Source organism: Carlito syrichta, unplaced genomic scaffold (genome assembly GCF_000164805.1).
Source record: "Carlito syrichta isolate Samal-C Ts95f unplaced genomic scaffold, Tarsius_syrichta-2.0.1 Scaffold308261, whole genome shotgun sequence".
NCBI classification, from domain to species: Eukaryota; Metazoa; Chordata; class Mammalia; order Primates; family Tarsiidae; genus Carlito; species Carlito syrichta.
Genome location: NW_007252357.1, coordinates 679,628 through 751,716, shown reverse-complemented (window position 1 = coordinate 751,716; position 72,089 = coordinate 679,628).

Here is a 72,089-nt window from a genome sequence, read left to right as displayed (position 1 = left end):
ACTCTTGGGCATTGATGTTCTTGGGAGCTAACTCTGTGTGTGTGTGTGTGTGTGTGTGTGTGTGTGTGTGTGTGTTTCTATCCGTTTTTATTCCCTCTTGCTTCCCTTTCATTCCCTCTCACTTCCATCTAACTCTCCTCTTATTTTCTCCCCCAAACTCCTACGAGAAAAAACTAGCTGATCAACCAAGCTCATCACTGTCACCCCTGTTAGGTGATAGTTTTTTTTCATCCAGACCACTGAACAGTCTATAGGCTCATTGCCCTTGAATCATGTGTTCACCTTTGGTTCAGTCAAGAAGGGTAAAAGTATAGAAGGGTGAAAACTCAGAGTTATGTGATATAGAACATGGCTACTGCTGAAGTAAAACAAAGCTTAGATCAGCAAAAAACTATGGATACTGCTTATTTTCCATTAAAAGAATATTGTGTGTATAGCAGGCACTGTGATTAATCTCTCTAATATCACATGTTCATTCAAAAAGTATTGCTTGCTATATGTCAGGCTGGTATTAGAGATAAGATACGGCAATTTAAAAAACACACAAATAATTCTGCCCTCCTGGAGCATGCAATCTATAGGGAAGACACTGATGTTAAAACAATGTCTGTAAAATATGTACATTGGCTAGTCATAGGTACTACAGGCAAAAACAATGTAGGAAGAGTGATGAGCCACAAAATGGGCAAGAGGGTTTTGATTTTATAAAGGGTGAGGTTTTAAGGAAGTGAGGTGTTAATGATGCAGTTATCTAAGGGAGGGGTGGAGAGAAACAATTCAGGCAAAAGTGAGCAGGCAGTGCAAAATACTCTGAGGCAGGAACCTGCCTGGAATGTTTGAGAATGGACAGGGAGGTCAGTGTGATTGGAACAAAGAGAGTGAGAAAAAGAACAATACAAAGCATGGTCAGAGAAGTAGTGGGTGCTAAGCTACATGAAGCATTGTAGGTCATTACAGGAATTTTGGCATCTACTCAGAATGAAATAGTAAACCATTGGAGGATTTTGTACAGTAGAGTGACCTCAGTTGACTTCTATTAACAACAGCAACAGCAACAACAATCACTTGTCATGAAGAAAATACAAAGAGATACAGAAGCAGAAACCAGGAAACCAGTTAAGAGACTACTGCCATACCTGGAGAGAAATGCTGGTGGCTTAGAAATGGTAAGAAGGGTCAGATACATCCGGGGAAGCTCCAGACTGAAAAAAGCTTGATCAGCTTCTCTGTGAGCTCTCTTGAGTTGCATGAAGTTGGCCTATCTATCTCCTTTGTTTACCTGTAATTGCCCATCTGGTCATAGTCTGTGGCGTTATAAGCCTCCACCACCTAACGAGAATTTGGTAGCACTCCAGACAACTGACTCAATAACATTGTGGTTCCTGATGACTTATTTCTCAAGCTGGATATGGAATTGAGGAGAAGTATATACGACAAAGAGGCCAAACCCTTAGGCAGCGATCATGCAAATAACCTGCCTAGGAAGGGGCAAGTAATTTCAAGAACAATGACATAATATCTTCTAAGGTTGGGGTCATCATTGGAATTGGAACCATGGCAATTACTGTTTGTTGCCTTTACCTCAGTGCGTCACCCATTTGGCTTCTGGTTGCAGCCATACTGACAGAGGGCACCTGCCCACCCACAGTGAGTGCAATCAGATGGAAGGTGCATTCCCCACCCAGCTGCCCAAGGCCCCTGCCAACCATCTGGAGTCACTAAAGCATGACTGCTCCAGCTGGGGCGGGTGAGGAAGCACTCTGAAAAAGAGCTGGAGAGTTGAGGAATTCATGCAGTTCAATAAAGAGAACCCGGCTCCAGTTTCAATCTGCTCCCTACTGCCTCACAGGGAATACGAGAATATATGTAAATTCGTTATGGTACACATATATTACACAAGTGTCAGACACATACTGCAGCCACAAAGATAGGTCGCATACATCCCTAACTTTAAGAAACTCATTCTATCAAATAAATAAATGCATAAATATATAAACAAACACATCAATGAAGAACTAAAAAGTATATGACAAATATTATTTTTTTGAATGTGTGGCCAATATGTTGCCAGAATATAGATTAGCAGACTAACTTTTGCTAAAGTAAGTGAATAATATACTGTGTTTTGAAGATAAAAGTTTATCTGTGGGCAAGAGAAAGAAAGACATTCAGGGTTAAATATGTAGTTGCAAGAATACATAGATATTAGATTGGATGACGTATTTGGCAAATGATGAATAAAATATTTTAGCTAGAACATAGTATTCAGGCAGAGTGACTAGAGATTTGGAAAGGTAGGTTGTTAACAGGTTGTAAATAGTCACTTTACTAGGTAGGAAACATAATCCCATAAAACATTTCTTGTTTCTTCCTTTTTATTAGGGGAGTGACATGATGATTTTATAAAATGGGATATAAATGTCTTTAAAAACGACTCTAATCTGACTCTTACCACATCAGTTTTTTTTTCTTATTTCATTCCCAATTCTATGCACTATCCTTGATTTTCCTTTTTATAGCTCTCTTCACATTTGCCTCCACCTTCTTCCATCATAATAAGAATAATGACAATTGATATCAGTAAAATTGCTAAAATACTGGGTGAAAACTAGAAAATATCTCTTCTGCATGTTTGATACACATGCAGGAGTTAGGTCTTCACAAACATACAGAGTTACACTAAAATTCTTTTCTGACTTTAGATGCAATCCATAAATCATAATTTGTTTTCATTTTAACCAAGTCACATGAAATAGCAATTAATTTGCTTGAAAATTAAAATCTCTGGAACTGTGCTTCTCCCTTCATGAAGACATAATCTATATGCACCTATTGCTTTTTTAATGATTGTTTTTCATACCAAGATGGTTCTCTGAGTGAAGAAATTCTTTTTGTTTTTTTTTTTTTGGTTGTTATTTCAATTTCTAGGGAAGGACTATGCACATCTAAACAATCAGTAATTTCTTAGTCATCATAAAAATGTTGGAGAAAATATTATCCAAATTCATTTGAATTCATTAAATAAGAGGACTTCTTCCAAAGATTTGATACCATGGCATTCTGGTAAGAGCTCTAGAACAGATATCGGGGACACTTGGCCTGGCACCAACTAGCATTCTTCTGGACACTTCATCTTCACTGAAAATGAGAGTTCTGGATTTAAGTCTGCCTAGCCATTCTTATAAGTTCAAAATTTCTAAGGCAGTAACCTTCAAGGGTGTTACCCTATTTAGAATTATTAGTCACTTCATGGAAACTGCCAATTGGTTAAGTCGATCCCTAAAGCACACCTTCCCTTCTGACTTTCCAAGTTGTCTCACCGTTCACAAGTCTGGCCATGATAAGAGACTTAAGTAATTTTGGGGTCATTTACCAGATTACATAAGTCACCAAGCATGAATTCTCATTCATCCAGATTATAGTTTTGAAAAACTAATAAAGAGTAAAAAAGGAGGGGGTGGGAAATGAAAAGGTAGGTGATAGAGAATTTGAGATCCAAAAAGGGATAATCTTTGCCTCAGTACTGAAGTTTGCTTTTCGTAATTTGCCCTAATGGTTCATCCAAGCATTGAAAGGTCAGAGATTCTTATCTCTCAGTGAAATGACACATCCATTTATCACATTCAGGCTAATGTAAATGCTTTGTACAACTTCAAAAAGGGAGGGGGGAGGATGAATTCTATATTCTAGCTCTATTTTCTTTCTTCTTCGTCTTCTTTTCTTTTCTTTTTTTTTTGGTTAATAAGTTTTTGTTGAACAGAGAAATATATGTTAACGCTCATTTTTAATTGTAAGTAGTTTAAAAGGTTTTCTAATGATCCCTTTCATATTGAAATATTAGACAGTCAATTAACAGACACAAAGGAAATCTCCACCATCTTTTACCAGAGGAAGATGAATCATAGTCGGTATTCTGCAGGTAGTTGAGATTCACTGAGTATTATGAGTCAGAGCAGTTTGACCTGTCAATATTAGATAGGAAATAACATATTTTCTCCAAATAACTTTTAAAAATATATTCCCAAGTAATTTCTTTAGAAGGACTTTTTTCCCCCTTTCAAATAGGATCCCTGTATGCCCCAATCATTGTGACTCTTGGACTGGAGGGTTTATAGAACATTAGGGTCCCGATGTTTTTGTTTTGTTTTGTTTTTTTACAAATCAGCCAGCATTTTCCTTAGGAGAATATTCAAAAGACACATTACTATCCTTAAACTAGTTAAGTTGAACCCTCCTCATTGACTATATAATCTTTCTCTTTTTTTTCCTTTTTCTATAAACCTTTTCTAAATCATAAGGCTATGCTACAGTGTCCATAGTGCCTTAAATTAACAGAAAAAAAAAAGTGGGACAAAATATTTCTGTAGATGTGAGCTACCTGTCTGATTATTTTACATTTACTTCTCTTGGCAGGACCATTTCTTCTGTCCCTTGTTTACTAAGTAACATAGTACTAGCATAAGAATCATCATCTACACATCCTAATGTGTTTTCTGAGCACCCAATTTTAGAATACAGCACAAGTAAGGGAATTATATCACTCACCCACATGCCATAATAATGTCTAAATAATAATAACACTAATAATAGCTGCTATTGAGCGAAACATTTTCTATGTACCAGGCCTATGATAAGAACTTCACAGGTATTAAAATACTTAATCATTAGAACTAGGTGCTGTTGAAATAGGTTCTCTTATATCAATTTTATAGAAGAGGAAACTGAAACTCAAAAAAGTTAAATAATCTGCCAAGTTGACAAAAGACAATCAACAATAGAATTCTGAATTTAACTCAGGTATCTCTGACTTCAAATCTTCTATTATTCTTGTTATACCAGAGTTTTTCAAAAATTGATTTTTGATGTATTCTTGATTCATGAAATTAAAAAAGTCAGAGTATCACATATAATAAAAAATATTTTCTTGTGAAACTTTTAGTCTTTGTGTGTGTGTATGTATTTATACTGGGAAGTAATATAAACTGTATTTCTCACATTGAAAATAGTTTGAAAGACACTGTACCATGTTTTTCTACCTAATATTAATTAACTCCTTGAGTTTTGAGACTCTATTTTGTACACTATTGTAACCCAAGTACATAGTCAACATTAAAAAATTTTTTTGCTTGATATAATAAATATGGAGGCCATTTTATAATTGAAATGGGTACAGAATTTCACCTGAATGTTGAAGGGGCAATTGTAAAATATGTCTTCCAACTAGGAGGTGTAAATGAAGGAAAAACCCAGTAGTGCTGTGAACTAAAGCTTTCTTCTCATGGTATTGACCTTGAAGAAATCCAAAGTTTCCCAGCTGGGTTCCTGAATTGGGGAATTCACTTGTCTGCAACCTTCAGTTGGAGTCAAGTTTCTGACTGGGAAGTATAAAATCAAAGAAGGGAAATGCAAAATGATGCTACCCATATGGTAAACATAAATATCTCCAAATGATAGCGAGCAAGACAGGACTTGACAGCTCTAACAGCAAACTCCTATACTTTATTAACTGGTCTAGATTTCTGTTATTCTTCTGTTTTCATGCTCATTGTTATTTTCCTACTATACTGTATCTATCATTGGAAATTTCCAGTATTTCTATTCTGACCTTGGAGGCAAAAGAAGGGAAGGAAGAAATCGTTGCTCCCATTGTTAATTCGTTTTCAAAATAGCATCAATTGTTTCTTCTTCTATTTTTACTGTGTTCTTTGTTAAAAAAAAATTGGAAAATGCAGAAAAGAAGAAATAAAAGTTACTAAAATCTCCACACTCAGAGAACATGACTGTTAACATATTGGCATGCACCTTTATTTCTAGTTTTAGCATATTTCTATTTTTAGCTACTTGTCTGAAAATATTTTTGAGTGTGGTCATAGTCTATATATATTCTTGTTTTATCTTAATTTTGACTTTCAAGTATTTTTCTTCCATCTTAAACAATCTTTTAAAAATATGATTTAATAGTCTGTATATTATTTTATTATATGGTGGTATCATAATATTTTTTTCAATAAATGTACTCGTGTTTAACATATATTGTTTCTGACTATGAGGAAGATGATTTTGTCAGTCTTTATTTTATTCATTCTTAAAATTTTCCAAATAGATTTTGCATACCATCCTCACTCTCCTGAAGCCTTCAATTTATTCATTGTCCTCATTCTCAGCTGATGACTTTGCTTTATACTTCATTAACAATATAGACATTATTAGAAAAGAACTTCCACAAGTTCCCCCACCATATGTATTTCTTTTTTATTGGCATCTACCAGCTTTTTGCCTGTCAATATAGAACTGTCTTTGCTCTTATTTCAGATGTATCCCTCTTTGTACACAAGGTCACATCCCCTCTTGCCTACTCCAAAATATCACTCCGGCCATTCTCTACTGACCCTTCTACACTATACATTTTTCTTTCCCCTGAATCATTTCCATCTTGCCTAATAAAAAATATCAAATGTAGTATTTACATTTACACTTATAATTATGTAATATTTGCAGATGTATAAATGAAGGCTAAGTGAACGCTAGAATGTAACCTCATCCTGACTTTATCACTACCTCTTTCCCCCATATCTATTAGCATAATAAGCATTTCCACGCTTTAGAGGCTTGAAACAATATCCATTTATGTAGCTCATGCTTTTGTGGAATTGGCTAGATATGTCTCCTCTCTAGGTCAAATGAGGTGTTTTCTTTTAGGCTCATTCCTGCATCTGCGGTCACTGGCAGGCCAGATGGTAACTGGATGACGCAAAATGGCACCACACAGGCGTCTGCCTGCTTATTGGCAGTCTACTGGCCAGGGGAGCCTTGGTTCTTCTTCATAAGCCTCTTGCTTTCCAGCAGGCTAGCTTTGACTCTTTCACATAACAGTGGCCTCAGAGTTCTAAGCATAACAAGAAAGGGTGACTCCCTAGTACGCATGGGTTTTTCATACCTCTAGGGGTTCATACTTGCTGACAAACTATTGACCAGAGTAAGCTATGGTATAAAACGTACATTGCATGGAGAAACATAACTAAAAATAGATAGATGAAAGAAAGGAAGAGAAAGAAATTCTGACATCGATTATTTATTTAAAAGACTGCAGATAAAGTGGCATCGTTACTTTGGTAACTTCCTTCCCAGATGGTATGAAAATGTTTTAATATATACTAGTTATTTTGACTATTAATTTTGGTCTTTATCTTAAAGTGTAGCACCAAACTGAAGTAAGCCATTGACTACAGATGCATGAACAAGTCCAGTAGAAAATAACAAAGGTGTTGACAGAAGCTATGACCTGTCATTGTCAGCATGGGAGAGAGTCTGTAATACTGATCATTATATCATCCGCTGAACTTGAGAAGGAGAACCTCACAAACACTAGTGACAGTTGGTTTCCTAGGACTGGATAATAATTGATAATAGTGACTATTTTTTAAATGTTAATGGACTTTATGTAACATCAGCATTATGGGAGTAGGCAATATATCTCATTTCTACTTCAAATTTGGTTTGGGGTCTGGTGCAGTGGCTCACACCTGTAACCCAACACTTTGGGAGGCCAAGGCAGGAGGATTGTTTGAGACCAGAAGTTCAAGGCCAGCCTAGGCAACATAGTGAGACCTCATCTCTACAAAAACTCAAAAAATTAGTCTAGCAAGGTGGCTAACAGCTGTAGTCACAGCTACTGAGGAGGCTGAGGTAGAAGGATCACCTGAGCTCAGCTTGGGTGACACAGTGGGACCCTGACTTTAAAAACAAAAATGGGTTTGGTCAAGGCTCTTGTGAATACAATATCCTTTTTCTCTTAGTCAATTACATTAAGCTTTCTTACTAATTTAGCAGAGGCTGAAGGCAAGACCAGGTAAGAAGGTAAGTACAGGTTATTTCAGGTGACCCTGTTTAAGAAAAGAAACCTATTACAGAGAAAAAGCCTGAAACAGTACATACTCCTGGAGATTAAAATAGGGTGGGTGGGGGAAACAGATGAAAAATAATTTGTAAGTGGGGGAAGGATTTCAAAGATGAAATTTAGGCTCAACATATGAAAAGGGATGGCATTAAGAGGTGAGGACAGCTGGGCTTGGTGGCTCAGCCTGTAATCCCACGCCTTTGGGAGGCTGAGGTGAGTGGATTGCCTGAGTCCGTGGGTTCAAGACCCGCCTGGGCAGCGAGACCTCATCTCTACAATAAATCAAAAAATCAGCCGGGCGTGGTAGCGCATGCCTGTAATTCCGGCTACTCGGAAGGCTGAGGCGGAAGGATCGCTGGAGCCTAGCTGGTCGAGGCTGAGGTGGCCAGGAGTAGCCACTGCACTCCAGTCTGGGCGACAATGAGACTCCAAGTCAAAAAAAAAAAAAAAAGAGGTGAGGACAAAGATTCAAATGGTATTAACCACAAGTTCAAGCAGGGTCAAACTTAGGGTGAGAAACTTGTGTCAGAAGAGGGGCAGGGTAGATGTTTATTCCTTATAATTCTTCAACTAAGACAGGAAACCAGAGATAGTTAGGACTTTGAGAATAGCATTCAAACCCTGACATAATTCAGTTTTGTCTTCTTCCTCATCATGAATATCTAACCACCCAGGGGCCTTCACATCACCTTATGAATGTCACCCAGACTCTGAAGTGAGAGGTGTTGAATACTATAGTGAAAAGTGCTTGCTTCTTAAAGTCAGATGAACCTGGGTTTGAATCTAGTTTTTACCACTAACCAGTTAGGAGACCTTGGGTAATCAGTGCTTCTCTGAGCCTATGCCCTTTTCTATAAAATAGAATTTTTTTTTTGAGTTGGAGTCTTACTCTGTCGCCCTGACTGGGTGGGCTGGAACCTGCTGAGCTCCGGTGATCCTTCCGCCTCAGCCTTCCAAGTAGCAGGAACTACAGGTGCATGCTTACCACGAATGGCTGGTTTTTGATTTATGGTAGAGATGAGGTCTCACCAAGTTGCCGGGGCGGGTCTCGAACCCATGGGTTCAGGCAATCCACTCACCTCGGCCTCCCAAAGTGCAGGGATTACAGGCTGAGCCACTGAGCCCAGCCTAAAATAGAAATATTAACACTTACTTTGCTAAGTGATTGTGAGAACAAAACAAGAATGTATATTTAAAGTGTAGGAGACACATGAAGTGTTCAGTAAGTAGTATAATTAATATTGCCAGATGATATGGATCCGATTACTGTCTTTTTTTACCCATTGTGTAACTTGGATAAATTATCAACGTCCTTGGGCCTCAGTTTCCTTTTCTGTAAAATAAGAATATTGTGAATGTGTGAGGTTCAGACAGTCTGGAAAATCTTCTAAAACTGTAAATATTCCAATTAGAGTCCACAGTCCACCTTTTCCCTGTGCCCCTGAGAGAGCTGAAAATCAGTTATTAATGCCTCTGCACTTTCCTTAGATCATGGTGAGTAATTCTACCTGAGGCTAACTGGGGCTTTTGAACTGAGGGTGAGGAAGGGGAGATGTGTACAGCTGGAATATATTCCTCATGTACAGTACCTGCCCCTTGTGGATATGCTGGCATACTTTGCACAGATGTCTCTTTGTTTCCAAAAGGGAAACTAATTGCTTTTCTTGTTTCAGTCTGAGAAGTTTTCCTAAATCGTTCTGCAAATAACAGGAGACATCTCTCAAACTTCCCAAAGCTCTCCCCCAATGGTATCTCTAACCAGATGCCTCTCAAGTGTCCCACATCGCAAGAGGCAACCTTCGTCTTGTAAGCTGAAAGATCACCTTTGTAGAGTTATTTTATGATTAGTATTTGCCAATTATTTACACTAATGCGCAAATCTGACTGGGGTGGGAGGAATGACTGAGGAGAAAATGTTTTTCAGGCTTAATACTGAAGGCAGAAATCTTTTTAATTTTTTGTTCGCAACTGGTGACTCCAGGGATGACAAAATCTGCCAGACTGAGGGTCCAGGAGTGGGAAATACACTTCTCATAGAACTGTGTACCTCACAAGCAGCAGCTACCTGCCATACCCAGCTTCCCCAGTGCCCCCTGCTGTTGTTTCCTTAGCAACCAAACGGAGTCTGGAGTATTCCTGAAAGTCCTGCACAGTTGCTACGGAAACCCCAGGGCTTTCCTAATTAGATCCAGGTTGAACTGTAGCTGATGGGGGTGGGCGGACTCCTTTGGGAAAACCTTCCTGGAAAGGCAAACCAGATCGCCCCTTATCCATTCACGTTTTGCCTTTACTCTGGTGAGTTTAGGCACATTTGATCTGCGGCATTCTGTGGATGAACAGCACAGGCCTTGGGGCATTGAAACAGTCTTCAGAATCCTTGGTGTAACACAGAGTCTCATAGCCAGAGAAAGTGTAGCTTCCCGGATGTTCTGGGACAGGACTGGTTTCAAATACTCTGTCCCTTGTCTCCATGGGTATGAATATATTTGACAGTCTATTGTGTGGCCTGATTTTCATTTGTTATTTGGAGTGGTAAAATGTGGAGGTTTTCAGAGAGTTTGTTGGCTAACTAACTTGGTTGGCTAGTGAAGAAGATAGGATTTGATTGGAAACTGTTTGTTCATGCCTTTTAATTGCAACCAGAGGCAGGTAGAAACTTGTTCTTTAAAAGTCAACCACCTCTCTACTATAGAACCTATTTGGGGAATCTCAACTTTCTTGAGTGATCAACTTAGACTGTAAGTTTGATCAGTGCAGTCACTCTTTCAATAATACCTTCAGCTTACTTTTGCCTGTTTTCTTCCTTTGTCCCTACCCAAAAATCTCAAACTCCCATCCATCATGTAGAGTCTCTGCTCCTTTATTTGACTGCTGGCACTGCTAAGGAAAACAGGACAACCATGTTTTGTTTGGGACCACAACCAATCCACAGACTCCAAACATCTGTGGCCTTTGCTCACTTGTCCTCTATCATTCTCCTTTCTTCCCATTTTCCTTAGTGACTGCTCTTGGCCTTCACCTCTTTTTTACAGGAATCTCTTTTCCTCCTGCCCATTGGTCACTCTCCTCACTCTCAACAGACAAGAACTTATAAAACTTCATTCAGACATTTCTAGGCATCTGAAATGAACATCTTTGACTTCTGAACAGCTACTTGAAACGTATCTAAATAATAATTCCTGCTTACTTGCTCCAGTCTTATCCTGGATCTTAAAACAAGGTGTCTCAATTACAGAGCTCTTCTTCCATCCTCACATAGACATTCGTTATTGCCCACCATGTCATTCTCCAACCTGTCTTTGATATCGGCTCTATTACTTTGGACTTTTAATATATGCATCAACATTACACACAAAAAAAATCTCATATCTTCTAGCTACCGCCCTATTGTTCTTCCTTTTCTTAGTCAAGCATTTTGAAAAAATAGTATTTTCATCCATTCATTCATTCATTCAATACATTTATTAAATCCCTACTCTGCACCATTTTGGGTACTAGATTCATGGGTGATTAAAACAAAATTTCCCACTCTCTATGAGGGTACATTATAGTGAAAGAATTAGATGATAACTAAATGAAAAAATAAGTAATATAGTGTGCTACGGCATGAGAAGTCCTATAGGAAAAAAAGAAGAGACAGTTTTAAAAAGTGAAATTTTAAAAGAAAAAATTACAATTAACAATAATACCAAACCATTAAATACTTAGAAATAATTATAATAGGACATGCAAAATCTCTACAGAGAAAACTATAAAATATTACTGAGAAAATAAATAAATGAAAGGATACACTAAGTTCTAGTATTAGAATTTTTCATAGTACAAAGATGTTATTTCTCTTCAAGTTTACACATTCAGTGCCATCTTAATCAATTCTAATTGAAAATGGAAAGGACCCAAACTAGAAAAGACAATCACGAAGAAGAAAAAACTTGAGAACTTGTAATTAAACAGTGTGATATTGGCATAAGAATAGACAAATTAATGGATCTAAAAAGAGAGTCCAGATACACATCTATACAAATTTAGCCATTTGATTTATAAGAAAGATGACACTGCATAGCAGTGGGGAAGGCTGAGTGTTTCAGTCACTGTAAGAAGACTTTATTTTACAGTTATAAACACATACACCCATATATATATATATACTTATATACACATATATAGACATATATGTGATATATGTGTGTATTTGTAGATAAATATATATATATATATATATATATATATATATATATATATATGTATACAGATAGAAAGAGAAAAAAACCTTGACCTAACTTACATCATATGCAAAAGTAGATTTTATATTGATTTTAGACCTAATTGTGATATTCTAGAAGAAAATGTAAGAGAATATTTATATAATCTTATTAGGGAAAGATTTCTTTATAAGAACACAATGAGCACTCAAACAAAGAACAAAGAACAAAATTTATAAATTGGACTATATTAAATTGAGAAATTTCTGTTAATTCAAGAACACAAGAGAGTAAAAAGTAACAAAGTATTCATATCCACAATAGTAAATATAACCCTTAATGTGAATAAGAAAGACAATTTTTAAGTAGACAAAAGGAACCACCTTTTATAAAATAGAATATCCAAATGGCCATTAAGCTTATTGAAAATTTCCCCACATAATTGGTAATTTTTAAAATGTGTAGTATAAAATACCACTATAAATTCACCCTCAATATTGTTGACACCAAGTGTTGGTAAAAATTTGGGATAACTAGATTACTCATATACAGGTTGGTGGGAGTATAGATTCATATAGCTTCTTTGTAATACTGTTTGGCAGAATCTTCTAAACCTGCACTTAAAAGTATCCTATGACCAACTATTTCACTATCTATTTATCTATCTATCTATCTATCTATCTATCTATCTATCTATCTATCTATATTTATTTATAAAATATAATATGTCTACAAGAATATTCCTGGCAAGAATATTCCTGGTAGCATTATTCACAACAGCCAAAACCCAGAAACAATCCAAATATCTACCAGTCACAAAGCAGATAACTATTGTGGTGAGCTTCTGGCCTGGAATACCACACAGTCTGTGCCTAACTGGCGCTGTATTGAGAATAGAACATGAAAAGGCAAGCATGGACATGAGAAGGTAACTTAGTAAAGGAAAGGGTGGAAGTGGTTAAATTCTAATAGAGGTGTAGTTTATGAGATTTGTTGATAAATTTGTGTTGTTTGAGAGAAAGAGTAAAAAATGAGACCATGATTTTTGGGGTGAGCAACTGAACGAGTTGGACTTAAGTGAAGCATGAATGACTGAAGGAGAAGCTAGTTTAAAGATCAAGAGTGCTGATTAGGACATGCTAAGTTTGAAATGCATATTAGAAATAAAGTCTTTGTTTATATTTTGTATTTCTCATTCTTTTCCCATGATCATATTTTTAAACATCACTGATATTATCATCACAAAGCTCCATATTGTCAAACAAATCAATCACTTTTCAGGCTTTTTCTGACTGGACCTCTTTGCAATGTTCAATACTATTAGCAACTTGATCATTCTAAAAACCTCTTATTTATTAGTTATTATTGATGCCATTCCATTTTGGTTTTCCAGCCACCTCTCTAATCTTGCCTTTTCAAACTCTTTCATATCCTTCTCCTTTGCCTTTCTTTTAACTGTGGCTTCTTAGGAGTCTAACCCTTGCCCACTGTTCTTCAGCCCATATTACGATGATGATGTCATCAATTCATTGGATTTAATTACACCTGTGTTTGTCATTACTAAATATATATGTGGTCTAGACATTTACTGAAACTTCAAAACTATATATCTAACCTTTTGCTGAATATGTCACAGATGTCCTAAGCAATGCACACTCAACATTTCAAAACTAAACTCATATTTTTTTTCCCATTCCACACATTCTTAAAGTTCTCCTATATTCTAGGTCTCAGTGCACCCAAACATAATACAAAAACAGAGGAGTCGGAACTTCCAGCAAGATGATGATGGGACAGGTCACATTGTGAGAGTCTCTGTAAAAGAAAGTGTCCATAAAAACACTCCATGTGAATAGACATGAGCCAGTGGGTGAGTGAAAGTCTGTCTGAGGGGAGACTCAGGTTCATACACCCAGAGGTGACTACAACCCCTTACTGCCCTGAGATTGGAGCCAATGGTGAGCAGGATCCTCTGCTGTCCTCAGGACTCTCCTGAGAAAAGTCTGCTGAATATGGCTCATTCTCACCACCTGGTGCCTGGCCCACACAATCACCTGTGACAGCAAAGCAGCTGGAACCCCTAGATCTGATAAGTGGAAAGAAAAGATCAAGGACAACTGGAAAGAGGAGGTCCACCACCATTGAGGGAATGTCAACTGGAGTCATTTTCTCTGTCCCATGACCAGGCAGAGACCTGCATTGCCCTACCCAGTTCCACCCAACCTCCAACTTGGGACCTAGAGGTAATTTTATCAAACTCAGGGAGACAGATGTCCCTTCCCCATGCTAGATCCAACACAGATATGTCAGATCTGATGGGCAGACTTGACAGGCAGCAAGCCTGGTGAGTCCAAATCTGATCCAACCTCCTCCAACAGTAGACCTGGGGCATCTGACCCATGCTGAGAGCAATCCTATTAGCCTGTGCTAAGAGCAGAGGGGATGGGCTGGAGATCAGAGCTGAAAGGAAGTTGGACTTAAAGGAATAACCTCATAGTGAGTTTTATTTTTTCTCTATCTGTTTTGCTCATTTTGGGGTTTGTTTTGATTTGTTTTGTTTTGTTTTTCTCTCTCTCTTTCTTTTTGTTTTCAATTACTTTTTCATACTTGCTTTGTTTCTGTTATTCTATTGCTGTTTTTTTTAGATTTCCTGTTTGTGTATGGATATTTTTGAAGGAGAGTACATCAACATGGGTAGTTGGTTTGTGTGATTGTATGTTTTAGTTTTTGTAAATCTTTTCTGTCTTTGTTTGTGTCTCTTTTCATTTGTTAGTTGGTATGTCTGTCTGTTTTCCTTCTTGCTCATCTCTCTCTCCACCTTCCTCTCGTCCCCTCTTCCTTTTTCCAGTCTTTTCCTTTTCCTTTCCTCATTTTGCTTTCAAGAAGCAAACATATACACCCACTGCATGGATAGATTGTTAGGCAGTGGGAAGTGGGTTTCAGGGGCCCACACACCTGACAGTGGATACTGGGATGTGCAGATAGATTATGAATCACAGCTATCCCCTCAATTAAATCTCAAAATTGCAAAAAGTACAGCACCCAACCCACAGTCTGGCTTCAGAATTGAACAAAGCCAGAAGATCCACATAAGGACGAACAGGAGATTGAACAAACAAAAGTTAAAAACTCACCCCATCTCTCAACAACAGAATTAAAGAAAAGGTTTAAAAAAGGGGGGGGAATCTACACAAATGAAGAAAACCCAAAAGAAGAATATGGGTCTCACACAGACCCCTGGGAGGTCAGACACTCAGAATACAGACTTCAGAATTCAAACAATGAAGAACTCCCAGAATGACTGGTCTCAAACTACAAACCCAGAAATCAAAACAATAATTGAGAGAATAAATAGATTAGAGAAGAGACAAGAGGAAGAATGAAGGAGTTGATAACTGAGATAACAGCAGTAAAGAATACAGAGAATGAAATAAATAGCAAACTGGTATGCATGAAAAGCAGATTTAGCCAAGCAGAAGAAAGAATCTCAGAGCTTAAAGACCAAAGTATGGAACTAACCCAAACTGTCGAAAACATGGAAAAGAAGCTTTAAAGGACAGACTAAAACCTTCAAGAGATGACTAATTATTTCAAGAGGCTGAACTGAAGTGTAATTGGACTTCCTGAGACAGAAAGAGAGACAGAGACCACCCTGGAACAAACATTCCATGAAATTATCCAAGAAAATTTCCATTATCTCATCAGTGACACAACCATTCAAACACAAGAGATTCAGAGAACCCCAGGGAGACAGCAAATGAGAAGACCAACTCCTAGACACATAGTAATTTGCCTACACAAAGTAGGTATAAAAGAAAAAATCCTAAAGGCAGCAAGGTAAAAAGGTCACACTACCTACTGGGGAAGACCAATAGCAGCATATTTATCTACAGAAACACTTCAGGCTAGGAGAACTTGGAGTTCAATCTTCAAAGTTCTGAAAGATAAACAATTTCAACCAAGAATTACCTACTTAGCTAAGCTAAGCTTCATAAGTGATGGAGAATCAAAATGTTTCCCAGACATTCAATCCCTAAGAGCTTATGCTGCCTCCAGACCAACTCTGCAAGAAACACTTAAGAAAGTAATAAACACAAAAGAAAGGAAAAAAAGAATGACAATACCCTTCACAAGAATGCAGGAAAAAGATTGAAAACACACATGAACCAACCCAAAAATCGAAAGACAACAAACAGCAACAATGACAACAAACTCTATATCACCCTTATGACAGGGATAAACTCTCACATTTCAATAATTAGCCTGAATGTGGATGGATTAAATGCTCCACTGAAAAGACATAGAATGACCAAATTTATAAAATATCATGAGACAACAATATATTTGTGTCTAAGAGACTCATCTCACCAGAAAGGACATTCACAGACTCAAAGTAAGAAGATAGGAAACAAAACTTCAGGCAAATGGAACACAAAAGAAAGCAGGAGTTGTGATCTTAATATCAGACAAAATACTCTTTAAGCTATCAAAAATTTTAAAAGATATCAAAGATCATTACAAAATAATAAAAGGTTCAATCCATCTACAAGAAATATCCATCCTAAACATATATACCCCCAACACAGGAGCACCAACTTTCTTCAAACAGTTTCTAGGTAAACTTTAAAAAGATATTGACTCTAATACTATCATAGCTGGAGACTTAAATACCTCACTCACAATCCTAGACAGATTATCAAGACAAAAAGATCATCAAGGGGATCTGAAACCTCAATATGACACTTGACCAAATGGACTTAATTGATACCTACACAACACTCCACCCAGTGACTATGGGATATACATTCTACTCATCACCACATGCAACATACACTAAGACTGACCACATCCTCAGCAATAAATCAAGCATAAACAAATTTCATAAGAATGAAATTCTGCCATGCATATTCTCAGTCCACAGTGGAATAAAAACAAATGTTGACACCAACAAAGTTCCCCCAAAACCCACAAAGACATGGACACTAAACAGCATGATGCTAAGCAACTCCTGGGTCAACATGAAAATCAAAACAGAGATTAAAAGACACTTGGAAACAAATTAAAATGAAAAAACATCTTATCAAAACCTCTGAGATGCCATGAAATCAGTAGTAAGAGAATGTAGAGAATGTAGAGATATGAAATCAGAATTCATGTCTCTACAAACACAAATGAAGAAAATGGAAATATCACAAGTTAACAACTTAACAAATCACCTAAGGGAGCTGGAAAAACAACACCACCAAAACCCTAACTTCAACAGAAGAATCCAGATCACCAAATTAAAAGCCCAAATTCGGAACACAGAAAACAGAAAGATAATACAAAAAAAAAAAAAAAAGCAATTAAACAAAAATCTAGTTCTTTGAAAAGATAAACAAGATTGATGGTCCCCTAGCTAGACTGACCAAGAAAAAAGAGAGAAAAAGCCCAAATAAACACAATCAGAAATGCAAAAGGCCAAGTCACAACTGACCATGAAAAGTACAAAAGATTATCAGAGAATACTATGTACACTTATATGGAAACAACCTTGAAAACTTAAAAGAAATGGAGGATTTCCTGACAATACACAACCTCCCCAAGTTGAAACAAGAAGAAATCAAGACCCTAAATAGATCAATAACAATCCAGGAAAATGACTATGTCATAAGAAAATTACATACAAAAAAAAAAAAGTCCTGGACCAGATGGTTTTCCAGAAGAATTCTATAAAACATACAAGGAGGAACTGATACCAATCTTACTGAAAGTATTCCAGGCAATTGAGAAAGATGGAACTCTCCCCAAATTATTTTATGAAGCTAACATCACAATGATACCCAAGCCAGGTAAAGATCCAACAAAGAAAGAGAACTATAGGCCAATATCCTTGATGAAAATAGATACTAAGATTCTCAACAAGATTCTTGCAAGTCGGATTCAACAACACATCTCAAAAATCATCCACCATGACCAAGCAGGCTTCATTCCCGGGATGCAGGGTTGATTCAACATTCATCAGACCATAAATGTAATTAAATACATAAACAGATATAACAACAAAACCCACATGATTATATCATTAGACACGGAAAAAGCTTTTGACAAAATCCAGCATGCTTTCTTGATAAAAACACTCGAACATCTAGGCGCAGATGGTAAATAGTGAGAGTCATGTACTAAAAACCCACAGCCAGCATACTGCTAAACAGACAGAAAGTGGAATCATTTTCCCTGAAAACTGGAACAAGACAAGGATGTCCACTCTCACCTCTTCTTTTCAACATAGTTTTGGAAGTCCTAGCTAGAGTAATCAGACAACGGAAGGAGATCAAGGGTATCCAAATAGGAAAAGAGTAAGTCAAGTTATCCCTCTTTGAAGAGAACATGATTCTATACCTCAAAATATCCAAGAGAATCTGTCAAAAATCTCCTTGCACTGATAAAGGACTTTGTCAAAGTCTCAGGGTATAAAATCAATGTGCAAAAGACAGTCGCATTTCTATACACCAGCAATAAAAAAACAGAAACCCAAATAAAAAGCACAATCCCATTCATAATAGCCAGAAAAAAATCAAATACCTTGGAATCTTTCTAAACAGAGACGTGAAAGACCTTTACAAATGAAATGAAAACTACAAAATGCTGCTCAAAGAAATCAAAGATGACACAAACAAATGGGAAAATATTCCATGCTCATGGATTGGAAGAATCAACATTGTTAAGATGTTCTTCCTATCCAAGGTAATCTGCATATTTAACACAATACCCATAAAATTACCAGCAGCATTCTTCTCAAAGCTGAAAACAATATACAGGAATTCATATGGAAACATAAACGACCACAGATCGCCAAAACAATCCTCAGCAAGAAAAACAGAGCAGGAGGTATCACACTCCCTGACTTTAAACTCTATTATAAAGCTACAATAATCAAGATAGCCCAGTATTGATACTAGAACAGGCATACAGACCAATGGAACAGGATAGAGATTCCAGAAGCAAAATCTCAAGTTCTCAACCAACTCATCTTTGACAAAGTCTCCACCACCAACAACTGGGGAGAGGAAAACCTATTCAGTAAATGATGCTGGAAAAACTGGCTCACCGCATGCAGAAGTTGAAACAAGATCCCTACCTATCACCATACACAAAAATCATCTCTAAATGGATCAAAGACCTAAATGTAAAACCTCAACTATAAGATCCTTAGAAAATGCAGAAGACACCCTGATGGAAATTGAAACTGGCAACCAATTTCTGAACAAAACCCCAAATGCCCATGCCATAAGAGATAAGATAGACAAGTGGGACCTCATCAAACTGACAAGCTTCTGCAAAGCCAAAGAAATCATCAAGAGAGCAGGGAGACAGCCCACAGACTGGGAAAAATATTTGCCAACTGTATGTCTAACAAAGACCTAACATCTAGGATCTACAAGGAACACAACCGTGCCAAAAAGAAAAAAAAACAGCCCCATTACAAAGTTGGCAAAAGATATGAATAGACACTTCTCAAAAGAAGACATACGAGCAACCAACAGATACATGAAAAATACTCAGGCTCACTAGTCATCAAACAAATGCAAATTAAAACTACACTGAGATACCACCTAACTCCAATCAGGGTGGCTATAATCAATAACTCAAAAAACAACAGATGCTGGAGACAATGCAGCAAAAGGGAACACTTCTACACTGTTGGTGGAAGTGTAAACTAGTACAGCCTCTGTGGAAAACAGTGTGGCGATTCCTAAAAGTTCTAAAAATTGAACTTCCATATGACCCCACAATCCCCCTACTGGGAATATACTCAGAAGAACTCAAATCACTCAATAAAGAAGATAACTGCACACGTATGTTTATCACAGCATTGTTCACAGTAGCAAGAACATGGAACCGACCATGCTGCCCATCAAAAGAGGACTGGATAAAAAAATGTGCATATACATGTTTTACACAGCCATAAAATATTACACAGCCATAAAAAAAGAACAAAATCATGAACTTCACAGCAACCTGGATGGACTTAGAGTCTATAATACTGAGTGATCTTTCACAGAAACAAAGAACAAAGTATCACATGTTCTCACTCATAAGCGGACCTTGAACAATTATCATAATACTGTAAGTAAAGAATTGGCAGTAGCAGGAAACTGCCAGGAGAGGGGCGAGGAAGCAGGATTGGCAGTAGTGGGAGTCTGCCTAGGGAAGGGAAGCACACCTCATCAACAAAGGTACCTGCATAGTGAACATTTGCATACCTAACCCTGAATTGTACTCCACCTCTTTAAAATAAAACAATTTAAAAGTTAAAAAAAAAAATCAGAGGAGTCATCTGAGACTTATCCATTACTCACTCAACTAAAATGATGCACTGCTACCAGTTTTACCTCTTAAATATCTCCTGAATTCATCCCCTAACCTCCAGTTTTATTTGTGATATCCTAGTAAGCACATAATGGTCTTTTACGTTGACCTAATTCCGTTGTCTTCAGATTAGTCATTTTGCCTGTATTCTTGCTGTCTTGAAACGCAACCTGCACACTGAACCTGTATGCTGATCTAAAATTTATAAACTTATAATTTCTCTGCTTAAAATGTTTCAATGGTGCTTTATTATTTGCAGGATAAAGCCAAAAACTTTAGCATGTCACTTAAGAAGCTCCATAATTTGGTGCTTATTGACTCTCCAATATGCTTTTACACTTCCTGCTTTGAATTTCGTGCTTAAATAATAATAAACTTCTTGAAGCTCTCCACGTACTTGTTTTTGCTATGTTCTTTTTCAAATATGGGTTTTTTTCTTTTTAATACCCTATTCTCTGAATAATTTATTTTCACTATTCTTCAGTGCTCTGATCAGTTCTAAATTTTAGGGTTAAAAGATTGACTTTGAAACAAAATTCTGGGTGTCAGCAAGATGGCAAAATGAGAAGTTCCAACCTTCATCTCCCCAATAGAAACACAGATTTAACAGTTATATACAAACTAAAACAGTTTTATGAGAAGTCCAGACTCTAAGAAGTTGCAGTACCCCCAGATGAGCCCCCAAAATAAGGACAGCTGCATTGAAATGAGTATAAACAGTGATTTCACTATATCCATGTAAGTGCCTCCCTCAAGCTGGCATAGCTCAGCAATTTCTTCTTTGAAGAAAAGAGAGAGTGAATTGTGCATTAAATATTCCAGGCCTTTCAGTGTGCTACCTCAGGAACCAGTTTCTATTTTGCATCACCTGGAGCTCTAAAGTAACTGGCAAAGCTTGGAAGCTATGAACAAAGAAAAGGTGAAGGCAGCCTACTGCTGCTGACATGGTTCAGCAAGGTCAGAAAGCATACAACTCTGAGGCTTTTCTGCAAGGAAGGATAGAAGAGTGGAACTTGCCTCCAACATTTTAGTCTTTTGGTTCCTTGCCTGAGGTTTCTGTCTCCCTCACCCAGAGTGCTAATAAAACTGGCATAGTTTGGTAGAGGCAACTAAGAAGAAATAGAAAGGGACAGGTAGTCTATTGAACACATAGCTTTGCAAGAGATGGAGACTATGCAGAACTGAAAACTCTTCACAGGCAGGGAAGGAGAGTAGTTGCGTGTAACTCTAAAATGTTCCCCCATGTTATAGCAAACAACAAAGGGAGCAAGATAGTATGGGCTCCTGAAAGAAAATTAAAGCTATATCTCTCTATTTAGAAATTTATATATACAAATCCAGAGAAGACACATCCATGGGAAAGGTTTGAGAGACCCTAATCTCTAGCTAGGTTGATTTAAGTTTCTTCCCTGTGAAAATCAAACCATAAAGACTTAATAAGTGTCCGTTTTATTCAGAGCTACAGACATCAGTACAAAGCTTCAAAACACACACACACACACAAAGAGTGAATGAGAAAAACACAAACAAAAAAGCAAAATAAATCCTAAAGTAATAAACCCTAGATAAATTGATATTTATGAATTGTAGGACAAAGAATTCAAAATAATTATCTTAAAGTTTAATGAGTTACAAGAAAGCATAAATAAACAAATAAAATCGGAAAAATAATACATGAAAAGAATGAAAATATCAACAGAGATGAAAACTATTAAAAAGAACAAAACACGCCGGGCTCAGTGGCTCAGCCTGTAATCCCGTGCCTTTGGGAAGCTGAGGTGAGTGGATTGCCTGAGCCTGTGGGTTCGAGACCCACCCAGGCAGCGAGACCTCATCTCTACAATAAATAAAAAAATCAGCTGGGCATGGTAGCGCATGCCTGCAATTCCAGCTACTCGGAAGGCTGAGGAGGAAGGATTGCCAGAGCCCAGCAGGTTGAGGCTGCGGTGGCCGGAAGCGGCCACTGCACTCCAGTCTGGGCGACAGAGTGAGACTCCAACTCAAAAAAATAAAATAAAATAAAATAAAATAAAAAGAACAAAACACAATAAAGACTATAATAACTAAACTGAAACAAATCTATGAAGACTAGAGAAAAGGGTATATAACTTATTTAAAGCAGAGAGTTTAAGATTCTCAAAATTGAGAGGAAAATAGAGATTATGATTCCTAAATAAAGCCCAAAGAATAGCAAATTGAATAGTAATCCCAAAGAAGTTTGTACCAATATGCATTTTAACAAAATTGTTAAAAGTCAAAGTCAAAAAAAATTTAAAACAGCAAGAAAAAGAGAACTCATCACATGCAAGGGAAATTTCATAAGAATACCAACAGATTTCTTAGCAGAAATCATATAGGTGAGAAGGAAATGAGATGACATATTCAAAGTGCTGAAAGGAAAAAAAACCTGTTAATCAAGTATACTATACTCAGCAAAGTTGTCCTTCAGACATTATGGAGAGGTAAGGACTTTCTAGACAAACAGAAGCTCTTGACAAACTCTTGCCACTTCTATTCAGCATGATACTGGAAATTCTAGCCAGAGCAATTAGGCAGGAAAACAAAATAGCAAACCATACAAATAAAAAAGAAAGAAGTTTATTATCTTTTTTTTTTTTTAAAGATGGGAAGGTATAATATTGTTAAAATGTCTAATACCATCCCTAGTAATCTATGGATGCAATATAATCCCTATCAAAATTTCAATTTTTTTAAATAAAAATAGAAAATACAATCCTAAAATTCATATGAAGCCACAAAAGACTTAGAATAGTCAAAATAATTTTAAGGAAGAACAAAGGGAGAGGCATCACACTTTTGATTTCAAAATACATTACTAAGATGCAATGATTCAGGCAGTATGATATTGGCTTAAGAAACAGGCACATATTCCGATAAAATAGAATAGACAGCACAGAAATAAACCCATGCATATGTGGTCAGCTGATCTCCCAAAAGAGTGCCAAGAATACACAATGAGAAAGGCAAATGCCTTCACAAATGGTGCTGGAAAAATTAGATATCCACACACAAAAAAATGAAATTGTACCTTTATCTTATACCACATGCAAAAGTGACTCAAAAGAGATTTAATGTAAGACCCCAAACTTTAAAACTACTGAAAGGAAACAGAAGAAAAGTTCCATAATATCTGTCTAGACAATGACTTTTTTGATATGACCTCAAAATCATACACAGCAAGAGCAAAAATAGGTAAGTGAAATTGTATCAAACTAAAAACCTTCTTCAAAGCAAAGAAAAATCAACACAGCTTAAAAGTCAGTAAAAAAATTAAACAAAAACAAACTCTAAACAGAAAAATATTTGCAGACCATATATCGGATAAGAGTTTAATATACAATATATAAGAAACTACAACTATAGCAAATAGAGAATCATATTTTAAAATAGGCAAAACATTGGAATGTATATTTCTCCAAATAGAGTATACAAATGGCAAATAGGTTTATAAAAAGATATTCAACTTCACTAATCAGGGAAATGCCAATAATAGTCACAATGAGATATTATTTCACTCCTGTTAGAATGGCTATTATCAAAAACAAACAAACAAGAACAAAGAAACAAACTACAAAAAAGAACAAGTGTTGATGAATATGTGAGAAAATTGGAAGAAGTATACACTTAGTGGGGATGTAAAATGGTGTTGCCACTATGAAAAACAGTATGGAGGTTTCTCAAAAATTTAAAAATAAAACTATCATGTAATCCAACAATCTCCCTTCTGAGTACATATCCAAAAGAATTAAAATCAGGATCTCAAGAGATATCTGTACATCTATATTCACTACAGTATTATTAACAATGACTGAGGTATAGAAACAACTAAGTCCATTAACAGATAAATAAAAAAGAAGATGTGATATATACATTAGATGGAATAATATTTAGCCTTTATAAAGACAGAAACCCTGCCATATTTGACAACAAAAATAAGACTTGAGTACATTATGAAAAGTAAAAAAAAGTCAATCACAGAGAGACAAATACTGCATGATTTCATTCATATGAAATAATCAGAAACAAGAGTAGAAAGCTGATGGCACAGACTGGGTGGAGGGTTGTTTTTAAATGAGTTAAGGTTTCAGTTATGTAAGATAAATAAGTTCTAAAGATCTGCTGTGCAGCATTGTGCCTATATTTAACAACACTGTATTTTATACCTAAAAATATAAGGCAGTAAGTTTCATATTGAGTGTTCTGATTACAATAAAAGAGGAAGGAAAGAAGGGAGGGGAGGACAATAAAAGAGAGGAGGGAGAAAAAACCAGATTATTTCATGTACTAAATATATAATTTTTTATGTCTTCATATCTTTATTTGTGAATCAGGGATAATAATACCTACTCCAAAGTGTTGTTATGTGTTTATTGAGATCAAATATTTAAGGTGTTAACTCTCTGAAAACTAAATGATGAATATCACCACTGCTGTTTTTATTGTTACTTTCCTGAAAAAAGGGTTTTGTTGATCTACCAGCTCAAATAAATATCCTCACCCACATTATGCGCACTTGCACACTTAAATTTAAGCATTTAGCACAAGACATATTAATATTATTGGATATCTTTTTATTTTGCTACTAAACTATACATTTATGGGAGGTATGGCAGATACTTCCAGATGTCTCCCAATGCCCACTCTCCTCTTCTTTCTTTACTAACTGAACTCCTTATATTTGACTGGTTATATTGCATCCCAGAAGTTCCTTTTCACCATTGCTTCATAAAATTACTCAAAAACTTAGTGACTTAAAACAACAACAATAATTTTATTATCCTTGACATTTATTTGGAAAATAAAATTGGACACATACAATAAGTTTGGACCAAGGGGATGTGAGTGAAAATGATGTATGGAAATAACAGATTAATATTCTCAATGAAAATAGATACAAAAATGCTTAGGAAAATATCAATGAATCTAGACAATATAGAACCAAGGCCAAGCCAAATTTATCCAAAGAGTGAACAGCTGTTCTAACATCAGAAAATGAGTCTATGTCACTTAGAATTATAATTATCTCAAAAGATGCCAAACATTTTAACAAGATTTAACACTTGTTACAAAAACTGCTGGCAAACTAATTTCTATAGTTTAAACATGTACACTCCATAACTCATATGGAATCCTTATCCCCACTGTAATGGTATTAAGAGGTGAGACTTTTGGGGAAGTGATTAAGTGCTGAGGACTCTGCCCTCATGAATGAATTAGTGCCTTATTAAAGAGCTGGGGAAAACTAGCTTAGGTCACTTTTTGCACTTCTACCACATGAAGATGCAACAAGAGAGCCCCCACCAGATATCAAACCTGACCTTGGATTTTCCAGCCTCCGAAACTATGAAAAAGTAGGGGAAAAAGTAGGATGTCTTTTTTCAATTTATTCTACTCAACATTATCCTAGAGTTGCTAGCCAATGTAATAGGACAAGAAAAAGAAATAAAATGAAATAAAAATTGAAAAGAAAGAAATAGAAGTCTCTTTACTTAGAGATAGCAAGACTGTGCAAATAGAAGGGCCAAAGGAAAATACAGAAAAAACAAACAAATAAACAAACAAAAACTAAAAAAGAAACTGATATGTAAATTTAGCAAGGTCAGTATTTTTTAAGTTATTGTATTTCTATTTACTAACAAAAAGCAATTTTGACAACAGATTCAAATAGAAAAAATCTACCATTTATGATAACATCTAAAAATAGTAAAACATGAAAATAAATATAACAAAAGTTGTGTAAAACCTCTACACTGAAAGCTACAAAACATTGCTGAGAGAAATTAAGAAAACCTATGTGAATAGCAAAATATACCATATTAATGAATTGGACAACTAATGTTTTAAAATGTTATTTTTTCTCACAATAATATTAGATTTAAATTTAAATTCAAGTGGACACTTAGAGTCTTCACCTTGGCTTATGATGTTATTTTCCAATAAAAGGAACCAGGGCTCATTCAAGAACTGGTTGATTTTATAACTGAGGCAGGAAATATGCAAGATGAGCCTGGAATATCTTGTGGTATCAGAAAGTAAACAAGTGTTTAAAGAGCAAACATCAGCATATGTCAAAGAGACACAGAAGTCAACCAAGCAGAATGAAATAAAATAGTATTAGATTGTCATCCAAAGGATTAAATAAATATCCATGGGCACACACTGATATAAAGAAACAAATGGAGAATAGATAAATTTCAAATAATTTGCAGACATATTTCAGATAATTTATGTAGATATACTGCCTCAGGGGGAAAGAATACATAACTTCACACTCCTTAAATGTGGGCTGTACACTGTGACTTCCAAAGACTATATTACAAAAAAAAAGAGAAAAAATTAACTTTGTGGAGAAACCTAACAAACTTTACCTGTCAAATGAACAAGGTTTACATTAATGGAGAAAAATCATGTTGGTAGTATATGTCATTGGTATGACGTGATAAGAATGGCACTTTACTTCTTTGGTCAGCACCTCAAAAACCCATTTAATCATGACCAAATCACCAGACAAATCCCTACCGGAAGATATTCTACAAAATATATTTCCAGTACTTCTTAAAACCAAGGAAATATTGATAAACTGATATAACCAAGAGAAGTCTAAAGAGACATGACTAAATGCAATGCAGTAAGCTAAATAGAATACTGAAAAAGAATTTAAGAAAATTTGAATAACTTATGGACTTTAGTTTAAAATGATTTATCAATATTGGTTTGCAAATTGTGACAAATGCACCAAACTTATGTAAAATGTTAAAAGGGGAAACTTTACATGAAAATTATTTGTATTCTTTTAGCAACTTTTCTGTAAATCTAAATAGTTCCTAAAAATAAGCAGTTTATTTAAAATATTTTAAGATATCCAAGAATTTGTGTGAATTGTTAAGCTTTTTCTAAAATGTACATGGATATACAGAGATCAAGAATAGTGAAATAATTTCATTAAGAATAAAACCCCAATGTCAGACTACTCTCCACAGTCCCAGACTCCAGGCTGGCAGCTACAGCCCCAGCCTCTGAGTCTGTCCCAGTGCCAGGTCAGTTTCTGAAGCCCAGGCTTCAGGTTCACCCCAACAACCAGTGGCACCTGCAGACATAGGCTCTAGCACCAGGCCTATCCCTGCAGCCTCAGAATAGGGGGCAGCACTCATGGATTCAGGCTCTAGGTCTACCCCATGCCTCAGACTAGCCTAGTATCAGACCAGTTCCCACAGTTATAGGCTTTAGGCCCTAATAAAAGGTCAGCCCCCATAGCCCAAGTGTTCAAGCCAGTACCTGCAAATTCAGTCTCCAGTCCAATTCCAGTGCCAGTTGGCAGCTAAAGACCCCATCTCTAGGCTAACCCCCATGATTGTTGGTACCAGGTTTAGCATCTATAGACCCAGCATAAACACATGCTGACCATGCAGCCCCAGGCTCTAGGCCAGCCCCCAAAACCCCATGCTCCAGTAGATTAAGAGTCAGACCAATATCAGTAAACCCCAGTGCTGGACTGACACCTATGGACCCATGACCCAAGACTGCCCCATGAACGATGCCTCTAGGCTCACCTCAAAACTAAGCTGGCCTCTCAGTCCCCAGACACCAAGCCAGCCTTCATGTACCTGGACTCCAAGCCAGTATCTGTGCATCCCGCCTCTAGGTTATCCCCCACAGGCCTACACTTGAGTCAGATCTTCATGGGCAAGGTCTTCAGACTAGCCTTCATGGACACCAAACCCAGGATTTCCCCAATATGAAACTGGTTTCAGGCTCCCACTTGGTATCTGCAGACCCAGGATCCAGTAGACCAAGGCTCCAGTAGTACTTCTGCAGACCTAGTACCTAGTATTAGATACTAGCACCTAGAACCAGGCCCATCACACATCTCAGGGTTCCCCCAGCATCAGGCCAGTCTCTGTGGACTCAGGTTCAGGACCACCAAAATGCCTGGTTAGCTCCTGTACACCCAGACTTCCAATTGGTTCCTGCAGATACAGAATCAAGGTCAGTCCTCACATACCTGGGTTCCAATTCCACACTTACAAAAAAAATTACAGGTCTGCCATAGTGAGCACTAGTGTCAACCTGATTTCAGTGGATCCAGGATCCAAACCCACCCCTGTGGACCAAGACTCCACATCCAACCTGAAGACCTATGTGCCAGGTCCACTCACCTGATGCTCCAGGGACCAGGCCAGTCTGCTCAAGAACTTCAGCACCAAGCTCACCACAGACAATACCAGGAAGCCTCCTCAGGATATCTGGTCAGGCAGACTACTGAAGACTGCTGACTTTCCTGCCAAAACTAATCTATAAAGACTGTAATAAGTGCCCAATTCTTCATATGTGTAGAATCCAATGCATGGCTACAGAATCAAGAATAATTGAGAAAACATGACACTACAAAAGGATCTAAATAAAGCATCTGTAGCCAACCATAAAGAGATATTCATAAACTACTTGACAAAGACTTCTAAATAATTGTCTTGAGGAAGCTCAGTTAGCTTTTAGAGAACTCAAATAGACTACAAAAGAAAATCAAGATAAAAATACATGGACAAAATGGTAAGATAGGAAAAGATATAGAAACCTACAAATGAACTACAAAGAAATTTTGAAGCTGAAAAAATGATTGACTAAACTAAAAAATTGCATAGGAAACTTTAATGGCAGACTCGCTCAAGCAGAAGAAAAAAAATTAGTGAGCATGAATACAGATTATTTGTAATAATAAAGATAGAGGAAAAAGAAAATACAATTTAAAAAAGAGAAGAAAGTCTAAAATTTATGGAACACCATCTAATGAGCCTATATACAAATTTTAGAAGGCCCAGAAGAAGCTCAGAAAGAAAAAGGAGCATAAAACTTATTTAAGAAAATAATGACAAAACAAAAACTTCCTAAATTTTTGAGAAAAATGAACATCCAGAGTCTAGAGGAAAAAAACTCCAAATAGATTAAAAATGAAAACTCTTCACTGATATACAAAATCAAACTCTGAAAAGTTAATGACAAGGACAGAATTGTGAAAGCAACAAGAGAAAATCCATTTATCACATAGAAGGGAACCTCCATCAGACAGGACATTTCTTGGTAGAAGTATTGCAGGTCAGCAGAGAGTTAGATAATATGTTCAAATTGTTTGATGATTTTCTTCAAACAATTTTTTCCAGACAAACAAAGCTGAAGGAGTTCATCACCACTAGACCTGCCTTACAAAAAGTGTTAAAGAAGGTTTTACAAGCTGAAAGAAAGAAACACTAATTAGTTTAAAAAAAAAAAAAACGAAAAAAACATAGAAAAATATAAAATTCACTGATAAAATAGTTAAATTTTGAAAACACTAATCATGTAATTGTGGCACATAAAATCGTGGCATTTAAAAGAAGTTATTAAAGAGATGGGAAAGATTGTGATGGAAATGGTCAGAATGTGAGAATCTCTGCAAAAACAAGTGTCTGTAACAACTGTCTGCATGAGTGGATGTGTGCCAGTGGATGAGTGAAAGTTCATCTGAAGGGAGATTCGGGTTCAAGCACCCAGTGTTCTCCTCCAGAGGTGACTGCAACCCACCACTGTCCTGAAATTGGAGCCCCCATTGCACTGGTTTATCTGCCATTCTCAGGGGTCTCGTGAGAGGAGGCAGCAGAGAACAGCTGCTCCTTAGCACCTGGCACCTGGCCAAGCACAGGTAGCAAAAACCATGGAGAAGGCACAGCAAGAAAACCTGGAACTGAGCCCCACTGCCAGTGAGGAAATGCAGGTGGTCACTATTTTCTCTGTCCCAGGACCAGGCAGAAACCTGCATTGCCCCACCCAACTCTGTCCAGCCTCCAATCTGAGACCCAGATGCTGTTTCTGCAACCCTTTGAGATTGACTGTCAGACATGGAGAGACAGATTCCCCTCCCCCACACTGGAACAGGCACAGACACCTCTGATCTGAGTGGGAGACTTGGCAGCAGCAGCAGCAGACAAGGCATGTGAGTCCAGATCTGATTCACTCTTCTCCCACAGAAGGGTGGTGTCTGACACACGCTGAGAGCAACCCAGTCAGCCTGCACTGAGAACAGAGGAGATGGGCTGGAGACCAGAGCCACATCCTAACACAGTGGCAATCAAAAGCAGTGGCAGTGCTTGGGAAAGAAGCTGAAGTTCCAGAAATGGCCACAGAGGTATCTCTTTTTTTTCTTTCTGTTTTTGTTTACATTTTTGTATTTGCTTTATTTTTGTTATTTGATTGTTGCTTTTAAGACTTTCTATTTGCATATGGGTATTTTTGACAGTGAGTACATCAATGAGCGTTTGTTTGTTTGAAGGATTGTATGTTTTGGGGGTTTTTTTTGTTTTGTTTGTTTTTGTTTGTTTATTCATTAATTGGTATGAATGTCCATATTCCCTCTTCTTCTCTCCTCACCTTCACTTTGTCTCCTTCCTTCTGTTTTTTGTTCTTTTCCTTATTTCATTTTGCTTTCAGGAAGCAAACATATTCCTCCACCACATGGACAGACTATAAGGTGGTAAGAAGTGGGTTCCAGGGGACCACATACCTGTCAGCAGATAGTTTCTGAACCATAGCTCTCCACTTAATAAAATCTCAAAACTGCAGAATGCACAGCCCCCAAACCCCAGTCCAGCTTCAAAATTGAACAAATCCAGGAACTCTACATTAGGAAAAAAAGGGAATTGAGCAAACAGAAGTAAAGGCTATCCTCCCATCACTGAACAACAGAATTAAAGAAGAGGGGAAAGAGGGGGAGAAACACCTTCACAAATGAAGAAGAATCAATGGAAGAACATAGGTCTCATACAGAACCCTGGGAAGACAGCAACTGAGAATACAGACTTCAGAACTCAAACAATGAAGAGCCCCCAAAACGACCAGTCTGAAATCACAAACCCAGATATCAAGATATTAATAGAAAGAATAAATAGAAATGAGGAGAGACAAGAGAAAATAATGTAGTAATTGATAACTGAGATGACAGCATTAAAGAATACAGTGAACAAAATAAATGACAAATTGATAAGCATAAAAAGCAGAATTAACCAAGTAGAACAAAGAATATCAGAGCTTGAGAACCAAAATATGAAACTAACCCAAACTGTTAAAAACATACAAAAGAAGCTTAAAAATACACAACAAAGCCTCCAAGAGATGTGCAATTATATCAAGAGACCGAACCTAAGATTAATTGGAATCACTGAGGCAGATAGAGAGACAGAGACCATGCTGAAACAAACATTCCATGAAATTATCCAAGAAAAGTTCCCTCAACACATCAGATATATGACCATTCAAACACAAAAAATTCAGAGAACCAGCTGGGCTCAGTGGCTCAGCCTGTAATCCTGCACCTTTGAGAGGCTGAGGTGAGTGGATTGCCTGAGCCCACAGGTTCGAGACCCGCCTGGGCAGCGAGACCTCATCTCTACAATAAATCAAAAAATCAGCCGGGTGTGGTAGCGCATGCCTGCAATTCCGGCTACTTGGAAGGCTGAGGCAGAAGGATTGCCGGGGCCCAGCAGGTCGGGGCTGAGGTGGCCGGGAGCGGCCACTGCACTCCAGTCTGGATGACAGAGTGAGACTCCAACTAAAAAAAAAAAAAATCAGAGAACCCTTGTGAGACATGAAATGAAAAGACCAACTCCTAGACACATAACAATTCACTTACAAAAATAGGCATAAATGAAAAAATCCTAAAGGCAGCAAGACAGAAAGGACAGACTACTGACTGGGGAAGACCAATTAGAATAGCAACAGACTTACCTACAGAAACACTACAGGCTAGAAGTAACTGGAGTCCAATTTTCTAAGTTCTCAAAGATAAACAATTTCAACCAAGAATTTCCTACCCAGCTAAGCTAGCATCATCAATAATGGAGAATTCAAATACTTCCCATACATTCACTCCCTAACAGTTTATGCCACCTCAAGACCAGCTCTACAAGAAACACTTAAGAAAGTATTAAACACAGAATAATAATAATAATAAAAGAACAATCATACACTTCCCAAGAATGCAGGAAAAAGATTGAAAGTGGATATAAATCAACCCCAAAATCAAAAGAGAGCCAACAAACAAACAACAACAAATTCTATAAAAACCTCATGACAGTGATAAACTCTCACATCTCAATAATTAGCCTGAATATAAATAGACTAAATGCACCACTGAAAAGACATAGAATATGAAACTGGATAAAAAATCATGATGCAGCAATATGCTGTCTCCAGGAGACTCATCTCACCAGAAATCACACTCAAAGACTCAAAGTAAGAGGATGGAAAACAAATTTTCAAGTGAATGGAACACAAAAGAAAGCAGGAGTTGTAATCTTAATATCAGACAAAATATCCTTTAAGCTATCAAAAATTTTAAAAAGATATGGAATGTCACTACATAATGATAAAAGGTTCAATGCATCAATAAGATCTCTCCATCCTAAACATATATGCACCCAACATAGGAGCACCAACTTTCATATAACGGCTTCTAGGTAAATTTTTTTTAAAAAATGGACTCTAACACTATCATAGCTGTGGATTTAACTACCCCACTAACAACCCTAGAGATATCATCTAATCAAAAAATCAGCAAGGTGATTCAGAACCTCAACTAAATGCTTGACCAAATGGACTTAATAGATACCTACAGAATACTCTACCTATTAACCATGGGATGTACATTCTACTCATCACCACATGAAATGTACTCTAAGATCAATGACATCCTCAGCCATAAATCAAGCATAAACAAATTTCATGAGATTGAAATACTGTCATGTACCTCTCAGAACACAGTGGAATAAAAATAAATATTAACACCAACAAAGTTCTCCCAAAACCCACAAAGACATAAACACTAAGCAGCATGATGCTGAACAACTCCTGGGTAAACATGGAAATCAAAACAGAAATTAAAAGATTCCTGGGAACAAATGAAAATGAAGAAGCATCTTACCAAAATCTCTGGGAGCCATGAGCAGTACTAAAAGGGAAATTCATATCTCTATGAAAACACATGAAGAAAATGAAAAGATCACAAGTTAACAGTCTAGTCAATCACCTAAGGGAGCTGGAAAAGCAAGACCACAAAAACCCTAACTTCAGCAGAAGAATCAAGATTATTAAAATAAAAGCCCAAATACAGGACACAGAAGACGAAAGATATAATAGAAAAAAAAAAATCATGAAACAAAAAGCTGGTACTTTGAAAGGATAAACAAGATTGATGGGCCCCTAGCCATATTGACCAAGAAAAAGAGAGAAAAAGTTCAAATGAACATAATCAGAAATGCAAAAGATCAAGTCACAATTGACCCTGAAGAAATGCAAAAGATTATCAGAGATTACTATGTACAACTTGTATGGAAATAAACTTAAAAGTCTAAATGAAATGGAAGAATTTCTGACATCACACAATCTTCCAAGGTTGAAACAAGAAGAAATTGAGACCCTAAATAGACCAATATCAACCCAGGAAATTGACTTTGTCATAAGAAAACTGCCTACAAAAAGAAAGCCCTGGACCAGATGGCTTTCCTGCAGAATACTATTAAAAAAAAAAAAAAAAAAAAACAAGGAAGAGATGATACCAATCCTACTGAAAGTATTCCAGGCAATTGAGGAAGACGGACCTCTCCCCAAATCATTTTATGAAGCTAACATCACATTGATGCCCAAACTGGGTAAAGATCCAACAAAGAAAGAGAACTACAGGCCAATACCCTTGATGAACATAGATGCTAAAATTTTCAACTAGATTCTAAAAAACTGGATCCAACAGCACATCTCAAAAATCATCCACTGTGACCAAATAGGCTTCATCCACAGGATGCAGGACTAGTTCAACATCTGCAAGACCATAAGCATAATTAAACACATCAACAGATGTAAAACCAAGAACCACATGATTATATCATTAGACACAAAAAAAGCTTTCCATAAAATCCAGCATTTCTTCTTGATAATAGCAGTTGAACACCTAGGTATAGATGAACATATCTCAAAATAGCAAGCACCATCTACAATAAACTCAAACCAACATACTGTTAAACAGGCAGAAATTGTATCAATTGCCCTTGAAAACCAGAATAAGACAAGACTGCCCACTCTCAGCCCTCTTGTTCAACATAGTATTGGAAGTCCTAGCTAGAGCAATCAGACAAGAGAAAGAAATCAAGGGCATCAAAATAGGAAAACAGGAATTTGAATTATCCCTCTTCACAGATGACATGATCCTATACCTTGAAAACCCAGGTGAATTTGTCAAAAACTTCCTTACACTGATAAAGGACTTTGGCAAAGGCTCCAAGTACAAAACCAACATGCAAAAGATGGTCTCATTCCTGTACACCAACAATAAACAAACAGAAACCCAAATAAGAAACACAACCCCAGTCACAATAGCCACAAAAAAAGAAATATCTCAGCATCTTCCTAACCAGAGAAGTGAAAGTCCTTTACAATGAAAACTGCAAAACATTACTCAAAGAAATTCAAGAAAACACAAACAAATGGAAAAATACACCATACTAATGGACTGGAAGAATCAACATTTTTAAGATGCCCATCCTATCTACCCAAGGCAATCTACAGATTTAATGGAATACCCATTAAATTACCAGCATCATTCTTCTCTGACCTGGAAACAACAACACAGAAATTCATATGGAAACATAAACAACCACAAATAGCCAAAACAATCCTTAGCAAAAGAAACAAAGTGGGAGGTATCACACTTCCAGACTTTAAACTTTACTATGAGGCTACAGTAATCAAAACAGCCTGGTATTGATACAAGAACAGGTATATCGATCAATGGAACAGGATAGCGATTCTGAAAGCAAAACCTCAATTTCTCAACTAACTCATCGTTGACAAAGACTCCACTAACAACCACTAGGGAGAGGAGAACCTATTCAGTAAATGGTGCTGGGAAAACTGACTAACAACATGCAGAAAAATAAAACAAGACCCCTACTTATCACCATACACAAAAATCAACTCTAAGTTGATCAAACACCTAAATGTAAAATCTCAAACTATAAGAAAATTAGAAAATGCAAGAGACACCCTTATGGAAATTGAAACTGGCAACCAATTCCTGATCAAAACCCCAAAAACCCATGACATAAAAGATAAGGTAGACAAGTGTGGCCTCATCAAACTGAAAAGCTTCTGCAAAGAAGAAATCAAGAGAATGAGAAAACAGTCCACAGAATGGGAAAAATGTATTTGCCAAATGTATATCTGACAAAGGAGCTACCATCTGAGATCTACAAGGAACTCAAACGTGCCAAAAAGAAAAAAACAAACAACCCCGGTACAAAGTGGGCAAAAGATATGAATAGACTCTTCTCCAAAGAAGATGTATGAGCAGCCAATGGATCCATGAAAAATGCTCAACCTCACTAATCGTCAAAGAAATGCAAATCAAAACCACACTGAGATGCCACCTAACTTTAGTCAGGATGGCCATCTTCATAACAAAAAACAACAGATCCTGGAGAGGGTGTGGGGAAAAAGGAACACTTCTACACTGATGGCAGGTGTGTAAGCTAGTACAACCTTTATGGAAAACAGTGTGGCAATTCCTAAAAGATCTAAAAATCAACCTTCCATTTGACCCCACAATCCCCCTTCTGGGAATACACCCATAGGACCTCAAATCACTCTATGAAAAAGATAACTGCACATGCATGTTTACTGCAGCATTATTAACAATAGCAAAAACATGGAACCTACTGTGCTGCTCATCAAAAGAGGACTGAATAAAAAAATGTGGTACATATACATGATGGAATATTACACATGTATAAAAAAGGACAAAATTATGAACTTCACAGCAACTTTGATGGATTTATCGTCTATAATCCTAAGTGAACTATCACAGAAACAAAGAACTGAGTATCAAATGTTCTCACTCATAAACGGATCCTGAACAATTATCATAATACTATAAGAAAGGGATTGGCAGTAGTTGGAAACTGCCAGGGAAGGCAGTGGGGACACATCTCATCAATAAGGGTGTCCAATCTCAAATCAGGGAAAGTGGGGACCAAGATGAAGCCCAAACTTTACCTACATAATGACCATTTGTATACCTATCCCTGAACTCATATCATTAAAATAAAATAAAATAAAATAGAATAAAATAAAATAAAAAAGAAGCTATATATAAATAGTTACCATTATTTATCAAAGAGTGCAAATAGATGTAAATTGTGACACTGAAAATGTAAAATGAGGATGGGGATAAGTAAAAGAAAACAGTTTTTTAAAATGTACTAAAAGTTAAGTTGTTATCAGCTTTACTGATAAGATGTTTTATGTAAGCCTCATGATAACTACAATTCAAAAACCTATAGTAGACACACAAAATATATTTTCAAAACAACATATTACTAAGGAATATCATCTAATCACAAAAGAAGACATCAAGAGAGGAAGAAAGAAATAAGTAATTAAAGGGGTCAATTTATCAAGAAAACATAACAGTTTTAAAATATATACACTCAACATCAAAACACCTAAATTCTAATATATAGCAAATACTAATGTATTTCAAAGTTGAGATAGACTGCAGTATATAATAACAGATTTGAATATCTCACTTTCAACAATGGACAGAAAAATCAATAAGAAACATTGGATTTGAACTATACTTTAGAACAAATAGACCTAACAGATCTACAGAATGTGACAGCAATTGCAGCAAAATACATATTTTTCTCCACTGACATGAAACATTCTCTAGGATAGATCATGTTAGACAAAAACAAAACAAAACAAAACAAATTTTCAAACCTTAAGACTGAAATTGTATAAAGTATTTTTTCCAACCATAATGATAGGAAACTAGAAATCAATAACAGGAAGAATTTTGAAAAATTCACAAATAAATGAAAATTATACAAAATGCTCACAAACAATGGGATCAAAGGATAAATTAAAAGTAAAATTTGAAAATATATTGAGCCCAATAAAAATGGAAACATGGCATACCAAAACTTATGAAATGCAATCAAGTCATTTCTAAAAGGCAAGTTTATAGCGATAAATGTCTATTTTAAAAAAGATTTCAAATAAACCATCTGTTGGTATATCACAAGGTACTAGAAAAAAGAGACAAACCAAGTCCAAAGTCAGTATAAGAAAGAAAAGAATAATTATCACAACAGAAATAAGTGAAATAGAGAATAAAATATATACACAATGAACAAAGTTAAAAGTTTGTACTTTAAAATGATAAACAAAAATCAAGAACCTTTCAGTTAGACTAAAAAAGAAGACAAAGTTCAAGTAAATAAAATGATAAATAAAAGAGGGAGCATTATTATTGATACCACAGAAATACAGAGGACCCTGAAAGACTACTGTGAGCAATTTTTTTTTTTATAATCAATTTTCTTTTTTTTTGAGTTGGAGTCTCACTCTGTCACCCAGACTGGAGTGCAGTGGCCGCTCCTGACCAGCGCAACCTCGACCTGCTGGGCTCCAGTGATCCTTCTGCTTCAGCCTTCCAAGGAGCTGGAACTACAGGCACGTGCTACCACACCAGGCTAATTTTTTATTTATTGTAGAGATGAGATCTTGCCAAGTTGTCCAGGCAGGTCTCGAACCCACGGGCTCAGGCAATACTCTCACCTCGGCCTCCCAAAGTGCTGGGATTACAGGCTGAGCCACCGAGCCTGTCCAATATTTTTTATTATGATATTGTGGGGTACCGTTAAGGGTAAGGTATACAAATATGCTTCGTTCAGTCACCCTTGTTGATAAGAGGTTTCTCCCTGTCCCCAGACAGATATTTACCACCATTAATCCCATCTCCCTTCCTCCCCCCATAGTCTCCCTCCACTGTCAGTCATTTTCTTATAGTATTACATTGGATGTTCAAGGTCTACTATATGAGTGAGAGCATGTGATACTCAGATCTTTGTTTCTGTGAGAGATCATTCAGTATTATAGACTCTAGTTCCATCCAGGTTGCTGTGGAATTCATGATTTTGTTCTTTTTTATGGCTGCATAGTATTCGTGTATATGTACCACATTTTTTTAATCCAGTCTTCTTTTGATGGACAGCATGGTTGGTTCCAGGTTCTTGCTATTGTGAACAATGCTGCGATAAACATTCGTGTGCAGGTATCTTTTTGAGAGAGTGATTTGAGTTCTTCAAGGTATATTCCCAACAGGGGGATTGCAGGGTCATATGGGAGGTTGATATTTAGAGCTTTCAGGAATTGCCACACTGCTTTCCACAGAGGCTGCACTAGTTTACACTCCCACCAACAGTGTAGAAGTGTTCCCTTTTCACCACACCCTCTCCAGCAACTGTTGTTTTTTGAGTTATTGATAACTGCCATTCTGACTGGGGTTAGGTGGTATCTCAGTGTGGTTTTGATTTGCATCTCCCTGATGATTAGTGAGGTTGAGCATTTCTTCATGCGTCTGTTGGCTGCTCAGATGTCTTCCTTTGTGAAGTGTCTGTTCATATCTTTTGCCCATTTTATAATGGGATTGTTTGTTTTTTTCTTTTCAGCACGTTTGAGTTCCTTGTAGATCCAAGATGTTAAAGCTTTGTCAGACCTGGAGTTGGCAAATACTTTTTCCCAGTCTGTAGGCTGTCTCCCTGCTCTCTTGATGGTTTCTTTGGCTTTGCAGAAGCTTGTCAGTTTAATAAGGTCTCACTTGTCTATCTTCTCTCTTATGATCTGTGGGTTTCCGGTTTTGTTCAGGAAATGGATGCCAGTTCCGATTTCCATGAGGGTATGTCCTTCATTTTCTAAGGTTCTTATGGTTTGAAGTTTTACATTTAGGTCTCTGATCCATTTGGAGTTAATTTTTGTGTATGGGGATAGATACACAATCTTCTGCATGTGGTCAGCCAGTTTTCCCAACACCATTTACTGAATAGGTTCTCCTCTCCTGGGTGGTAGGTGGTGGAGGCTTTGTCGAAGATGAGTTGGTTGAGAAATTGAGGTTTTGCTTCTGGAATCTCAATTCTATTCCATTGATCTATATGCCTGTTCCTATACCAATACCAAGCTGTTTTGATGATTGAAGTGTTATAGTAAAGTTTGAAGTCTGGTAATGTGATACCTCCTGCTTTGTTATTTTTTGCTGAGGATTGTTCTGGCTATTCTTGGTCGTTTGTGTTTCCATATGAATTCCTGTGTTGTTTTTCTAGGTCTGAGAAGAATGTTGCTGGTAATTTGATGGATATTGCATTGAATTTGTAGATTGCCTTAGGTCAAATGGACATCTTCACAATGTTGATTCTTCCAATCCATGAGCATGGGATATTTTTCCACTTGTTTATGTCATCTTTGATTTCTTTGAGCAATGTTTTTACTGTGAACAATTATACACCAACAAATTAGATAACCTGGAAGAAATGGGTACATTTCTGGACACACAACCTACCAAAACTAAATAATGAATAGAAAGTCAAACAGATCAATAAAAAGCAGCAAGATTAAATCCATAATTAAAAGTCTCTCATCAAAGAAAAGCTCAGGCGCTGATAGCTTCAGTACTAAATTCTACCAAACATGTGAAGGACTATGACCAATCTTTCTCAAAATTGTCTTTTAAAAAAGGGAAGGAACTACCCCTACAGTCACTTTACAAGACCATATTTATCCTGGTGTCACAGCCATACAAAATCACCACAAAACAAGAAAATTATAGACTAATATCCATGATGATAAATATACATACAAATCCCATCATCAAAATATTTTCGAGTTGAATTCAACAGTACATCAAAAAGATCATTCACTATAATGAAGTGGGATTTATCCCTGGGAAACAAGGATCGTTCAATATACTCAAATCCATAAAGGTGATACATTAATAGAATGAGTGATAAAACTCACATGATAATCCAGATAGATACAGAAAACACAGTTGACAAAATTCATCAAACTTTCATAATAAAAGCTCTCACCAGACTAGACATAGAAGGAATTCACCTCACCACAATGAGGGCCATATATGAAAAGCCCACAGCTAACAGTGAAAAGTTGAAATATTTTCTTCGAATTCAGAAACAAGACAGTAATGACCCACATGGAATGACCACTCACACTACTTTTATCCAGCATAATACTGGAAGTGTTATCAGGAGATATTAAGCAAGAGAAAGAAAGAAAAGGCATCCAAACAGGAAAAGAAGAAGTAAAATTTGTTCCTGTTTTCAGGTGACATGATCCTATGTATAGAAAACCCTAAAGATTCCACCAAAAAACAAGTTAAAATAGACAAATTTAGTAAAATTTCTAAAATTCTCATATAAAAATCAGTAGTGTTTCTATACACCAACAATTAACTATCTGAAAAAGATATGAAGAAAACAGTCCTGTTTTCTTTCTTCCTTTTTTGAAGATTGGGGATTTTTCATTGTTTGCCAGTGTGTCATAGATAATGACATGGTAGTCCGTGTTGTCATCTAATTCGGATTATCTGTAGACCTCATTACGGAAATGAGGCAGTTTCTACACCGCCTCTACTCAATGAGCAGCAGCAGGGCTTCTCCCCCACAAGGACTGTACAGATTGGCCATAGGCAAGTGCCCTGCAGGCCGGGTGTAGGCAGCAGGTGCGAAGGCAGTGGTGGAAGGGAAGGTGGACTTCTTTCCAGGAGCCTGGGGCCTCAGATCTGAAAAAAATTTGTCCCCAACGAGCTGGTTTCTCTTATCAAGCTCAAACTGGAGATTGAAAGCCCGGTCACAGTGGCAGGTATTGGCGGTTGCGGTGATAGGAGCCAGAGTTGAGGGCGGTGGCACTTGGGTTAAGTTCTGGTTGCTCCCCACTGCGCCATGGACAAGGCCATGGGCGACCTGAGCCGACTCTACCCTGAGTAGCTGAGGTGCCGGCTATCCTCCTGGAGGATACTCAGCGGACATAATATTGTGTTTGGTGATCACACATGGACTGAGTATGAATAATCCCATTTTTCATAGCTATAAAATAAACATAAAATAAAAGACTTAGGAATAAATTTAATCAGGGAGGTAAAAGATTGGTGCAGTAAGTCTCCTACGTATGAAATTTTAAGCTACAAACTTTCAAAGACGTAAACATGTATTCACATGTCCAGCCACGTAAGTTAGTTCACATGTCTGGCGTATATGGTCATGTGTATTCATCCTCTGCAAGTGGTTGAACTTTTATGTACTTTACAGTAGAGTGCTGTATATATTTTTTTAATGTATTATTTGTGTGAAAAGGATTATAAACCTATTACACTAGAGTACTATATAGCTGATTGTGTTAGTTGGGTATATAGTACTAGGCTGTGTTGGACTTATAAGTAAATTGGACACATGCATTTGGAATGGAACTCATTTGTATGTAGGAAATTTGCTATACACAAAAAACTATAAACATTGATTTTAAAAATTAAAGTAGATACAAATAAATGAGAAAAGTTATGTGTTCATGAATCAGAATAATTAATATTGTTAAAATATCCAACTGTCTACAAATTCAAAGCAATCCCTATGAAAATGCCAATGACATTTTTTACAGAAATAGAAAAAAAAATTCTAAAATTTGTATGGAACCACAAAAGACCCCCAAACCAAATTCATTTTAAGCAAAAAGAATAAAGTTGGAGGCACCATACTCCCTGATTTCAAAATATGCTACAAAGTTATAGTAAACAAAACAGTGTGGTACTGGCGACAACAACCACATGGACCAATGGAAAAGAAGCGAGAGCCCAGAAATAATTCCACAGATTTAAGATTAATTAGTTTTCAATAAAGATACCAAGAACACACAAAGGGGAAACAACAATCTCTTTTTAAAAGGGTGTTAAAAAAACATGATATGCACATGCAGAAGTATAAAATTAGATCCTTATCTCTCACCATATACAAAAATAGTCTAAAATGGGTTAAAAACTGAAATATAAAACCTCAAAACTATAAAACTACTAGAAGAAATCATAGAGAAAATCTTTGTGACATTCATCTGGAAATTATTTTTTTGATATAATCCCCAAAGCACAGACCCCAAAAGCAAAATAGAGAAATGGTATTACATCAAGCTAAGAAAGCTTCTAGATAGCAGAGGAAATAATAGACAGAAGGTAAAGACAACCTAAAGAATGGAAGAACATACTCATAAAGCATATTTCTGATAAGAATTTAATATCCCAAATTATATGAAACAAACAACTTAGCAAAAAGCAAACAACCTAATTTAAAAAATAAGCCATGGAACTGGATAGGCATTTTTCAATAGAAGACATACCAATGAACAATAAGTAAAATAATGTTCAACATCAGCTATCATCAGGAATGCAAATTTAAACCACTATTTAAAATCTCCTCATACCTGTTAGGATGGCTATTATCAAAAAGATTAACTACAAAAAGTGTTGGTATGGGTGTGGAGAAATTGGAACCCTTATACACAGTTGGTAGGAATATGAATGAGCACAGTCATTATAAAAATAGCATAGGGCTCTTTAAGAAAATAGAACTATCTGGGCTCAGTGGCTCAGCCTGTAATCTCGCACTTTGGGAGGCTGAGGTGAGTGGATTGCCTGAGCCCGCGAGTTCGGGACCCTCCTGGGCAACTTGGCGAGACCTCATCTCTACAATCAATCAAAGAAAAAAAAAAAGATCAGCTGGGCATGGTAGTGCTTGCCTGTAATTCCAGCTACTCGGAAGGCTGGGGTGGAAGGATCGCCAGAGCCCAGCAGGTCGAGGCTGCGGTGGCTGGGAGCGGCCACTGCACTACAGTCTGGGCAACAAAGTGAGACTCCAACTCAAAAAAAAAATAGAACTACCATGTGACACAGCACTGCCACTATTAGTATTATCCAAAGGAAATGAAATCAATTATGTTGAAGAGACATCTGCACTCCCATATTTACTGCAGCATTTTTTTTCCCAGCAGCCACTGTTTATCAGTGGATAAATGGATAAAGAAAATGTGGTACTGTATATAAACATGATGAATTCTATTCACCTTTAAAAAAGGAAATTTTGTTATTTGAAAACACCATAAGATTATACCCTCATAATTTTGGAGTAGAAAATTATTTTTTAGACAGAATACAAAAGACTGACCACTAAAAACAAAACTGATAAATAGATCTGTATCAAAATTTTAAATCTTTTGCTCCTCAAAAAATGCAATTCAGAAAGTGAAAAAAAATCAAGACTCAGACTGGAAGAAACTATTCACAAGACATATATCTGATAGAGGACTCATTTTAAGAGTACATAAAGAATTTCAGAATTCCAACAAATTATTTTAAAGATTCATTAGCACTGATGCGGCAAGGATAGTGTGTTAATCATCTTGTTTCCCTAATTCCCAGTATGAGAAGAGGCAAAATAATTATTTATTGAACAAAATTTAATTTTTACATAGAACATACCTCTAAAGTATTTCCAGAATTCAGTGACTTCATAGGTTCAGTCCATTCCAGAGGCCCCAAAACCCTACCCTGACAATTTTACTGAGATTATTCAAATAAGCCCCTTAAGCAATACACTTATCATGGTACTGGTTAGCAGAGAAGTTTGAGTCTCTTTCATTATGATTTATTTTGTGTACTTCCAGTTTATTTTCTATTTTTTCTTTGACAGAGGAGGAAGAAGGTGGGAGAGTACCTTTTCCCCTTCTGAGGAAATGTGAAAATATCCTGCATATGCCACCAGGAAGGGAAGCTTTCAAAGAATGATGTATTATATATTGTTGAATTTGGGGAAATTTCTGAGTTAACCACCTCATCAGGTTATTTCTGTACAATTACAAAAAATTACCAGTCAGCTTCTCTAAGAGTGTGTGCTACAGTGAAGTTGTTGAGTTACTGAACTTACAGTTGTGTTTGATTCTTACACATGTCTGAAGATGTGAGCCTAGTCTCATTTTGATTCATAGCAATATCTACAAGATAATAATGTTAATTAAGCTAAAGTATATCTGAAGAGAAAAATCACATATAACCGGCAAGAGACAGCCTTTCCTGAAGGAGAATAATGACATTTCTCCCTGCTGGCAAGGTCATCCAAACCACACAATTCTTACTTCAGGAGTTATTTAACAAGTGCGTTTTAAAAAATTTATCACTCTTGGATTTATCACTCTTCAACCTAGTCAATGTCTTTTAAACTGCTGTACCTACCCATGTGTCATATGTGTTGGCCTCATCAACAAATGTCCATCCCCTGATTCCATGCCTCAAACCATTTCTAGAGTTCATCGCATCTTATATACCTCTCTACCTGATACCACCTTTTTCCTTAGTCTCTTATTCCACAGCTTAGACCTTATATTGAATTACTTTCATAGCTCAGACATGGGCTTCCTTCAAATCAATGATAAATGTGCAATTTAGCTTCATTGTCTCTGACTACTGAGATGATACTCACATCAGGCAGCATGAAGTTGCATTTGTTGGGAGACAGTATAGTGCTATGGTTAAAAGCTATGGTCCTAGAGCAAGATGCCTGGATGGGAATTTCTTGTTTGACCTTGACCATGTTGTTTAACCTCTCTGTGCCTTGGTTTTCTCATCTTTAAAATAGTGTGATGGCAGCCGGGCTCGGTGGCTCAGCCTGTAATCCCGTGCCTTGGGAGGCTGAGGTGAGTGGATTGCCTGAGCCTGTGGGTTCAAGACCCACCTGGGCAACTTGGCAAGACCTCATCTCTACAATAAATTAAAAAATTAGCTGGGCGTGGTAGTGCACGCCTGTAGTTCCAGCTACTTGGAAGGCTGAGGTGGAAGGATCGCCGGAGCCCAGCAGGTCAAGGCTGCGGTGGCCAGGAGCAGCTACTGCACTCCAGTCTGGGCGACACAGTGAGATTCTAACTCAAAAAAAAACAACAACAAATAAAATAATGTGATGATAAAATTCAATTCTAGTATTGATACATACATTGTTTGCATGTATGTACAAAGAACCATATTTATAATATATTAGTTCATCAATAAACATGCATGAGTACCATTATTAACATTAGTATTATAGCTATTTTCCCCTAGTTTATATAATTGGACTCCAGTCTTAGTATAGCAATCCACTGCTCATGTTAAGTCAGACTTGGCGACTAATCTTACTTCTGTTTACCATGAGGTAAGTCCTGTCCTGATAAAACTCTTAATTCCCCAATAAGTTCAAGATTTTATTTTACTTATACTTTTCCTCTCCCTAATACCATTTGTTGGCATATACTGAATTCCCAGTCAAATATCTAATGTCCTGCCCACTATCATAAATATGATAAGTTTGACTTTACAGATTCTGTCTTCTGGGTTTTCCATTGCTATGGATTGAATGCCCATGGTTATACCCTATAAAGCCAGCCGATTCCCAATATAAGAAGAGTACAAAAAGAGGCAAAATAAATATTTGTTGAACGAAATTTAATTTTTACTAAGCATATCTCTAAGTATTTCCAGAATTCGATGACTCCATGGGTTCAGTCTATTCCAGAGGCTCCAATGCCCTACTTTGAGCAATTTTCCTGAGATTATTAAAATAAGCCTGTTCAGCATCTTCATCATACCAATAATGCTACAGGAGTACTACCTGTTACCTATTGCCATTATCTGTGACAAGATTTCCTTCTAGCTCCTAAAGCTGGCATCTGCTGAACTTCTTATTCCAAAGTCTGACCCACTGTAACTTATTTCATTGAGCTTAAAAAGAATTTGACTTCCCATTTTAGCAACATATTGCATAAAAAAATATTGTGTGGCTATATAATTTAATATTTAAGTATGAGTGCTTCTATATCAATTAGCTCATGAAAAAAATACAAATTAAATTTATCAAGGCTTCATTTAAGAAAATTTTATCATTTATATGTAGACTCTTTTTTACTTTTAGATATATATTTGACATTTTTCATCTTGTAAATTATTAACTTTTGTCTATAGAACATTTTAATTTAGAAGTCAACTTCCTAGTATCAGTTCCTTTGATCTTCATAACCTTTAAAAATTTTGGTAGATCAATTGTAACCAAAGCTCAGCAAGTTTTTACAGTTTGTTTCAAAATAAACATATGGTAAGAACCAGATTTTGAAACCAGAGTTAAAGTCTCCTGAATTTAAGATCTTTTTTTTTCAGTAAGATAAAATTCTCTCTCACTGCTAAAGGGTGAAAGACACAAAAATAATCATATTCTTTGTCATTTGGTAAAAAAAAGGATATTTTGTGTTCATTTCTAAGCTTTCCACATGTAGCCTTCATGTAGGCAGTGCAGAACTAGGACCTCAGTCTACACACTGTGTCTTAAATAAATCGGCCAGGTACTCTTTCCTCAGAAGAAGAACTGCATTTTAAGGGTCCCGTGCATTGGCAAAGATTATAATGGCTACTCTTCTTGACTCATAAAAGGTCCTTTCCCCTAGGTCAATTTAGTAATTAAAATAGCTTATTAACAAAGCCAAATGGCAATGAATAAGTCGTGCAAACACCTCCTGAGCAAGATGTTGAATGAGAATTCCCTTCATGCCTAGCACAATTGTTCCTAGCACCTGCAATTTAGTCACAATAATATAACACTTAATTTTCTAAGCAATTCATGTCATCTCCAGGCCACTGTGATTGGGATGCAGCACTAGTCAAGGTGTCAGAAGGAGAGTTTCTCTCCCAGCTCGGTGACGCAGCCTGAAATCCCAGTGCTTTGGGAAGCCGAGGTGAGTGGATTGCCCAAGCGCGCAGGTTTCTAGACCTGTCTGGGTAACCTGGCGAGACTTCATCTCTACAAAAAATCAAAAATTAACCAGGCGTGGTAGCGTGTGCCTGAAGTTCCAGCTACCTGGCAGGCTGAGGCGGAAGGATCGCCGGAGCCCAGCAGGTCGAGGCTGCAGTGGCCCGCCGCTGCACTCCAGTCTGGGTGACAGAGTGAGACTCCAACTCAAAAAAAACAAAGGAGAGAAAGTTAGAAAGATGTAAGTATTTTGTAATATTATTGTAACAATGGAGCCATCTGGGAAGTGTAATTATAAATCACACATTCAAAAACTTGAGAATATAGCCATTAAAAGTCACACAGAGAAAATGAGATTTGACCAAATTAGCTCTGAAGGAAGGTGTCTTAGTCAGTTCAGGCTGCTATAACAGAGTACCATTGACTGTGTGGCTTAGATAATAAACATTTGTTTCTCACAGTTCTGGAAGCTGGGAAGTCCAAGATCAAGGCACTAGCAGGTCTAATGTTTAGTGAGGGACCTCTTCCTGGTTTTCAGACAGCTATCTTCTTGTTGTATCCTCTGGTGACACAGAAAGAGAGAGAGAGAGAGCAAGAGATATCATATTTCTTTTTTAGAGCACTAATTCCATTTATAGAGGCCTTTCCCTTATGACCTAATTACTTTCCACAGTCTCTACCTCCTAATACCATCACATTAGAATTAAGATTTTAACTGAACTTGGGTGGGTGTTGGGGATCTCTTTCATAACGGAAGAGCATGAACCTCTCTGAGGAATTTTCTAGCTAAAACATATTTGTAATAACTTTTTAGGTATTATATTCTGTATTATGGCTGCTTGGAACAGTCAACAGAAATCAAAGTAGAAGCACTAACTTTCAACTTATATTAGGAAAGCTCATATTAAAATAATATAATTATGTAAGGAGAAATACATCAAAGAGCATAGTACATATTGAATGTATATATGCTGAAAGAAGAAGAGATGTAGATAAATGATCAGAGTTAAATAAAAGGAAATCAGGGGAGTTTTCTAGAGAAATGTGTTTCAAACTGGACCTGAAAATAATTAGCAGATGACAGGGAGGAGTGATTTTTCAGTTGAAGTGAATTGAATTTTTTAAAAGTATATACACAGTTTAAATATAAGAAATGGCAAAACAGTTAGCTTGGTTCAGGTAGAAGGGCTGTATCGACAAAATGAAAAATATTGGCATGGAATAATGACATTTTAAATGCAAGGATGATGTATATCTAAACGAAAAAGCCTACCATACTAAAATCAATCGTCCTTTTTTTGATATATATATATATATAAATATATTTATATATATTTATATATATTTTTTTAAGATGTGGGGTACAATTCAGGGTTAGGTAAACAAATATTCATTATACAGGTACCCTTGCTGAAGAGGTGTGCCCCTCCCTTTCCTGGCAGTTTCCCTCAACTGCCAATCCCTCCTCCCCCTGCCCTGGCAGTTTCCCACTACTGCCAATTCCTGTCTTAGAGTATTATGATAATTGTTCAAGGTCTTCTTATGAGTGAGAACATATGGTACTCTGTTTCTGTGATAGTTCACTGAGTATGATAGACTCTAAATCCATCCTAAAGTCAATTTTCTTATAGCACTGTTACTCTCCTGCTCAAAGCCTTGACTCTCATTAGCCATTAGACAGAAGAGTAAGGTCATCAGAGTAAGCTCCATAGGCAGACACTTGGCTGCTTGCTTCATTTCCAGTTTACTTTCTCACAACTCACCCTCACTTCTCCATACATATACTCCTTCTTATCATGTGTTCCAACCAAACCCCATAATTTTCCATTATATTTAAAATTATCTTATAGGCAGCAATTCTTGCTAAATTACACCCATGAGGGCCTCATCTTCAGGCTGAGGAGAAGATGACAATCTACATGAACTGCCTTTATGAGACATAGAACCAGAAATTAGTTATTTCTGATTAATTATTTATGTCTAGGTCCAGGGACTATCATGGAAGAGGCGGATATATGAGATTGTAAGGACTGATTATGAAAGACAAAATTAAGTTAGAGTTTGACTACAAATTAAATATTAATATTAAAAACACACTGATGCAAGACTAACATCTGAACCTCTGTGTCAGAGTAACAGGGTTTCCTTGGAGCATTGGTTTGTTCTCTAATAGAAAATCATAAAAAGTTATAATAAGTTTATAAAAATCTTACATTATGGCCAAAATGATTAGGAGCAAATGAATTCATTCATAACATTTTGTTAAAATTAGCTTCGATGTTACTAATGCACTCATGCAAAGATAGAATTTTTTTCATTTGAACACGACTTTCATGTAATTTCAAGAGATAGTTAAAGCATATGTTTACCTTTTAAGTAAACTGCAAAAAAGAAAAAAAAAAGAGTAGGGAAACAGATTTAGTTGCCCTTAAAAGGTTTTTCTCAGGTCTTATTGTTTAAGAAAATGAGTATCCTCTATCAAAGAGTAAAGATATAATAAGACTAAAACTTATTTAACAAATACATTGATTCTACTATTATTTGTCTTTGGTAAAAATGGAGAGCTGAAGAAAGAAAATCGTGTTTCAGAAGAAACTATAGTGCATCTGCTATTAGATTTTTCTTGCTTTTTTTTTTTTTTTTTAGTTTTTCTATTATTGTTTACAATGTGGAATACATGAATTCTTTCATGGCTACAAGTTTTCAGATTCTAAGGAAATCAGTTTGTAGACTGTTCCAGACAATAATCCTTTTTTTTTTCTGTCTTCATATAAATGTCTCCTATTAAAGATCTGTTTACCTACATGATCTATAGAAACCCAGCCCTCCTACAATTACACCTTTGAAAATGAGATGCGGCTAGTTAATGGAACCGGCAAAAGTGGGATCCTTTGCTACTCAGCTTTTGACTCAATTTTTCTGTTTCACAGTCATCAACTTAGCTTTTAACATGTGGGAGAAGCCGGGCTTGGTGGCTCAGCCTGTAATCCCGTGCTTTGGGAGGCTGAGGTGAGTGAATTGCCTGAGCCTGCAGGTTCGAGACCCTCCTGGGCAACTTAGAGAGACTTCATCTCTGCAATAAATTTAAAAAAAAAATCAGCTGGGCATGGTAGCGCACGCCTGTAATTCCGGCTACTCGGAAGGATGAGTTGGAAGGATTGCCGAAGCCCAGCGGGTCGAGGCTGCAGTGGACGGGAGCAGCCACTGCACTCCAGTTGGGGTGACAGAGTGAGATTCCAACTCAAAAAAAATATATATATGGAACATCTAGGAAAGTTCCAAACAGGGGAAGGAAGGGGTGCAGGACAATTTATCCCAAAATATGATTTTTTGCCACAATGACTCTCTGGCCTTCCAGCCTGCACTTAGTAACAAAGAAACTGCTTTCTCTCCCTTTTATCTTGATTTGACCACACATGAGCAAACTTTACAAGTATAATTGCTATCTCAAAGGATCATTCAAATTCCAAAGATAACTATTTGCAAGTCACTCTTTGGTCTCATCTAGATGTTGAAAGTCATCCATTCATTCTCTCAACTATGTGTTGCCCCTGAATAGAATTTCTCTTCTTTCCCCTCCCATAACCTGTTTTACCAGAATGCAAACCTCCATTCTTCTTGTATCCTTGAGATAAGATTGAAGTCGCAGTAACTCATTGAGATGCTGGATCTTCATCCTGAAGGACCCCATATATTCTTATTAAAAAAAATAAGATAATTAAACATTTCTTATAAAGCCCATTTCTCTTCTTTCCCTTGTGACTTTTCATCAACCTATTTTTAAACATCATTGAGAAATAATTTACATTGCAGAAAAACTCCCTCACCTAAAATGCATAATGTAATAATAAATAATATTAGCATATTAACAGTTGTAAAACCATCACTATAATCTGTTTAGAACATTTTTATCACCCTATAAATAAACTCCTGTGCAACAGAAGTTACTCCCCATTTCTAGCTCTCTCTACCTATTCCTTAGACGTTCACTACTCTACTTTCAATCTATCAATTTGCCCACTCTGGATTTGTATAAATAAGATCACAAAATATGTGGCCTTTTGTGATTGGTTCCCTTCATGCAGCATAACATTTTCAAGGTTCATCAGGGTATAAACTCATATCCCTCCTCTATTTCTTATTATTGCTGAATAATATTCCATTGAATGAATGTACTACATTGATTTATTCATGCAGCAGTTGATATACATTTAGGTTGTTTCTACTTTTGGGCTATTATGAGTGATACTGCTATAAATATTATTGCACAGGCATACAATTGTGGGCATATGTTTTCAGTTTTCTTGAGTTTATACTGAGGAGTGAAAAATGTTGAATAATAGGATGGATTAATAAAGGTTCTCCAGAGAAACAGAACCAATATAATAGGCTTCACACACACACACACACACACACACACACACACACACACACGTTGCATACGGCAAGTATCTCAGCTGGTTGTGGTAACTTATCTGGTGGGTTAAGCCAAACCTTCCTTCCTGAAGGGTTTAGTTTATTAACAGCCCTGCCTGTATTGGGTTGTTGTAGTTTTCCCTTGACCTTTAATGACGAGACATGGTTATACTAAGAGACATCCTAAAAGATCATTTATATTCCAGACATACTCTTCCTTATGTTCATTGTTTACTGGATCTCTAATTTCCTTCCTAGTAGTCATGATCAATCATCCCACACATCACAGTAACTCCCTTCTTTTCCTAACGATGTGATAGTGTGAGGAGCACCTCAAAAAGTGGCCAGGGAGCCATCTTAACTTCCAGTTCACTGGAATTATTGCTGTAAATGCTGGTAGAACATTTCTCCCTCTGGAACTAAAACCTTTAGGCTAGTAGAGCATGAGATCATGGGAACAGGAAGAAAAATTTTGCTAATGCATTACTGGGAGAAATGGTAATTATACCTAACTTTCATTTCCACCCCCGATTCCTGGACCCATGAGTCCTAGCTGTAAGGAAAACAGCACCATGTATTAAACACTGATTCAAAGCACAGATAGCCTTCTAGAAAACCTTGCCTTGGCCCTGCTAGGCTTTGCCACCTAGTTGACAGTGTAACTGAGTCTTCAAAAGGCCATTCCATGGTTTGGTCAAACCATCTGCTTCAGGAAGGTGGGAAACAAGGTGAGACCAGTTCCACCAGGAATTCCATCAGGATGGGTTCATGGCCCTGTTTTTATGTTAAGGTGTTTCTTGATAGAAGCAATGATGTGTGGAAGACCATAATGATGGATAAGGCATTCTGTAAGTCCATGAGTGGTTGTTTTGATGAAGCACTGCATTCAGGGAAGGGAAATATGTATCCATAGGAAGAAGCTATTCTAATAAGAAGAAAATTCTTCCAACATAAGCAGTTCAATCGATCTGTATTATTACCCTTGGGAAAGTGTCATATGGGAAACTCAGTGTTAATCTCTGCTTCTAGAATTGGACAATCAGCACTGACCAAACTCAGGTCAGTGTTAGTGATTAGAAAACCATGTTGCTGAGCTCATGAATAGCCTCCCTCCTTGCCACTATGGCCACTTTGTTTATAAACCCATTGAACAATGATGGAGTGGCTGGGGAAAGAGAATGAATGACATCACAGAACATGTCATTCTATTTGATTGATTACTAACATTTTTCTTTGCCAGGTACTTTTGATAATCATTTACATGGAACACACATAATTTCATGTTTCTTGTACATGTAAAGAGATCTAACCACATACACCTTTCCCAAATTTTCTCGTGACCAATTTTCCAACCATGTTCCTTTCAAGTTCCCCACCATCCAGCTAAAGCCACAGCCCATGAATCTATATATAATTGTATATCTTACCATTTTTCTTCCAAGCGAAGTGAACAAACAGGTTAACTGTCCAAAGTTCTGCCCATTAGTGGGTATTCACTTTACCAATATTGTTCAGGACTGTCCCAGAAAAAGCCTGGAGACCTGCAGCTTTCCATTCTAGGATGGTGCCTACATATTGTTCAGAGTCATCTGTGTCAAACCTGAGTCTTTTTATCATCTTGTCACTATAGGTGCAGTCTGGGAGAGAAAAGACAGTGAGTGTAGCAGGAGTGGGGACCATACACATTTGGGCTGCTTCTTCATGTAATTTGCTTAACCTATTAGTACCTACTCAGATCTGATCCCATATATATCCCTTTCATTTGATGATGGATCACTGCTATTTATGCCCAACTTTATGGCTTGGTGGGTCAGATAACACCCAGTTCATGGTGGGAAGCTCAAGTTGCATGGTCACTTGGTGGCCCATGCTAAAGCATTTAGTCTATGCTAAAGCCAGGTAGCAAGCCAAGAGTTGTTTTTCAGAAGGAAGAGTAGTTCTCTATGGAGGATGGTAGGGCCTTACTCTAATATCCTAAGGGTCTGCACTATAATTCACCTATAGAGGCCTGTCAAATGTTCCAAATAGCATCCCTGTCTGCTATTGACACTTGAAGCATCAATGGAATTGCTGAATCAAATAGCCCTAGCTACTGAGCAGCTTGGACAGCAGACTGAACCTTTGGCAGAGCCTTCTCTTGTTCTTGGCCTTTCTCAAAACTAGCAGGTTTTTAGGTTGTTCATAACATGGGCCAAAGTAACACACTTACAAAATATGTCACTTACAAAATCCAAAGCAGCACACTAGGTATTTTGCCTCTTTTCTGGTTGTAGGAGGGACCAGATGCAGCACCTTATTCTTCACCTTGAAGGGATAGTTCAATATACCCCATACAACAGGACCCATAAAAATTTCATTAAGATAGATCATCCTCTAATTTTTCATAGTGTACTGTGGTCCTTCCTTAAAGGAACCCAGTTAATCCTTCAAGGGGATGGAGTCTGTAAACTAGCTCAAGGGGGTAATTTATTGAGTAGTTGTGACCCTCTTTTGTGATTTAGCTTAGTTCAACTTCTGTACTTGACCTAGAACATTTTTGTGCATACAGAATAAGTGATAATTTAGTAGGCTTCCTACTTATTTCACTTCTAGAAATACTATGATCAAGTAACCAACACAATAAGTGAGGGACCCAAGAAATTAAAAAAAAAAAAAGCTATACTTACTGTAAAAGAAGTGTTCACTGTATTTTATATATCCTTACCTCACGTTCACTATATTTTATGAATTCTTAGTATTTTAAATCCTACCTCAGACCCCGTAGGACTAGGTATATTCCTTTGCCTGGTAGTGACTGTGATTGTAAAGTTATACAATGTTTTAAGCAGTGTGTGTACTTAGAACTCTTGTTAAGCTCTGTTCGTCCCAATTGCCATGCTGACTTCTGCTTCTGCAACGGGATGTAAATGTTAAGTGATAAGCTCCTTCCGGATGTTCCTTTGCTTAGATTGCAGTAGATTCTGAGGCGCTAGCCACTCTCCTGGTGGGCTCTATGTTGGTTCAAACCTCCGGCTCCCATGCCAAAGTTAATTTACACACAGTGACTATGTAAACCTAGCTTGTCTGACATTCCACTCTGCCCATTTAGCCGTTTCCCATCAATCATCGGCAACTAAGCTAGAGCCCACGCAAACCAGAAAATAAACCTACCAATCCCAAGTGCCCCCATACCCGTTAGGAGAAATTACCCAATCATGTAAAAACAAGTTTAAAGTTCTTTCCCCTCCCTCTGTAATTGTGCATAAAAACTGCTTGCTATACTGAATCGGGGCTCTCGTCTCTGAAGCCACTGCGTCAGCTTCAAACGTGAGCCCAGACTTGAGCCTGAATAAAGACTCTCATGTGTTTGCATCAGAGCTGGCTCTTTGTGGTCTCTTGGATTTAAAATCTTGGGTTTAACATTTGGAGGTTCCATCGAGATCCCAGAGACCGCCTAGACCCTGGCCCAGAGGGTCTCAATGCCGGCGGGTGAGTGCACTCTATTGTCTGTCTGTCTGCTTGTTTGTTACTTGTTTGTTAGCATGCTTCTTGTAGGATATCAATATCCAACCCAAAAGGCCGGAAGAAGGTGTGGGCAGATGCACCCTGGGGCCGCTGGCTGGGGATTCTGGGAGACGTCCCTTGACCCCATCGGGAGGACAGGGCAAAAGCCGTTCTCACCTGAGTTAAGGGAGTCCAGGCACTGGGAGGCACGGGCTCAGCCTGAGTTAAGGGATTCCAGGCTCCGGGAGGCATGGGCTCGGCCTGAGTTAAGGGAGTCCAGGTACTGGGAGGCGCGGGCTCAAAAACCGTATTTTTGTGTTGGTGGCATCTTTTTGTCTGCTGTGTTTGTGTGTGTGTTACTGTGGACGGAAAACATGGGACAGAGACTGACTAATCCTCTAACTGATCATTTCTCTGACATAAAGGAAAGGGCTGATAATCTGAGTGTAATCATTTCCAAAAACAAAAAACAAAAAAAGGGCCGTCCTTCAATGTAAGATGGCCACCAGAGGGAACTTTCTCACTAAGTTTTGCTTTGCAGGTTAAGCATATTATCTTCCTGTTCTCCATCATGGCCGCCCAGATCAGGTGCCTTGCATTCTCGTATGGCAGGATGTAACTGATAACCCCACCTCGTGGGCCAAATCTTTTATTCCACCCAAACAGGGCCGACGCTCAGAGTCCTGGCCTCACAGGAAACAAAGCCTGGCCCAGGCGGCCGAGGCGCAGAGCAGTGACCCTTGCCCCACCTCCCCTGCAAGTGGGGTGGAGCGTGCGAGCCATGGTCTGCAGCCTGCATGCGGCCTCAGGGCCGCCACGCCCTGCCTGCCGAGGCCCTGGGGGCCTGGGACAGGTGCCGTCCGGATGCTGCACACGTGACCTGCCCAGCTCTTGGCAGAGAGAAAACTGAGAACAAAGAGGATTAACGAGCATGAGCAAATCAGTGGGAAAACTTTCAAAGTGAGTATGAAAGCTTACAGATTCTAAATACTGCTGTGGACGAATTTCTGCTAATAACTGTAGTTCTATCATTTCATTTTAAAAGTATACCCTAAAATCCTCAGCCAAAATAAGTAATATAAGCAATATAAGCTATATATATAGCCAATATATAAGTAATATAAGTAATATATAATATAAACAATAATAAATTGCAAGCATTCAAGGCAAATTCGGTAAACAAACAAAAAAAAAGTTTTCACCTCCTTTGTCCTCTCTCACCCCCCACACCCCCATATGTACTTAGAAAGCCATTTCAAGTTTCCACATGGCTTGGTGGGTCTCTTCTCAGGGGGGAATGTTTGAAAATTCTTCTCTTTTTTTTTTTTAATAATAAATTTCTCTCAAGTTATATCTAAACTGGGATCATGTAAATAAATCCTGCTAGCTAACTACAAGAAAAGGTGTTAATAAACAGGCTAACTAAGGTGCTTTTTGGATGCCTTTTGTATAGCTTTGAATTTCTCTAATAGTTCCACATTAGATCCTATCTAAGCCCTTCCACTGCATATAAACTTATTGCTTTGGTTAAAGCTCTGAGATCAGAAAAAATGTAAAGAAAGTTGTTGGTGTAAGGTATGTTTTTTAGTAAGAGAAAATAAAGAAAAGATAAATAATTATATAAAAAAATTATATAATGCATTTTTGTTCTATAATAGATGACTGGTTAAAAAAAGTATAGAACAAAAATAAAAGGTTTAAGCATGTCAAAAAAAAAAACAGTATAAGTTTATCAAACATGGTAAATAAAAGTTAGCAAAAAAGAGAGACAAAATTCCATTAGCCCTCCCCCTGTCTTTATTGCAAAAGAGCGAGGGTTTTTGTTGTTGTTGTTGCTGTTTTTCTTTTCAAAATCATTGGACTGTCATTTTGGCTAAATAAGTATCTTTTACAATAACTACTGTGATTTTGTGTTGTAACATGCTTTTAAAAAAAACTTTGATACTTAAACTCTTCAAGTTCTTGATTCAGTCTCTAAGGTGAGATAAACAGCAAGCTCCAGGAACCACACCTACCCCACCCCCTTCTAAATTGCCTGAAGGCCAGGTAAATTAATTTCTCTAAGAGCACAAACTTTAAAATCTCCTGCCAGGCACAAGAATTACTATCAAACATAGGATGAGTGGAGAATAACCTGGGCTTCACTCTCTAGCATATCAATTGTTGTAAAAGTATGTCAGACCTATTATAAAAACAAAGGAAACTGTTTTCTCTTGCCAATGTTTACCTGTTTTGAATTCTCAATTTAAGCTATAACCTAACTACATGTCTGTAATGTTTTCAATCTTTCTTTCTTCAGACTTTGTGCCAAAGTGGCTGTATTTCCTCATTAAAGTACAACTATAAATAATTTACAAGGAAATATTTCAACTTATGTTAATGAATACATACAATTTATGGAACTTTCACTTTTCCTACATTGTTTTTTTGGGGGGACTAACTCTTTTCATCATCGTTTGCTTAATAATTTTTGCTTATGCTCTCACTTGATGTTTTATTAAATTCAAATAGCATTTGCTTAAGGTCCTGCCCTTTCCTGTTCATACCCAAAGTGTACTTCACCTATTCAGGTTCCTGACTGTAGGCATGTCCGGCCTCCCTAACTATGGTCCTGCATACACGTCTAAATTTTTCCAGCAGTTTTGCTCCCAATTTAACATTTTTTACTCCACAAGACGGGAGATTCAAGTATAGTTCTCCCCATCATATTTTAAATCATGCCTAGTTTGTTGTAAACCACTTAAATTTGGGTTCTAGGCAATTCAGCTATGGCTAAACATTGGAACCCGGATAAAAGAATTAAACCTATGGTAATATGAAAGGATCTCCTTACAGGAAAATGGAAAGACCTGCTTTATTTCATGCTCAGGTACCAGGCTTCTTGCTTAATATCTACCATTAAGTCTCTGAGTACAGAAAGCCCTTATTGGGACAGTTGGTGGCAGGAGGTGTTAATGCCTGGAGGAACGCTTCACCCCCTGTCAGCGTACCTGCTTGCCCCTTCAATTATATGGAAAAGAACTGGTCACTCATCTAGCGAGATACTGACTTCCTGAAATGGAAAGACTGTGCTTATAACTCTAAGGTGGACTATCCTGTGCCCAGTAAAAGACTATATATTAGTGACTGGGGTTTTTTAATGGCTCAGCGCTTGCCACAGCTAGGTGTCATTCCAATGGATGGGTGCCTCCAGTACTGTCCATCCAGTATGGCGTCTGGCAGATTATTCAGCCTCATCTATGGAGAGCTCTCGCAACCATTCAACCAGTCAGCCTGACTAGATCTGTTGGACAAACTCAGTCATACCTTATTAGAGCATACTTGCAATCCCCTTATATATTTCTTGTTTAGAATGAATTTCAAACTGTTAAAATTGTTTATCGTGCTAATGTTTATACGATATCTTGTACTGAATGTATTTTACTAATTATTTAACCAACACCTTTTATGAGAGATTTGTCATTCTCAAGCAACTCCCCTATTTAATGATCCCCATATCTTTGTCATCCCGTTAATATGCTGAATATGGTTTACAGACATTATATGAGATTAATGCTGTGTTAGAAAGACAAAAATTTTTTTAGCTACTTTAATTTTAGAAATTACAGCTTTAATAGCTATTGCTACTTCAGTAACAGTTTCAGCTGTAGCTCTATCTAAGAAAGTTCATACAGCTACCTTTGCTGATCAGTTATCTAAGAATGTTTCTATTGCATTAGCTACTCAGGAGATTATAGATAGAAAGTTAGAGAGTAAAGTTAATGCTTTAGAGAGGCAGTTTTAGCAGTAGGACAAGAGCTTGTAACTTTAGAGATAAAATTGGCTCTCCGATGTCACTCTGAGTTTAAGTGGATTTACTTCACTCCTTTGGAGGTGAATAAGTCTGTCCATAATTGGGACAAGATAAAGAATCATATCCTTGGAATTTGAAATCATTCAGACTTGACTATAAACCTTACTAAATTACATCAAGACATATAGGACAGTTGCTGAAAAGCAGTTCCAGTCCTATAAATTGGCTAGCTCCATATTTAATAACTTCTCACTATTTGTTAATCAAAAGTCATTAATGTCTATACTCATTAATGTGGGAATTTGCGAGACAGTGATTCTTGTGTTGCTATGCCTACTTTCAGTTATTTTCAGAGTACTGAAAAAGAACATTTCTCAGCTCAACACCGAGTTTCATGGTTTTGTGCTAAAAAAATTAAAAAGGGGGAGATGTTGGGAGCTGGCTGCGGAGGCCCACTGAGCGTTAGGGATCAGGGAGTGCCATGGACCCCGAGACTGCTAGGATGTGTTCAGGAGCCATTGACCCCATTTTCCTCCTCCTTTTACCATGCAGCGCAAGTAACCTAAAGAAACTCTGCTGATCTAAACTGAAGACTCTGTGACTGTGACAGGCATGGCTCACTCTAGAAACCCATTGTTCCTGTTTCCCATATAACTGTGGTTTTGGCTTAGGAATTAAATAATTCAAATTCAGGTCACATTTGAAAGCCTTTTATACAGTACAAGCTTCTTTATAAAATTTAAAGGTATATTTGTAAAATTAGTATATACTTATGGAAAGCTGTTTCAAGCTTTTCAATGGTATAAACGATTATCTAGAGTTGTCAGAAATGGCCCAGCACAAAGTTTGGGCCACATTTCTGAGGGCCGAGCGCATACTTTGGACTGGGCTGCATTCTTTTAGGACAGCTTTAGCTACAATTAGTATAGAGTTTTTCTACCTATTATACAAATTAAATTTATTTTATTCATAGAAAATATTGTAGAATAGGTCATGCTAACATCAGAGAATCATGTTAGTTAAAGCATGACCAATCATGATATTTTAAGGTTTGATAGGAATATAGTTAACTTTAAAAACTTCATTGTCTCTATTTTCTACTATTGTGGTTTTGGAAAACAAAAGAAACAACTCAATTAGTTTGAAACATGGTTTAACCGCACCCCCTGGTTTACTACATTAATTTCCACCATAGCTGGCCCTTTAGTTGTTTTAATCCTTAGACTCATTTTTGGGCCTTGCATCATCAATAAATTTATAGCCTTCGTTAAAAACCGAGTCAGCACCATTCAGCTTATGGTACTCAAACAACAGTACCAACCACTTGGTACCCACCCGTGTTGTCTCAGCTCTCCTACCCATTTTCAGAATGGCCTTAAAGAAACCTATGTAGACCCATGAGGGTCTTATCTTTAGGTTCCTCTGAGAGGGGGGATGAGGGACCCAAGAGACTCAAAAAAAAGCTATACTTACTGTAAAAGAAGCATTCACTGTATTTTATATATCCCTGCCTCACATTCACTATATTTTATGAATTCTTAGTATTTTAAATCCTACCTCAGACCCCATAGGACTAGGCATATTCCTTTGCCTGGTAGTGACTGTGATTGTAAAGTTATACAATGTTTTAAGCAGTGTGTGTACTTAGAACTCTTGTTAAGCTCTGTTCGTCCCAATTGCCATACTGACTTCTGCTTCTGCCATGGGATGTAAATGTTAAGTGATAAGCCCCTTCCAGACATTCCTTTGCTTAGATTGCAGTAGACTCTGAGGCACTAGCCACTCTCCTGGTGGGCTCTATGTTGGTTCAAACCTCTGGATCCCATGCCAAAGTTAATTTACACACAGTGACTGTGTAAACCTAGCTTGTCTGACATTCCACTCTGCCCGTAGCCATTTCCCGTCAATCACCGGCAACTAAGCTAGATCCCGCGCAAACCAGAAAATAAACCTACCAATCCCAAGTGCCCCCGTACCCGTTAGGAGAAATTACCCAATCATGTAAAAACAAGTTTAAAGTTCTTTCCCCTCCCTCTGCAATTGTGCATAAAAACTGCTTGCTATACTGAATCGAGGCTCTTGTCTCTGAAGCCACTGCATCGGCTTCAAACGTGAGCCCAGACTCGAGCCTGAATAAAGACCCTCGTGTGTTTGCATCAGAGCTGGCTCTTTGTGGTCTCTCGGATTTAAAATCTTGGGTTTAACATAGGTATGTCAGACTATTTTGATTGCTACTTTGACTCTGCTATCCATCATGGTAACCACATCCATCTTGCTTTTGGTGGTTTAATGCCTCTACTTGGCTTCTGTCAACTAGGAACCAATTGCTACCATTACATTTAGGTTTCTCAATTTAGTGGTTGAGTTCTTACTGTAAATATGACCTACAAAAAAGAGCAATCATAGAACTCTTCAAGGATGCCAAGGCTCAGCTCACAAATTTATTTCTCTCAGTATTTGTGACAGGTATGTCTTCTGAACCCTCTCAGTTTGGGTGAGTAGAAATGACAAATCCACTCTTAACATTTCAGTTTTTCTAAGCATTTGAATTCCTTCCTCTAACTTGAAACAAATGCAGGTCCAAAATCTCCAATTCACTCATCAAGTACCACATTTCACATGTTTTGGCCAACCAACCAAGCTATTAGAGTTTTATAATTCTCTAAGCTGCAACATTAAACACACAATCCCTACTTAGTAAGCACATATCATTAGATTCAACTGTTCTAATGATCTAAAAACAGTTCTAATGAGAAAAAACAACCTGAATCAACTGTTTTTTCTAACATTATCCTTGATCTTTCATGTTCATTTTCTAGCAGTTTTCCTGAATTTATGTATAAGTTATAAAATTCAGGTAGTTATTTTGGATTTTAACACAACTCGGAATTGGTCACACCTCACCTGTAGAGCCCAGCTGAGACTGTTCAGAGTCCAGAAGCAAAAGATTTTAGGGATGGGTTGTGAGGAGAAGCAGCATTTTCTTGCATAACAACTGCCTCAAGAAGAGGCCTTTATAGTTCCCTCAGGCAATTCAGGGTCAATCCTCCCATACAAAGGTGAAAAGATCCAAAAAAACTGCTGGAGGAGGTAAGGCTGCTTCTGCAGGGGTGGGGGAAATCACTTTTAATTGGGGTGGAAAGACCTCTTCTACTGGCAAGGAAGATTCATCAGAATTTAGGGGCTCAATGACCTCAGCTTTATTGGAATCGTTCCACACATCCTTATCCGAACTTACAGGATCCAATTCTTTCCCAATTAATGTTCTTCCTAACAGTCAACACCTTATGAACTTGGAAGTTCAATTTGTATTGCAATTTGTCCAGTTTTAGAATGGACTCTGCATTTGGTTTTCAACAATCGCAACTTTGCAACTACAGAATGTAAAGAACTCCCTTATAAAACACACTTGGATACTTTCAGGTTATTTTTATGCCTCTTCAGCTGGAAGTTTAAATCTCTGAGTTCATTTTGCCTATATTTTATTTTATTTTATTTATTTTATTTCATTTTAGTTGTAGTCTCACTCTGTCACACAGGCTGGAGTGCAATGGAAAGTTGATGGCTACCGCAGCCTCGACCTGCTGGGCTCAGGCAATTCTTCCACCTCAGTTTTCCAAATAGCTGGAACTGCAGGTGTGCAGTACAATGCCTGGCTAATTTTTAAAATTTATTTTAGAGACAACATCTTGCCAAATTTCTCAGGCTGCTCCTGAATACCTGGGCTCAGACAGTCCTCTCGATCCACTTCTCAAAGTGCTGGAATTACAGGCATGAGCCACCACACTTGGCACCAATTTTCTGTTTTGTTTTGTTTTTTACCAAGAGATGTTAGGAGCAACCAGTCTGCTTCATTATATCATTATATTTTTTTAATTTTCCAAAAACATTCAAGGCATCATATCATAGTCGCCCAGATCCTGGCTTTTTATAAATAGTTGATTTGTTACCTGACTCAGTCCAGGAATTGATATATGCAAATACTGTACTCTCAGTATCAAAATTTGTATTATTAAGGAATCTCCAGAAAAACAGAATCAATTGGATTTTATACACAAAATTGGCTTTTATGCATATGAAAGTTGAGAAATCTGTCATCTGTACTCTTGAGACCCAGGCAAGCTGATGGTATAAATTCCAGACTCAGTTTAAAGTCCTGAGAATCTGCAGCACTGATGGCATAAGTTTCAGAGCAAGGGCAGTAGAAGACTGATGTGTCAGCTTATACAGCAGATAGGGAATTCAACCTTCTGCATTTTGTTCTATTCAGGCTTTCAATTTGTTGGATGACGCATTCTCACATGGGGGAGGGCAATATGATTTACTCAGTCTACTAATTCGAATACCAGTCTCTTCTGGAAATAGACACACCCAGAAATAATGTTTGCCAGATATTTGGGCATACTCTGGCCCAAACTGATTACATAAAATTATACATCACATACAGTAACTTTAAAGTTTTGAGGAACAACCACATTGTATTCCCAAATGACTGCATTATTTTACATGGTCAGTAGCAATGTATAACAGTATCAACTTTTAAACATCTTTGCCAACACATGTTATTTTTTGTTTTGTTTGTTTTTTTTTCTGATAGCCATCTTAATAGGTGTGAAGTGATATTTCATAGTGATTTTGATTTACATGTCCCTAATAGCTAAATATGTTGGAAATCTTTTCATGTGCTTGATGGCCATTTGTACATTCTTTTAAAAGGTATATCTATTAAATATGCTTTACACATTTTAATTAGATTATTTGACATTTTATTATTGAGTTCTATGAGTTCTATGCATTTCTCTGGTGATTAGTGATGTTGAGCAGCTTTTCATTTGTTAGTTGACCACTGTATTTCTTCTTTTGAGAAATGTCTGTTCATGCCCTTTGCCTTGTTTTTAATTGGGCTGTTTATTTTTTTCCTGTTGAGTGTTGAGTTATTTGAGTTCCCTGTAAATTGGGCTTTAGTCATTTGTTAGAGGTATAGTTTGCAAATGTTTTCTTTCATTCTGTAGGCTATTTACTTTGTTGATTATTTCTTTTGCTGTGATGAACTTTTTAGTTTAATTAAGTCCCATTTGTCTATTTTTCTTTTTGTTGCATTTGCTTTTGGGATCTTCATCATAAATTATTTGCCTAAACCAATATTCAGAAGATATTTTGCTAGGTTTTCATATAGGGATTTTAGTCTCAGCTCTTACATTTAGAACTTTAATTCATCTTAGGTTAATTTTTGTATATGGTGAGAGACAGGGTTCTAATTTCATTTTTCTGCGTATGGCTAGTCAATTTCCCCGGCACCATTTGTTGAATAAGATGTCCTTTCTTTGTTGTTTATTTTATCAAAGATTAGTTGTTTGTGGGTATGTGGCTTTATTTCTAGGTTGTCTCTTCTGCTTCAGTCATCTGTGTGCCTATTTTTTGTACCAGTATGATGCTAATTTAGCTGTTATATAATTTAAAGTCAGGCAATGTGATACCTCCATATTTGCTCCTTTTGGTCAGGATTGCCTTGGTTGTTTGAGCTTTTTGTTTGTTTGTTTTGGTTCCTTGTGAACTTTAAAGATGTTTTTTCTAATTCTGTGAAAAACGGCATTGGTAATTTGATAGAGATTCTGATGGATCTGTATGCTTTGAGCAATATGATCATTTTAACAATATTGATTCTTCCAATCAATGAGCATGGGAGGTTTTTCCATTTGTTTGTGTCATCCATAATTTCTTTCATCAGTGTTTGTAGTTCTCCTTGTAGAGAACTTTCAGCTCCTTGGTTTAAAGCATTCCTAAGTATTTTAATTTTTTTGTTTACTATTATAAATGGGATTGAGTTCTTCATTGTAGATTGGTTCTACCTCTATGGATAACAGTGTGGCAATATCACATGGAACTAACAATAGAGCTACCATTCAACTCAGCCATCCCACTACTGGTGAACTACACTAAGGGAAAAAAAATCATCTTATAAAAAATACACCTGCATGTGTATATTTATTACATCACTATCCACAATAGTAAAGTCATGGAACCAATCTAAGAGTCCATTAACAATCAATTGTCTAAAAGGCATATGGTTTATATATAACAGGGTATACTATACAGTTATAAATAATAATGAATTTATGTTTTTTTGTAGCAACATGGATGCAGCTAGAGACCATTATCTTAAGTGAACAAACTCAGAAGCAGAAAATCAAATATCACATTTCTCACTAAAGAGTGAGATTTAAACGTTGGGTACATATCGACATAATGTTGGAAATAGTAGACATTATGGGTTCCAAAAGGGGAAAGTGTTAGAAGGGGTGAGGATTGAAAACTTATCTATTGGATACAATGTCCAATATTTGGGTGATGCTCACACTAGAAGCTCAATCCCCACCATTATGCAATATGCCCATGTAACAAATATGAATATGTACCCCTTGAATCTAAAATTTGAAATAAATAAATAAATAGATAGATAAAATAATCATGTTCTTTTCATTCTTTATTCTATTAATATGGTATATTACATTGATTTATTGTTTTACATGTAAATCAACCTTGATTTCCTGGACTAAATCCTACTTGATTGTTGGGTATGATATCCTTATATATTGCTAGATGTATTTTTTAATTAATATGTTAAGAATTTTGGATCTACTTTAGAAGAACTATGGATTGGTAGTTTTCTTGTGACATTTTGTCTACTTTTCATATTAGGTTAATATAGTGACCACATAAAATTTGAAAATGTTCTCTCCCTTTTTATTTTTTGGAAGAGGTTGTAAAGAATTGGTATGTTTTTAAAACATTTGTTATAATTTACTAGCAATGTCATCTTGGTCTGGGTATTTCTTTGTTAAAAGTTATAAAATTACTAATTAAATGTCGTTGCTTTTCATAATTTTATTCAGATTTTCTATTTCATCTTGAGTCAATTTTAGTAGTTTGTGTTTTTTAAGAATTGTCTATTTTATATAAATGATCTAACTTGTTTGTGTACAGTTGTTCATAGTATTCTTTTAAAATCTATGTTTCTGTAAGGCCAGTAGTGATGTCCCCACTTTTTTTCTGGTTTTAGCAATTTTAATCTTCTCTCTTGATTAGTCTAGCTAAAGTTTTGTCAATTCTGCTGTTTTTTTTTTTGTTTGTTTGTTTTTTAAACAACCACATTTTGGTTGTATGGATTTTCTCTTATGTTCTTCTATTCTTTAGTTCATTTATTTTTATTCTAATATTTATAATTTTTTTCCCTTCTTTTTGCTTTGGGTTCAGTTTTCTCTACTTTTTTCTTTTACTTAATTAGGAGATTGGGTTACTGATTGAACTTTTTCTTCCTTTTTAACATATGAGGGTGGATCCAAAAAACCTCAGGATTTACATATAAAAACCTGTGTATTTATGTTTAAACTTCAGTCACCTCCAAAGTGCTCTCCATTTAATGTAATACACCTAGTGAGACACTTTTTTCACTGCTTAAAGCAGCTTTTGAACCCATCAATCTTGATGCCTTAGTGCTTATGCCACTTCTTTCCCACCTTTTCTGCATTTGCACAATGTTTCCCTTTGAGGACTTTTTTCATCTGGGGAAACACAAAAAAATTTGTTTGGGATGAGAACAGTTAAACAAGGAGAGTGGGGCATGAGATCACACTGTTTTTAGTTAAAAACTGCTAAACACTCAGTGTGTGTGGGCAGGTTTGTTGTCACGGTGGAAGAACTTATCATCTGTTTGCCATAACTCAGGACATTTCTTCTACAAATTGTGACTCAATATTCTCAAAACTTCCAGATAAAAACTTTGGTTTTTGTACCAATACCAGGTCATTTTGACTACCGTAGACTTATAATAAAGTTTAAGGTCTGGAAGTGTGACACCTCCTGCTTGTTTCTTTTGCTAAGGATTGTTCTGGGTATTTGTGGTTGTTTATGTTTTTATATGAATTTCTGTATTGTCATTTCAAGGTCTGAGCAGAATGATACTGATAACTTAATGGGTATTGCATTGAAGCTGTAGATTGCCTTTGGTTAGATGGACATCTTAACAACGTTGATCCTTCCTATCCATGAGCAGGTAATGTTTTTCCATTTGTTTGAACAAGCACATAGACCAATGGAACAGGATAGAGATTCTGGAGGCAAAACCTCAATTTCTCAACCTACTCATCTTCGACAAAATCTCCACCACCAACCACTGGAGAGAGGAGAACTTATTCACTAAATGGTGCTGGGAAAACTGGCTGACCACATGCAGAAGATTAAAACAGGACTCTTACCTATCACCATACACAAAAATCAACTGTAAACGGATCAAAGACCTAAACAAAAGACCTCAAACTGTAAGAATCGAATCGGAATAGGCAACCAATTCCTGATCAAACCCCAAATGCCCATGCCAAAAGAGATAAGATAGATAGCTTTTCATCAAACTGAAATGTTTGTGCAATGTGGTTCATATACAAGACAGAATACTATGCAGTCATAAAGAAGGACAAAATTATGACTTCACAGGAACTTGGATGGATATAGAGTCTATAGCCCTCAGTGATCTATCACAGAAAAAAAGTCTGAGTACCACATGTACTCATAAGAGGACCCTGAACATTTATTATAATACCATAAGAAAGAGATTGGCAGTAGGGGGACACTGCTGGGAGGAGGGGGGAGGCACATAACACCAATAAGTGTACTTGATCTCAAACCAGGCAAAGTGGGGGCCAAAGGAAGGCCCAAACTTTACCTTCACAATGACCACTTATGTACCTAACCCTAAATTGCACCCCACATCTTTAAAATAAAACAAAAAATAAAAATAAACTGTTGATGACAATTTAATCTGAAAAGTCAGAATTTGAGTGTACTACAAGAGGCCTGCCCTCCAAAAGTTGATTCTGTTTTTTGGAAGGTCCCTTCTTGTAGACATTTACAGTGACAAATTTTTCTCTAAGTACTGCATTAGTTAAATTTCATAAGTCTTAGTATGCTGTTTATTTCTGCTTTTATTTATTTGAGTCTTTGCTCTTTTTTCTTAGCTTTGCTAAATGTTGTCAATTTTGTTTATCTTTTCAAAAAAACAATGCTTACTTTTTAATTGTTTTATTGCTTTTCTATTTTTTATTTTATTTGTTTCTTTTTATAAACCTTATTATTTTCTTCTTTGTTGACTCTGGGCTCAATTTGTTCTTTTTTTCTTTCTAATTCCTTGAAGTTATTTATTCAGTTATTTATTTCAGATTTTTGCTTTTTAATATAGAAATTTATCATTATACCTTTTCCTCCTTGAACCACATTTGCTGTATCTCTTAAGTTTTGATATGTTGTGGTTCTAGTTTTATCTCAAAATACTTTGATTTCACCTATGGTTTCTTTTTTGATTTATTGGTTGTTAGAAAGTGTGTTGTTTAATTTCTACATATATGTACTTTTTTTCAAAATTTTTTCTGTTATTGAACTCAAGTTTTATGTCTTGTACCATTATGTTTGGAAAAGATAACTAATATGATTTCAGTTTTCTTAAATTTGTTAAGACTTTTTTGTGCACAACATATGACCTTCCTATAGACTACCATAGAATACCACATGTTTACTTGAGATGAATATGTGGATATAATGTTCTGTGTATGTCTTTTAGGCACACATGGTCTGTAATATTATTCATGTCTACCATTTCTTTATTGATTTTCTGTCTAGATGATCTATCAATTACATTATCTTGCATAATTACCTACAGAATTTCTTTACCAACACACTATTTGGGATGAGGGGTTGATTTGATTTTCCACTTGGTGTTACTTAATTTCAGCCTGAAGGTCTTCCTCCTTTTAAAGCAGATCTATGAAGAAAAAGTTTTCTCAGCTTTTATTCATCTCAGAATGTCTTCATTCTTCCTTCAATTTTGAAATGTAATTTTGCTGGATATAAGATTTTTGGTTGACACTTTTCTTTTTGACCACTTCAGATATGTCATCCCACTGCCTCTGGCCTTCACTTTTTCTGATAAGAAGTCTATTATATTTTCTTATCCACAATGAATCATTTTTGTCTTGCTGATTTTCAAATTTTCTCTTTATCTTTTGCTCTTAATTTTGACTGTGATGTGCCTAGTTGTGGATTTTTATGCATTTATACAATTTGGAGTTTCTTTAATTTTTGACTTGTAAATCGATGTTTTTCATAACATTTGGAAGGATTTCATCCATGGTTTCTTTAAACATATTTTCCCCATTTTTCTCTTTTCTCTATTCTTCTTTTTTCTTTTTTTCTATATCTACTCCCATTATGGGATCTTGGTGCACATTTCTGAGACTCCATGCCAGTTGTACTTTTCAACTCCAAGATTTCTATTCAGTTCTTTTTTGAAAAAACGATTTATATCATGTTATTGATTATCTGTTTGATGAATATTGTCACTTTACTTTTTTTTTTTTTTTTTGAGTTGGAGTCTCACTCTGTTGCCCAGACTGGAGTGCAGTGGCCACTCCCACTGCAACCTCAACCTGCTGGGCTTCAGTGATCCTTCCACCTCAGTCTTCCAAGTAGCTGGAACTACAGGCACCTGCTACCATACCTGGTTGATTTTTTGATTTATTGTAGAGATGAGGTCTCACCAAGTTGCCCAAGTGGGTCTCAAACCTGCGGACTCAGGCAATCCACTCACCTCAGCCTCCCAAAGCACAGGATTACAGGTTGAGCCACCGAGCCTAGCTCACTTTACTTTCTTTAGACATTGTCCTTTAATTCTTTGAATACATTTATAATATCTGCTTTGAAGTCTTTTTCTTCTAAGTCCAACCACTAATCTCCTTCAAAGCATTTTCCATTGCCTATTTTTTTCCATGTGTGACCATATGTTATTGTTTCTTTGTGTATTTTTTTCCAGGCATTTAAAATAACATACTGTAATAATTTGAGAACCTGGGGCTTCACCCATCCTAGGGCTGATGATGATGTTGTTTGCTTGGTCATTTATTTGTTTAGTGACTTGACTGAACTGACTTTGTGAAATATATTTTCCCATATTAAGTAACCTCTGACGTCTCTGCTCAGATTGTATTTTGTTGTTGCTGTTTGTTTTACTTCTATATTTTATTGTGACTACTAAGGAGCTACCCCTGGTGCAGCATAAGTCGCTTATTGTTTATAGATAAAGTTTTACTTCTTTACCATGAAATGTGTATATGGCTTTGAGACCTATTTTATAGTTTAAGCAGTTTATGATTTTTTTCATTGTTATTAGCTAGACACTAATAGCTTGAATTTTCCTTCCATGAGTACCCTAATAGGGATTTGGGATGTATAGTCTTCCAGTCTGTCAGGAATTAGTATAATTTTATTTTTGGGCCTGACTTCCTAGGTGTGTCACCTTGATATGGGTAGTTTATTGTTCAAACAGATGTTGATCAAAGAATGCACTTAATCACCTAGGGCAAGTTAGGTTTCTGCCTTTTGTTTATTGTTCTATGTGTAGCTTGAGGAATATTTTTAAGAATTTCTCATGCCCTGCCTTGACTGTTCCTTAATGGATGCACATCCTACTCTGATTTTTTTGTTTTTGAGTTGGAGTCTCACTCAGTCGCCCAGACTGGAGTGCAGTGGCGGCTCCCGGCCACCGCAGCCTCGACCTGCTGGGCTCCAGCGATCCTTCTGCCTCAGCCTTCCGAGTAGCTGGAATTACAGGCATGTGCTACCACGCCCAGCTGATTTTTTGATTTATTGTAGAGATGAGGTCTTGCTGCCCAGGCGGGTCTTGAACCCGCGGGCTCAGGCAATCCACTCACCTCAGCCTCCCAAAGGCACAGGATTACAGGCTGAGCCACTGAGCCTGGCTCTACTCTGATTTTTTTCTAGTGTTTATTTATACCCTTCCCAACCTTCGGGGTTGACTGTGATCCCAGGAAGTTTCTTTTTGGCTCTCTCTTTCCCTGGTGCTTTCTGTTTAACTAGATTACTCTGATGTCTTTATTGTTGCTACTTTTACGATACAATTATGAACATCCTCTTAACTGCTGTCCACCAAGATCTCCATTGTTTTCAATAATTCTTTCAGACATTGAATTCTCCATGATTTGTTCCAGATTAAGTCAGTTCCCTCAGGCAGAGCTGTGAGGCTCTTCATAAGACTGAGGTCTTCCTTGCCAGGCTGCCTCTCTTCCTGGGCAGAACCTCTGTGTCACTGTATAAGAGCTAGGAGCAAGAATAATGTTTTGCCTTTCCTAGAGTGATACCTCTGCTCTACAAGTAGGCATTAGGTGGCCATGGCATTTATGTTCTTGGCTTAGCCTTCCTGATGTGGAACTTGCACCTTATGAGTGAACTGGGACAGGAGAAATCAGGGTACAGTATACTCAGCCTTCTTTATCTGGGTTAGAACATCTACCCTACAAATGGAGACTTGATAGAAGAGGGCTCTGTCCTATTGACTGTTCCTGCCTAGAATAAAGCTTCTGCAACCCAGGGCTGAGGGAGATAAGAAATACTATTGGTTTTTCCTTCCCAAGGTAAAATTGTAGTTAAAGCCTGGGAAAAGAGGTAACCCCATGTTCTTGACTACATTCATCCAGATTAGAGATCTCCTAGTTGTTTCCATAAGAAATAACTTTGTTATAGGGGAAGTGGGTCATGGTTTAAATGCCACAGTCTTTTGTTGCTCTTACAGAGATTTTATAGATTTTCTCGCATGAATCTTTTTCTGTTTACCGTATGCCCTTAGGACAAGTTATAGAGATTTCAAATAATTATGTATAGGTGAGGTGTGTGTGTGCTTAAATAATGCTCTTCAGTTAAATGACTGTTTATTGAGGACAGAATACACTTAATTTCTCACTCCTCCCTACTCAATTCTAGAAGACATCTGAGATTTTTTCCCTTCAAGATCACTTATTCCTCCACTCCAATCATTCTTCAAACTGCCACTCCACTCATGACCTTCAAACTCCCCAACAGATACCAAGTCAATTTATGCTTACTTACTTAGAAATCTTTCTGATATTTCTTTCTAGATATCTATTTTCCTGACAAACACAACATCATAAAGATTAAGCTCTTTATCTTCCTACTGTAAGACTTTTTAAACCTTCCTTTTCTCTGGCTTATTTTAATTCCATTAATCTTTCTGTTTTTCCAAATTATAGCTTCAATATAGAAATCAATAGATAAAACATCTTTTTAATGTTTATATGCTCCACTGTGGTAGATATTTGAGTGGCAAAGTTGACTAAGATATATTCACTTTCTTTGATAAACTCACAATAGGGTATAGATGGTAATTTTTGAAG